General features: G+C 32.3%; 3 protein-coding genes across 3 annotated transcripts in view; all 3 read left to right on the top strand.

Moving 5' to 3' along the window:
* Positions 14,666–16,149, top strand: LOC109336660 (AP2/ERF and B3 domain-containing transcription repressor RAV2-like). The gene has a single exon (XM_019573395.1). It carries the CDS (start codon positions 14,827–14,829, stop codon positions 15,907–15,909), a length of 1,083 nt encoding a protein of 360 aa, XP_019428940.1. The 5' UTR covers positions 14,666–14,826; the 3' UTR covers positions 15,910–16,149.
* On the top strand, positions 50,066–52,488 carry LOC109336321 (myb family transcription factor EFM). Its single transcript, XM_019572848.1, has 5 exons — positions 50,066–50,339; positions 50,485–50,765; positions 51,099–51,390; positions 51,488–51,564; positions 51,952–52,488. Exons 1-5 carry the CDS (start codon positions 50,207–50,209, stop codon positions 52,318–52,320), a joined length of 1,152 nt encoding a protein of 383 aa, XP_019428393.1. The 5' UTR covers positions 50,066–50,206; the 3' UTR covers positions 52,321–52,488.
* The window catches only part of LOC109336320 (probable aspartyl aminopeptidase), a 6,312-nt gene continuing 4,458 nt past the window's right edge, over positions 64,184–66,037 (top strand). Inside the window, exons 1-5 of the mRNA XM_019572847.1 lie at positions 64,184–64,497; positions 64,581–64,716; positions 64,898–65,170; positions 65,649–65,796; positions 66,008–66,037. The exon at positions 66,008–66,037 is cut by the window's right edge and continues 210 nt beyond it. Of these exons, the coding sequence (XP_019428392.1) occupies positions 64,251–64,497; positions 64,581–64,716; positions 64,898–65,170; positions 65,649–65,796; positions 66,008–66,037 (834 nt within the window). The 5' untranslated portion in view covers positions 64,184–64,250. The remainder of the gene's footprint in view (positions 64,498–64,580; positions 64,717–64,897; positions 65,171–65,648; positions 65,797–66,007) is intronic.

The following is a 66,037-nucleotide window of genomic DNA, read 5'->3' as shown; positions in this document are numbered from 1 at the left end:
GAGTGATGTGAGGTTTGCTTTATGGAAAGGCAAATCTCGCATCCCAATGCGAAACGACCACTTTGCGGACATGAGTGATAAACATGCTCGAGTATTATCGGCTAATACTCGATTGGATATTATAAATCGCCCGATCGTAATATCCGATTAGAATTTCGGATTTCGGCATTCCGAGTGAAAAATATTTAGAAAATAGGTACGGGTGTATTCAGGGTCTATATTGATTCGAAATGAAATTACGAAGCCAACGGTGCGATCGGAATCCGATTCCGAGTTACGGAACTCAAAAACCACTTTTTGAGCCATACCGGGTGGATTTCGGCTCCGACAGTGGTCCAGAACTGACTGTCTCCGAAAATTACCAAAATTTACTACAAAACTGGAAATAAAATTACAAGACTAAAACTCAACTAGAGTTTCATCTAATTTTTAACGAAAATACCCAGAAATTCATTTTCGAATATATAATTAATAAAAATATTAATAAAATCTTATAATTCAAAATCGTAAAATTTGCGGTGTTACAATGATGGGTCTTCATAGGGAGTGCTACACTTGGCGCTAAGCTTTGGATTAGTGTTAACTGGAGTTGGGCAGGATTTGCATGATGACATGCCTGCTCGCGCTAGAATTTCATCTGCATACTTTTTCTGAGAGAAGAACAAACCACCATTATGCCGAGTAACTACAATACCCAAAAAATAACTTAGTGATCCCAAGTCTTTCATTGCAAATTCAGAGTTGAGTCGTGATATTGTATACTTGTGAAGATCATCAGAAGACGTAGTGAGAATGATGTCGTCCACATAAAGAAGAAGATAGGCCATGTGTGTATCTTTTCGGTAGATGAAAAGAGAGTTGTCTGACTTGTTTTGAGAGTATCCAATAGAACATACATAATCTGCAAATCGTTTATACCATTCTCTTGGAGCTTGCTTGAGCCCATACAAAGATTTTCGCAGACGACATACAAGATGAGGAAGATTTGGATCTTTAAAGCCCAAAGGTTGATGCATATACACTGTTTCTTTGAGTTCACCATGTAGAAAAGCATTCTTGATGTCTAACTGATGAATTTTCCATGCGTTAGATAAGGAAATATTGAGTACTGTTCGGATGGTGGCTGGTTTGACAAACGGACTAAAGGTCTCTCCACAATCTATGCCAACCTGTTGACCTGCACCGTTACCTACAAGTCGGGCTTTATGCCTCTCAAAAGAACCATCAGATTTTTATTTATGCCTAAAAATCCACATAGAACGAATAACATTAGCATCAGGTGGACGGGGCACAAAATCCCACGTCTTATTTTGAATAAGAGCATTGTTTTCATCATCCATAGCCATTTTCCAATTCGGGTCTTTTAGTGCTAACACAGGATTACGAGGGAGAGGAGATTTTGTGACTGTGGTGTGGAGATTGATGTATTTTTGGTTAGGTTTAAAAATGCCATGTTGGCTCCTCGTAACAGGTTTGTTGTCAGTACTAACGGTAGGTTGGGAAATAACAGGAAATGGTATATTTGGCGGAGTAGATGTGGAAGGCAAAGTTTGGTTCAGTTGAGAGGTGGGTTGGTCTGAGGTAGGTATTTCAGTTTGATGTGTTTGATTAGGTTGGGGCCGAAGCGCGGGGGGAGTTGGGACCGGTCCAAGTTGAGCAGGTGGTTGAGAGTATTGTTGAGTGATGTTTGGTGTCCTTGGACCTGGGCTAGTTTCTGTGATAAGGTGATTTTGTAAGGTGACACTTCATTTTCAAAAAATTGATAATTGTTTGGATTAAGAGTGTGCAACTTTGAAAAAGGAAATTCTGATTCATCAAATATGACATGGCGAGAAACAATGATTTTATTAAGGGATAGGTCATAGCATTTGTACCCACAATGATTTGAAGGATATCCTAAGAAGACACACGGGGTGGAACGAGATTGGAGTTTATTTATAGTGGTTGATGGAAAGAGAGGGTAACATAAACAACCGAAGACTCGTAGATGGGTATAGGATGGATCTTTTTGAAAAAGAATTTTGAGAGGTGATTGATATTTCAACTTTTTATTTGGTAAAATATTCAGTAGATAAGTTGCCATTTGGAGAGCATGGTGCCAAAAATTTGGCGGTAAAGAAGCATGAATTAGTAAAGTCCGAATTATATTATTAATAGAATGGATTTTTCGTTCAGCTTTGCCATTTTGAGAAGAAGTATGAGGACACGAGAAACGAAGTGAAATTCCATTTGCGTTACGAGTTTCTGAAAGGGGCCATTGATATATTCTCGACCATGGTCACACTGAATATTTTTAACTTCCCGATGAAATTGAGTTTTAATATATGCTCTAAAAGTTTCAAAAGTTTGAAAAACTTATGATTTGTGTGAAATCGGGAAAGTCCACACAAAATTCAAAGAGTCATCCAAATAGAGCACATAATATTTATGACCGGAAGTACTCAATACGGGAGATGTCCATACATCACTATGTAATATATCAAAGGGCGTAAAAGGGGAGTTATATGAGTCAATAAAAGGTATTTTAACATGTTTACCAAGAGGACAACAATGACAGAAGGTTGAATTTATTTTGGAATTAGGAATACAGTTAATCAATTTATTCTTGCGAAGAGAATCTAAAATAGATGCTCCAGGATGACCCAAACGGTCGTGCCAAACAGAAGTGGATAAAGCTGCAAACTCGGAAGGAAAAACGGTCTTATTTTTTGTGATGTTGGTGATAGGATATAGCTGGCCTTCACTCTCACATCGCATTAGGACCATCCCCGTCTGAAAATCCTTCCCAGAAAAACCGAACGGATCAAATTCAACAGAAACATGGTTATCGGTAGTGAATTTTTGAACGTAAATTAATTTTTTAATTAATTTCGGTGCATGAAGGACATTTGATAAGGCTAGAGGAGGATGAGGTGGAGGCAAGTTAGCATTTCCAAAACCATGAATCGGAACAGAATGGCCATTTCCTACGATAATACTATTATTTTTGCTCAAATTAAACTAAGATGAGAGATTACCATTTGTAGATGTCATGTGAGATGTTGTTCCAGTGTCCATATACCAAGATGAGTCAGACGGAGCACGATGTAGAGTGCGAAGAGCCGCTTCAATATCTGTTGGGCTTGGTTCAAGAATACCAGATTGTTGATATTTTGGGCCAGCATTGGTTTTAGTCCAATACGATGGGTAAGGGCATGGAGAAGGAGCCCAAGGGTATTGTTGCCATTGTTGTTGCCAAGGAAATTGTTGCTTCCATTGAGGATACTGACCACGTCCACCACCGCCGTAGTTCTGAGATCCACCCGAGCCACCACCGCCGCTGTAACTACGACCACCTCTGCCGGAGTTCTTCCCCTTGTTACCGCGGTTACTGTTTCTACCCCGATTGTTGTTGTTGCCACGATTGTTGTTGTTGTTGTTTAGAGAGTGTCGCACGGGATTGGCAGGAGAGGCAAAGGAAGATGAGTTCACATCTTCTGATTTCATGAGTAAGGCTGTCGGAGATGATTGGTTGCTAGATTCGCGTGCAACTCGTTGAATCATGGTGGATTCTTCTAATTCCAACCGGGATTTTGCCGTTTCAAACATCGGTAAGGGATCTTGTTGCTGGATGTATGTAACGAATCATGCATATGAATCTGTCAGTCCAGAAATCATCTTCAACACAAGACTAGTGTTGTTGACGGGAGAATCAACATTGGCGAGTTGATTTGCGAGGAGTTTCAGGCGATTGCAATATGCTTTTGTTGACGGGAAATCTTCCAAGTGTGTGTTGGCGAATTGATGCTCGAGGTGGACTGCTCTCGAATGATTGTTGTCTTTAAACATAGCTGCAATTCGGTCCCAACAGCCTTCAGCGGTGTCGTTAAGCACCAGAATGGAGCTGAGAATATCCTGGGTAACAGTGGCATACATCCACTGCAGAACAACCGCGTTGAGACGGTTCCAGAGGTTGGGATCATTGGTCTTTGTTTGTGCAACTCTTTGTCGGGTTGCTTCATCAGTAGGAGGGATTATATGATCAAGTACGTTGTGGACACGCGCTTAAACCTGAAACAGGGCAGACCAAGAAAGATAGAGACTTGAATCATTGTCCAATGTGATGGGAATGATGGTTTTCACGTTGGTATTGCAAAGGCATAGTGAAATTTAGGAGGAGAGGTTTCATTAGGTGAAGGCATGGTGAAAGAAAGAAGGTTTTTTGAAGCGGAAGAATAAGGATTCAAGCTGCGACGGCTACAATTTGGTATGGATCAAACCTAGCTGATACCATATAGGAAAATATTTTCGTGTCCATTATTGATTATCAACATGTAATATATACAAGAATTAAAAATCCATAATTGGAAAACTAATCATGCCTAATTATGCATAATCAATGTAAATATTCTTTTACTTTTATCTCATTAGTGTACAATATTTATTCCAAATATAGAATGTATGCGGTCATGTTCTGTCAAAAGTATATAGCACACTGTTAGTGTAGAATCCTCCAAACAAAAATTAGAAAAAGTGTATCCAAAAAAGAAAGCAAGGAAATTCATCAACTTCAATAGTATTCACAACATTGGTGGGCTAGCCGAGTGCAGGCGTTAATAATCTGGTGCAAAAAAAGTTAGACAAAAAGGGTGATAAAAAGGATTCATAATAAGCAAGACTAGATTAGCATTTTTTTTATGGCATTCGTATGAATTTTCGCATAATATCATCCCAATCACTATTAGAGCATTCGATCTAAAATGACATTCATAAACTCTCTTCATTTGGCTAAAACACAAACAATGCATAATCCTAGCCAATAAATTTAATCAAAAAAATCATCATTTAACCTATAAAACAGAATCATCACCAACACATTCATAACTTTCTACAAAATTTTAAGCCACTGTAACCAATTCATGTGCGCTTACCAGCCACTGGTTAAAGATTGGCCGACGAAGGTAGCCATCAATGAGGTTGTGAAAAACCCGTAACCAATTGGATTCGGTAAGAGAGTGGTAACCATATATGTTGTGGTCTTCAACCATAACCACCGTCCAAGAGGCTCTTATACCTCCGGTCACGACTACTCCAACCGGATCCAGCGACGACCGAAGAAGAAGGGGCCAGCTTCGACAGTTCATTCGCCTGACGATAGGATAACATCTCTATCACCGCCCATCGAAGTCATAGGACCATGAAGTTCAAACATGGCCAGGACAGAAGAACCTTCCTCCTTTGTCACATGGCTCGCCGGAAACTATCTAGAGCGCGGAGCCTCCAGGCCACCTCCAAGAACGATGCCACTGCCATCGCCAAACCGCGTCCAGACACCGGTCGTGCTCTAGTAAATCGGACTGTCCTGAGTTTGTGGCTTTAGAGCCACATGTGCGGTGCGGTTTCCTCCACCATTTTGTTTTAGAGAATTTAATTTCAAATAAATTAAGGATATTTAAATCATGCAATTACTTAGGATACCGTTTAATTATGGGCGGACAAGGTGCTAATACCTTTCTCAATTTGTAATCGACTCTCGAACTCAAACTTTGATATAAAAGATCATTTTATCCTAATTTGGGCTTTATTTGAGTTTTCCACATTTTAATTGCAAAAGACGTGGTAGCGACTCACTAAGAGGTCGTGTATCCGGAAATCGGGGTGCGACAGTTGGTAACTCTGCTTAAGTTATACACACACGCCCTATACCCGAATTGTTAGAGATTATGATGGAGATAAGATGGACATTTGATTTACCAGTGTTAGACTTATCTCCTGGTATTAGCATAATGGATGACCCATATTGTTCCTGGTATTGTGAGTTAGACGCTTGAGGGGCTTGGTTCCTCTTGTTTCTGACATATGGTATTAGGACTCCTTTATTTAAAGAATGGAAGCAATTTCGTAACCAAGAAGTCTACAAAATTTATTGAGTCCACTTTAAATATGACATAGTACTCCATCATAGGGTTGTGACTTTTAGAATTTCCAAAATCTTATAAGCGTACCTTATTTAAGACACGGGAAACATAACTTAAATTCTAGTTGTTATCATTATAAATTGGAACTTCTAGCCCTACAAATGTATTCATGCCTGAATGTTATGAGGATGTGATTGCACTTTGATGTCCTTGTGCCACAAGGATGGCTTAATCATATCATTCCCTTCTATGAGCTTGATTCCTTTGAGATAATTTTCATTCCCTTCGATGGGCTCAACGCCCTAGGGATAGTCTTCATTTTCTTCAATGGGCTCAACGCCCTAGGAGTAGTCTTCTCATTTTCCTTCGATGGGCTCAACGCCCTAGGGATAATTTTCATTTCCTTCGATAGGCTCAATGCCTTAGGGATACTTCTCATTTCCTTCGATAGGCCCAACGCCTAAGGGATACTTTCATTTCCTTTCGACGGGCTCAACGCCCTAGGGATAACTTTTATGTCATTCTAATGAGCTTGAAGTTAATCATTTAACTCTTGTTCATGCATCCATACATACGTACATGTATTCATATAAAAAACTAACCATTCAAATATTCATCATTCAAACTTTCATATAAAAAATAAAAATACATTATTCATTCACGAATTCAATCATTCATATACTTATTAAAAAATCAAAAAAAAAAAATCACGAAGCATAATTTTTCATACATCATTACACCATAAATTGCATACACCATACATTATTTGAAAAAATTCATTCATGCAACATCATATCCATTCACTCATCCAAAAAACAACATACATACATTATTCATGCACCATCATCACATTCATTCATATACTTCATAACCATACATGTAACAAGCATTTCATTATTCATTGCCAAAGGCACTCACGAATTAAAATTGATTTCAAAGGTGATATAATTGGACACAACTGAAGGGATCCAAAAAGAGGAAATAAATCACTGGCCAAGATTGATAACCATCCTCAGAAGCTAGTTTGTAAACTTATTTCCATATGGAGATCTTAGTTGACCGAGACAACCCCAATCACTCTACCACTCCTCATAATCAAGAGGAAATGAATGTCATAGAAAAAAGAATCAGAGCCATGGAAGAAGCCAACTCATATGGTTTGAAGGACGCTAGTGACATATGTTTAGTCTCGGGTTTGGTTGTGCCATCAAAGTTCATAGTGCCAACATTTGACAAATATCAAAGAAATTCTTGTTCTAAAGTCCATCTGACTATGTATGCTAGGAAGATGACTCCCTATATTAGAGATGACAAGTTGTTGATCCATTTCTTTCAAGAAAGCCAAAATGGAGCTACCACCACTTAGTACTCGCGACTTGAACGTTCACAAATTCAGTGTTTCAAGGATTTATGTCATGTTTTTCTCAAGCAATATGATTACAACATTGATATAGCTCATGATAGGACAATACTAAAAAATATGATCAAAAGAGTTGATGAAACTTTCAATGAGTAGGTCCAAATATGGGCAGAAGTGACCGCTCAAGTGAAGCCCAACATATCTGATGAAGATAGTGTTTCAATGTTCATCGATACTCTCCAACCACCATTCTATGGTACTATGATGGGATGCATATCTTTGGGATTTTGTCAACTGATGATCATAGGGAAAAAGATAGAAAGTCGCTTGCAAAGTGGCAGAGGTGTGTAGGATCTAACTGAACACATAACTCGGGATCAAACTACAGGTGAAGGAATGGAAGGTGATTCATCATTCATCGAAACCTTCGACCAACCTCAACGACATCATCATCTCCAACGACATTATATTTCTACTCACAGTCAATGAGGACCATCTCGAAAACGAAAGAGAAAAAGTCTTTATGATGTGATCTTCAGGTCTTACTCTCAGTTGCTACCACAACTTGTTTAGAGGGGTTTGTTAAATATCCTTCCCTTTAAGGAGGTGGTGCTTCCATATATAAAGGGTTTCAACCTGAATGCTCGTTCTATGTATCATGGAGGGACATCAGGACATCCAGCAGAGGGCTGCAATCAATTAAAAGGCAAGGTACGAGACCTGATTAATGAAGGATTGGTCAAGTTTCAGGGAGATGCTTTGATTTGAGGAAGACATGAAACAAACTCAATTCGTGAGGAACTTATGCCAACCAAGTGTTATTTCTCAAGAACTCTATTGTAATAAAATCTCTTGGCTCCACCTAGAGATTTAGGGTTGCAAAATAAAGAGTCTTATGTTTCCTTCTTATGAAAAAAAAATTTATTTTCCATTGCATTTCTTTTTAATAAGTATATAATAGTGCATTGATATTACAAATTCACTATCCCATAATCCATCCCACAAATCATATTCACCCAAAAAAAACAACAAAAACTAAATTCATGCATTAAATTGAGGTATAAGTTTAAAAAAATGAGGATAATGCAAATATAAGACCAACATGGTGTGGATCCTTAGGAAGATTTTTCTGATGACACAAGACTTCTTCGATAATCCCGAAACACTAAGAAGATACCCTTAGTTACCCATTTGAGCTCTAGGCATTATGAAAGGAAATATTTTATATGATTGACCATACAACAACGATAACACGAGGAGGGTAGCTATTCACCAGTTTTCCATGACATTCAGGTATTAGGAAATAAATAAATTTTATATACATTATTTACCATATCTAACTCGAAGGATAAAAATCAAAGTCAAACAAAAATTGTTCATTTGGTCAAAGTGCAAAATAAACTATATAAAAAAGCATGTTGAGAGTCTTCAATATCTCGGGAAAAAGTTAAGGCAAATGAAATGCATTGTCAAAGACCGACAAAACAAGTATTCACATCCTACCGGGAAGGGTTACAACGTTGACCTACCACATAAAAAAATCTTATCAAATCCTAGTAATTGAATATCATGTTAGAAAACTATTGAAAAATAGGACAAAGGAGAAAGAATGAATGGGTATGAGAAACACATATTTGAGCCTTATATCTTTTATGGGAAACCCTTAGCCATACCACGATACAAGCTTAAAGAGACCTTGTTAAGGATCGCTTTGCCTAAGATTCACACCATGACAAAGAAACGTCGACTCCAATAAACTTAATTTTTGATAAAGATATCAAATATTTAACGCATGAATTACATTCCCTCTTAAATATCACAATCACCACATCATTATTAAAACCTCAAATACAACTTCAATTCCATATTTCGTTATCCCGTCATCACTTGTAGCTCAAACACTAACCAAGTTTGCATTATCATTGTTTTTAGTATATCATTTTAAAGAGTTGTAAGCGAAGTAAATAGCACTAAATCAAAGGAAGAGTAGCCACCCAAACTGGGGCAATTTTGGGATGATTCTTATGGAAGTTCTCTCGAATTGAAGCATATCAGGACAATTTGAATAGAAGGGCAACTCCAAGTATCTCATATTGGGCAATTTTTTGGGTGTGTCCCGTTTCCTCGAATCAAAAAGTTTCATGAAGTCCAAAACTGAGGCAATTTTACATAAGGGTGCTAAAAAACAAACAAAAACAATAACAAAACAAAAAGAGTGTTAGGTTGAAAACCCGCAAGGGTGGCCTAAGAAAAAGAGAGCGGTACTAAGGCGAAAACCTGAAAAGCCGATTTAGTATTATTACAAAATGAGAGAATTCCTAACAGATACATACATTAGGTATTTTGGGAAAAAATTAGGGAAAGCTAAATGAACACCCTTATGAAAATGTCCATTATAGTTTAAGCAAATTCAGACAATCAAATTATTTCCTCCTAAGAAAAACAAGCAATCACATTTCCATCTCCCGATGATGAAGTTTTAAACAACTTATATTGGGGCAAGATTATTGGGATAATTGTTCTTCCCAATAAAACAATCGGACAACAAGCAATCCATGGATCATACAAGTCAGCAGTAGTTAAAAAATGGGTTCACATTTCAGTTGAGCTCAATAAAAGGAGACAAAATTTATATATCAAAGACAATTCATGAGTGCAATATAACATTAGTGCATAGTATCTTCCTTTCATGTCATTACATTCACAACTTATGCATGACATCATGACAAACATTACATATAACATACTCTCAAACATTCACCTATTATTCTACATTCATCAAAATCCAAATTTTCGAGTCATGTACCTCGATGTGAAAATCAAAATTTATGGGTCTTGTACCTCGATGAGAAACTTAAACTATCTGAATCATGTACCTCGAAGTGCAATCTAAGCTTTTCGGGTCCTGTACCTCGAAGTGCAATCGAAGCTTTCTGGATCCTGTACCTCGATGTAAAATATATGCTTCCAATGTCCTGTACCTTGACGAGCAATTTAAACTTTCCGAGTCCTGTACGTTGATGTCCGCCTAACCACCACTGGTAGAAGATTGGTCGACGAAAGTAGTCATCGGTGAGACTATGAAAGACCTGTAACCAATTGGATTCGGTAAGAGAGTTGTAACCATATACGTCTTGGTCTTTAGCCATAACCATCGTCCATGGAGGCTCTCATACCTTCGGTCACGACTACTCCAACTGAGGGTTAGCTCCGACGATTCATTCGCCCGACGACAGGACGACCTCTCCATCACCGCCCGTCGAAGTCGCAGGACCATGGCATTCAGACACAGCCAAAACAGAAGAACCCTCCTCCTTCGTCACATGGCTCGCCAACAAATGTCCAAAGCACGGAGCCTCCAGGCCACCTCCATGAACGATACCGCTGCCATCGCCAAACCGCATCCAGACGCTAGTCGTGCTCTAGTGAATCAAGTTGTCTTGAGTTCGTGGATTTAGAGCCACTTGTGCGATGCAGTTTCCTCCACGATCTTTGTCACCGGAGTCGCACCATTGCCTCGCCAACCAGACTTCCTCCTTCAACCCACGCCGTCAGTAGCTTTATAGATTTTCCTTTCCCCGATCCCTTAGGTTCCAAGCAAAAACCCATTTATTCCTTTATGTTTTGACCTATCTCTTTTACAATTGTCCTTGGCCTTCACTTTTTAGTTTTCAGCAAACCCAAAACCATTTACTTTTGTTACCTCTACACCTTTTAATACTAATGCCTTATAATGAATATAAATCTTAATAACCACTCTTTGTTAGTAAAAGTAGAGTTTCCAGCGTCAATGAAAATTAAATAATCCTTTTCATTACTTTATATTTCATATCACGAACACTTTTCAATCACATTAGCTATCTACCTATCTTAATCAGTTAACATATTAAAATAACTTCACTAACAGCTACACATTTGAAATTCTTTGTTCTATTTAACAATGAATAAATAAAGTATTTTAATAAACATTTCGTTTTTTTAATGCTTGCACATAATATCATCATTATTGTTTATGAAAAAAATTATTTGGAATTAATCAAAGGTTAAAGACAGGTCGTGGCAACATTTCTTGTTCTCATATCATTCTTGAATAGTTGAGTTATGACGCTTCTTTTCACTCGACTTATTCTTAATTAACAATAAATAACCAAAAAATATATTATAATTATTTTCAAATCTCTTTGAAATGGGATACGGCGCAGATATTAGTTTCTGTTACTTCACCATTTTAGAAAAGATAATTATTTTACCAACAAACCATTTTAAAACCAGAACTACGTAATCTTGATTATCCTATTGCACTTAGGGATACGTAGGAGCAAGATGAATTTTTGTCAGACACAAAAATAAAAGAATAAATATTTTGTTTTAGAGAATTTAACTTCAAATAAATTAAGGATATTTAAATCATGCAATTAGTTAGGGTATCGTTTAATTATGGCTGGACGAGGTGTTAATACATTCCTCAAACCGTAATCGACTCTCAAACTCAAACTCTAATATAAAAGATCATTTTATCCTAATTTGGGCTTAGTTTAAAATTTCCACGTTTTAACTGCAATATCTAAGAAGTCGTGTAGCCGAAAATCGGGGCGGAGAGTTATATATCAATATCTGTACCCCATGGGACTAAAATCCGAATTTTATTTATTTATTTATGGGAGGTACTTAGGTGAACCTGACCAATAAGACAAACTCGAACTGGGGATGGACGAATAAGATGGGAAGCCAGGTGGGGACAAGTGCAGGTGAGGGTAGAGGGTAAGAATCTGTTGTTGGATGAGAGCATGTACCTTCAATGCCTATCCACTTTCTCCCTTATAAAATCATTTTCAATCAAAGTCCTCTCCCTCTAACCATTTGGTAGTTTCACTGAATATTATATATATATATATATATATCGGTGTTTTAAATTGCACCTTGTAATTGTGGTCACACTATTGTGGTGTCGAGAGGCTATGCAACAACATAACGACTATAATTGCGACCATATTTTTAATTGTGGTAAACGAAATATAACCGTAAATATAATTTAAAATGATGATATATGCTAACTTGGATTCTGAGTGGCCTAATAAAAAGCAACAGCAAATGATACAATAGATTTTGTTGAGCCTGCAGTATCTTAAAAGCTGTATTCTATATTTATCTGAAATGAAAAAAAGTTGAATTTAAGAGATGGATATAAAAAAGGAGACCATGCTGAGGGTTGTGCAGTAGCAGTAATGTTAAAGGGGGGTGAACATGACTAGATCAAGGTCCACCCCTTCATGTGAATCACATCAAATTGGTAATAATGTAGGTCCTACTTCACATACATTACCCACAACTCAAACTTACTATATTATTTTTATGGACAAAAGAGAAATTTTATTAAAAAAGTATAAAGGCATTAGAAGATTACGAATGACACAATGCATAGAAATAAACAGAAGGAGAGATGATTCCAAAATATTTATAAGTCAGTTAGCATAAATTATAGGTTTTTATGTGATTTTTCATTGATCCAAAGTCATGTCTTCCTCTTTATAAACTCAATAATATCATTTATAAAAGTTTATTGGGAGTTGAAAATAATATTATTTCTGATAATTCAAATAAACTACATGATTGTCGGTACTCCAATATTTCCTACAGTTCAACTCAAGCTTACAAGAAATAGGCATGCACTTACTCCAACATGAGAAATTTTTTACCTCTTTAGTAGGAGTTTCTTTTTTATTTTGTTTTTTACCTACTAATTACTATGGCTATGTGATACTAATAGCTTTAAGTTGTGTCTGAGTAAGTATTACGATATTGCATATTTTGAATATTTTAAAATTGAGTATGGTGTTTCTGTATATTGTGTGTGAACTGAATATTTGTCTCTGTTGTTATATTTTTTACACAATACTTGAGTTTTTTTTATGGAAAATTCTAGCATGCTCCTGATACACAGAGCATATAATGTTTTGTGCTTTATGAACTATTGATTTATTATTAAAAGAGTTGAACAATTAACATTAAAAGATAAAAACTATAAAATGGGAACATTGATAATTTCCTATCTCCTTTCATCACAACTATCCCATCACCATAACAACCTCATAATTATGACCGGGATGCCTAATTTATACTGACCTAATGAAAAGTTGAAAATGTTTATTATAGACCAAATTTGATGGAACAATATCAGAAGAGTGAGTTGCTAGTGAGTGAATATTGATTGATTTATTTTATTCTGTATATTTGTTATTCAATATATTACTACATTAACCTTGGTACGTAGCTCAACATTAAAAAAATCAAGTGGTGGTAACATACAATAACTCTACCGACATTTCTTGGCGTCTGATACATTTCTACCTTACATTGGGGTAATTCCAACGCAAGATTTGCCATCAATGAGTGATATTAAATTCTTGTTTTTTTATATTTCTAGAAACTTCAAGTGAAACTTTGCACTAAAATTTCAATCATGGTTCACAATAATAAAAAAACCGTGGATTTTAGCAGATAATTAGAAAAACTCGTAAACTGAAATCAAGGCAATTCCAAAACTGGGTTTATTTTGATATCGAACATGCAGCATAAGCATGATCAACGAAGGATATGGTGACAAGTGCTACAATGGTGAGTGGTGACAATGTCGACCTCCACGTTCTCCAAAAATGGCAAATGCCAGAAGTTTTGTAGATACAGCCGTTGCAGCTTTTTGCTGCAAAAGTGTGAATGACTAAGGAGAAAATAATTTTTCATAATATATTTTATGACACAATTATGTATGTTAAAAAAATGCGACACTGTGTCTGATGCCGAGCACCATATTTGGGATTGTTGGTATGAAAAAAAAAATATATAAATTTGTTTTATATTATTGATTATTTATATCTAATTATTATGATTTTTAAATATGAATGATGCAATTAAATAATGAATATATTAATTGTGTATGCATTTTATATGAAAAATGCATTAAATGAGACAAAATGAATAATGAAAATGTATGCATTAATAAAGTGCACCAAAATTACATTTATTCACTCATATCTATCAAGTTGATTATAAAAAATGAGAGTTTCCACTCCCCACTTGCCTTAATGAAATTCAATTTGCCAATGTGTTTTATCTTATCATCTTATCCATGCTGTCTCTACTCATTGATATTTAGTTTTTACTACACCGGCATCATGAAACTTCTTCTTATATCCCCATCTAAGTTGACCCACCATACCCACAGTATCTTTCCCCATACACACCACAATTTTAGTCAAATTAAAATAATATTCTCTAATTACCCTTAATTCTTCAATCATATAAACTTGATTTCACTTCCTAATTTCCTTTCCCATTAAAAAAACTAAACACACATATAAAATGATACCCACCAATTAGGACAGGTTCCTCCTATATATATATCATACTCTTATAACAAACTCGTACCTATTCTCAAGTATCTCTCTTCTTCTTCTTCATTCTTCTTACTTAGTACTACTCAGCAAAACCGAAAACACTGGTTCTCTTTTATTCATAACACGAACTAAAGTTTGTTACGAAATTATAGAAAGAAAAGTTAAATAACAGAAAATGGATGGAGTTAGTTGCACTGATGAAACCACAACAACCAGTGACTCACCTTCTATATCTCTTCCCTCGAAGCTATCTTTGCCACCACTGCCAAACACGCTCAGCCGTGTCGGAAGCGGAGCCAGCACCGTTGTCGATCCTGACGGCGTTTTCTGCGGCGGTGCAGAAGCGGAGTCCCGTAAACTTCCTTCGTCAAAATACAAAGGCGTGGTGCCTCAGCCTAACGGACGTTGGGGCGCGCAGATTTACGAGAAGCACCAGCGCGTGTGGCTTGGAACCTTCAACGGTGAAGATGAAGCCGCTAGAGCCTACGACATCGCCGCCGTCAGATTCCGCGGTAAGGACGCCGTAACCAACCGTAAGACCTTCGCAAGTGACGGTTCCGGCGACGGGGAAATCGAGTTCTTGAACTCGCATTCCAAGTCTGAGATCGTCGACATGCTCCGAAAACACACCTACCACGACGAGTTACAACAGAGCAAGAACAACACGTGCGGGAAGCAGCGGCGACACCACGAAAGTTCAGCAGCGACACCGTTTGGAAATCGAGGCGCGTGTGATACGAAAGCGCGTGAGATTCTGTTCGAGAAAACGGTTACGCCGAGTGACGTCGGGAAATTGAATCGATTGGTTATACCAAAGCAGCATGCTGAGAAGCACTTTCCGTTAAGCGACGGAAGCTCGCCGTCGACGGCGGCGGCGAAGGGAATGCTTTTGAATTTTGAGGACGTTGGAGGGAAAGTGTGGCGGTTTCGTTACTCATATTGGAATAGTAGCCAGAGCTACGTTTTAACCAAAGGGTGGAGCCGGTTCGTTAAAGAGAAGAACCTAAAAGCCGGTGACGCGGTTCAGTTTTACCGGTCCACTGGACCGGACCGGAAGCTCTACATTGACAGCAAGAAAAGGAGTGATGAGGTTGGACCGGTAGTTGAACCGGTTCATATGGTTCGGCTTTTTGGGGTCAACCTTTTAAATCTTCCTGGTTCTGATGTTGTTGGTGGTAATTGCAACGGAAAGAGGAAAGAGATGGAACTATTTGCTTTAGAATGTAGCAAAAAGCAAAAAATAATTGGAGCTTTGTAACACTAGTTTTCCTTTTTCCTTTTCTTTTTAGTTATATTTTGTTCTTGTGAATTTTGAAAAGTTGTTAGTGATGGAATCATGTTGGGGGAGGAAGGAGAATGGTGGTGGTGGTGTAGTTGCAAGTTGCAAAAGGTGAATTGTATATTATTAGAAAAGAAAAGAAAAAAGTGAAATGGCAACAACAATTGTCTAACAAAAAACAAGGCTTGGAAGGTAATGAAGAAGGTTAACTTTAATTTTGTAATCTGCTGTCATCCAACTTGAATTTACTCATCAATGGAATTGTACATTAAACAAGTTGAAGTATAACCAGTCTTATAATGCATTAATATTAATATTTGAGGTATACTCTTATTTAGCTTAGAGACATTTTCATTTTAAAACAATGTTTTACTCTACACATGTGTTAATGTGGAATATTTAATGATTTCAGCTACTATTCCCTTTTGTCTTCTTTAGTGTGTTGGACTTTTTCAAAAGTATTTCTCTTCTCATAAATTAAAGCTTTTAATTTTGTGGAATGAGAAAGGTGATGCTTGCTCTATCCGTTTCATTAAAAAATGTTTATTTACATTAACTTTGTTGTATTTTCCCTATTATATTATTTTTATTTATTATTACTATTTTCTCTAACATATAAATTAAAAATATTAAATAAAGATAAATTTAAAAAGCAGTTAATAATACTTTCTTAATTTTTTTTAAATGCTCAAAACATATGAATAATAAAATCCTAAAAATGGAAGATAAATAAGATTGGAGACAAAAAAAAAGTTATCTACAAATAATAAAATGAGGACACGAACATTATATAAATATTACGTTTTAACTATAAAGTTTTATATTTGAGGGCCATAGCCTAGAAAATCGTGTACAAGTTGATAGCGGGACATTTGTTCAATAAAGAAAGAGATGTTTGGCAAGTTGATACTGCATACAGTGTACATGCCCATAGCTTCTTCTGATATATATTCTGAACCTTCTCAGTACCTTGTTTTTGGAATGGTCAACTTTCACTGAACTCAGCATTTTATTCACCATTAAAATATCTGCAATTAGTTAACCTAAAGCAGAAATATCTACAACACAGATTTTGTCCAAGACATGTTTTAGGGGTGACCGATTTCATTTTTGAACGAAGCAACTCTATCACACATATTTTTTATTTTGTAATTCGATTTTATGAATTGTTAAATTAAATTATCTAGTGTTGTGTATTTATATCTTGAAATCATAGTCTCATGTACGGTTTTTTTAGTTGTTTTACTTTTGTTTCTTAAATATCACAAGTGGGACCACCATCCACCCCAGAAGTCTAGAACCCACTCATGGGTCGAAAACGGCAAGCCTAAATTCAAATTGGTGTACTTAAATTAGACGTTGAGATATATCTATAGTGTAAGAATTTTTATATTATTATTATATCATTAATCATTTATTTTTAATTATTATTAATTTTTAAACAAAAGTAATATAAATAAATGATGGATAATATATTGACCACATATAAATCTTAGCAGTATCAAGTTATAAATATTATAATCAGATTTATGGATGCAGACATCCACATAGTAGCATGACAAAACAGGTAAGCAAGAAGAAATCTAAAAAATAAAAAATAAAATCCATCTTATACATTTGGTAGATGACAAAGTTATTTAAATATGATATTATATAGTCATTTTGTTATAAGAAAATAAATGTTTTGTTGATATAGGTAAAACTTACGTGGTCTAAAAAGAAATTAATTTGGCTGGGGAACACTTTTGATACAAACAAAAAAAAAGAGACTACTTTTGCATATTAAAAAATAATCTCATCATCAAATTATATAATCTTAGTCAAAGATCCAACTTAAAAAACTCAAGTGATTTTTTCAGTGTAATATGCTTGTAAATCTACAAACCAATTCATTTCATACAACTCAACGTAGAATCAACAACTATTGTTCTCTAAAAATAATTTGAAGCAAACACTGTAAATCATTGGAGAGAGAATTGTAGCAACTATTCTAATGCTCGTAGTCACATCTGAAAAGGGATTTGTGTTATTGCTCAATTTGGGTAAAAATAGGAACCTCATCAGAAGAAGTTACCAATATATTTAATACTCAACAAGATGAGACAGCTAAGGAAGGGTCACCACCTTAACAGAGAAATCTGAATGCTTAGGTACCCCATGCCACCAAATCTGAAGGAAATGATAGAAAAACGGAACACATATTCTATCTCCAAATTTTATTACTTTATGTATAACTTCATCTCATTGATAAAAAATATAATTGATAAATATTTAATTTATGTTCTAATTTCTCAACAAATAGAAATAAGTGATGCACATTTTGGATAATAAAAATGTGACACGTACGTGTAGAAGGCTTCATTTGCAAATTCAAAACATAGTCTTTAATATTTTGAGGGACAAAATAGGTTATTATTCATGTGTAAAACACTACTCACATCATTTTCATATACCTGTTACATTAAAATAACACAATCCAAAAAGGTAATAATGTTGAATTGCATTAAATTTATTTTGTTTTTCATAATTTATCATTTATCTCTTTATAATTATTACTTTCTTTCAATTATTTACATGCATCAAGAAAGTGTTAAATAAGAATAAATTTGGAAATAATTATGATTATATTATTAAGAAAAATTCATCAAACATTAAGAGTCCAACCCTGATACAATCTTCTAAACCTCTCGTTTTAGTTTTTACCTTCATCGTAATTATGGAAAGAGTAACTGTTAATTCAATTAGCAAAATTTTCTTGACAAGGCTGAGTGTAATTTACAAAAATAAAAATTACACTCCTTGATTTAAGGTTAATTAAAGTGACTAACATTCCCTGCATCAGATAGACTAATCCAAAAGAAGTAAAGAATAAATAATCAATGTTATGTACTCTCCTCAATCCTTTTTATAAGACCACTTTAGTTAATTTCATATATCGATTATGGAAGATCAAAAGATCATTAAATTTGTCAACATTATACTTAGTTTGCCAAAATTGACTGTATAAATGGAACACTATCATTTTCTCTTTCTACTAAAATTGTTTGAGTCAATAAATAATATAGTTTAATAACAAGAGAATAATGTATCTACTAAATAATAAAACTTGATGTGTTATTTTATTTATTTTTAAAAATATTTTTATAGAAAACGATGAAACATGACACATGTCATCATTTCACTGGCAGGAGGAAATAACTATACTCCATTCCCTAGTAACAAACTCATTTATTCTATATAGAATTTGAAAATGATAGAAACCAATTTTTTAAAATAATTTTATCAGAAATTGATTAGAGAGAGTAACTAATGTGTCTAAAGTGGGTATGGAAGTTTTAATGAGAGTGGCATTTGAAATTAATGTTGAGTACATGCTGGTCATGTGAGGACAATAAACATTAGTGATGCCAGTTTTATGGCAACAACTATTGCCGTGGAAATGTGAACTTCAACCATGGCAGTAGCAATGAATGTTGATGGTGGAAATTGCCATTTCGAAAAAAGAGTTATCCTAAAATCAAATTCAAACTCCAACAAGTGTAATATTTTTTTATGCCACATTTTCATAAATTGCGGCTTTCATTTGTCTTGTGCGGAATTTTAAGGTGACTCCGTTTGCATAACTAAGTTTAGTTGAAATATGTTTTGCAAACTGTTTTATTTTTTAGGTATAATTAATTGTATTCTTTATCATTTCAGTGTCCATTCTAATAAGTGTTGCTCTAAAAAATTAAATATTTAATTTTTTAATCTATTTGAAATCTAATGGGTAGATTAACGCCTTGTTAATAGACTATTTTATTAAAAATGAGTTTGATGAAGTAAATTTAGGTTTGAATATGTTATTGGTTAAAAATATTTCTGATAGATAAATATGGTTTGGGTTGTGTCATTCAAAATAATATTTAAACATCTATGTAATAAATAAAATAAAAATCAGTCAAAATCTTAAATTAAAAAATATATAACTCCCACTAAAAACATCAAAATTTAAATTAGATAAAAATATAATATATTAAATTGGAACAATTACAAATGGTTTCGGTTTAAACACCAACCTGTTTTTTTTTTAAATTTTGATCTTCTTCTAAGCTAGTTCTCAATTTTAACACCAAGTTGCATCTAGATTTTGATAGCCTTCTAGGCCAGTTCTCGGTTCTAACTTCTAACACATCAAGTTGCTTCTTGGTATGTTGCTAACTTTTGTTGACATCATAGTCTTTTGGACTGTTTTAGAGACTTTTAACAAAGTTCCATGTCATGATTTTTTTATAACATTTCTCCTTATATTGTTTTTCACATACCATGTTTTCTCTACTTTTTTCATCAAGTTCCCTCTTATATTTCAATAACATCGTTGGTTAATTACCTTACTACTCTTGGACCAAGTTTTAGAGAATATTTTTCATCAAGTTCCTTCTTGGATGTTGATAACTATTTGCTATCTTTGTCCTTATTGGAAGACCGCGTATTGAAGACATGTTGCCAAGGATGCTCGTTACCTTTTCTAAATCAAGTTTTAGAGACTTTTTTCACCGAATTCCTTCATGAATTTTGATAACTTTGCTTCTTGTTGTAGTTTTGTAGGATCAAACTATTAACATATATTTTGATATTTTGGGTTAATATTATAATAGACAAATAATTAGTTTAAACATACTTATCTTTTAGTTGATTAGTTAGTTTTGGTTGTTATGTTAATTAATTTTTATTTCTTTTATATAAGACCTTCATTGCAGAGGCGGAACATGGTGAGGGTAGGTGGGGGCAATTGCCCCCTGGATTTTTTTTAAAAATGATTATCATATTTTTTGTAATTTTTTCTAAATATTTTTTTACCTTATTTAATTTGTACAGTCCTTCTAAAAATTATAGATAATAAATCAAATTTAATTGAAATTGCTTATAATGTTATTACTCTATCAGAGTTTAAAATTATTTTATTCATATGAAATAGATTATATTACATATTGTCCTTATCAAATTTTATTGTAAAAGTCTTAAAGATCCTTTCAATTTTTTATAAATTATTAAATATTGATAATATATGTATTTTTGTGAATGCATATGTATTTTTATTGGTGACCTCATTAATCATTCATGTTTAAAAAACTCCAAACAATATCTGAATTAACTACAACTCTAACAATACGAGGAAAACGAACGCATATTATTTGCTTGATCGATTTATTCATCTTATGTTAACTATTTTGGTTTAGCTACTATATAATAGTAAACACAACCAAACAAATTTATATAGTAAATAGAAGATGAATTTCTTGCAAACAAAGAAAATAACTAAAAACTTTACTACTGATTCAATCAACAATGAGTTGAAGTTTTTAAAAGAACCAAGAGTGACACTTTAAATCAATATACATTTTCTATATTGTCTTTAATTGTTAATTATTCTTATTTAGAATTAATATTTTATTTTAAAACTTTAAAATAATTATATATATTTCTTTAATTTTCTTATTACTCAATTAAGCTTAATTATCCTAAATTTAGGTCAAGATACGCCACTTTAATATCATTCAATTCATTGAATTCATTCATTACGGAATATACAATTCTTTTCTTGTTTCTTGATTTCTAATATGGTTTGAGAGCGGTATAATTATATCTTCCACGATGTAGAAGAAGAAAGATGTTCAATCAAGAAAGAAGTATTGGAACAAGAAAGTGCAAATGTTCAAAAGGATGCTTACACTTCTGATTTCAACACTGAGATTTTAAGTCAAAATTACAGAATTATTATTCATCTTCTTGCTCTCCTTCTTTATCATATTTTTACAATCATCATATTCTCTATTTCTCTCATTCTTCTTGATATTTTTTAGACAAATATTTTTCATATTTCATCATATCATTTCTCTTGTTATTTTTGAGAAAAAATTGCTCATATTTCATCATATTCTTCTTGATATTTTTTAGGCGAATATTGCCCATATTTCATCTCATTTTTTGCCAAGTAACCAAAATGGTATTCTTGAGTATTATTATTCTTGAACAAATATTGTTCATATTTATCATATTGTAGATTTCTCTCATTCTTTGGCTAAGCAACCAAGATGGTATTATTGAACAATAATATCAATTAATCTTCTTTTTATTGTGTTGGTTTATGATGAACAACATCATTACTTTCAATTTCAATTCATTTTCTTCTAAGAATTCTTCTATTTCTTTTATTAATTCTTTTAGCATAACCTTGCTAGTTTCATGTGTTGTACTTTGAAGAATTCTTCTTTCTATTTAAATTTCTTCTATTCAATAGTACAGTCTTATGTGGCTATCATTCTATGCAATCCTTAAGTTGTATGAGCAGAATTGGTTGCAATTGGTGAACAAAGATCCTTATGTGGCATATGCAAACTAAACAGAGAGACAAATACATATATACATATCTTTAGTCAAAGGCAATGAAGCCTTCTCCATTCAATCATTTGTTGTATAAGCTGAGAGTTGTCAACGTTCACTCTCCAGCTTAAGGGAGGTGTTGAAATATATTTTAGATTAATATTGTATTGGACTAGTAATTAGTTTAAATTCACTCATCTTTTAGTTAATTAGTTAGTTTTGGTTGTTAGGTTAGTTATTTTTCTTCCTTTTTATAAAAGACATTCATTATAACTTTGTTATTCATTCAATATTATTCTATTTATTAAATTCCTTCATTTAATGAAATTCACATTCTTTTCTTACTCTTCCATTTCTAATTCTAATACATCCTAAACTTTTATTGTTTTCTTGTCATTCAATATTAATTTCAAAATCAACTATTTCCCCTCGAAATTTATCATATTAATGTACGCAGTGTAGGTACCCTACCAATCACCAGTTACCACAAACTCTATTCTACGTGTAGTTTTTAATGACACTTGATTTGAAATTTTCAAAAAGAAATATTCAAGTGCATGCCAACTTATGACATTTCCAAATGAAACAATTTATTCGTCTTTATCTTCATAGTCTTGGCACTTTTTGTTTGTTGCATATAGTCTTTATATATACTCAGCCATTAATTCTGAACAAGTAATCAACGAGGATTGATATTGAGAAGTACTATTCTTATTTTCATTCCATAAAAACCAAACATGTTACATCAAATTAAACCTTGAAGATTTTTCTCTTATTTCTTAGTAAATCAGGTCAAATGTATCCATTATTGCGATTATTTGATAGGCAAATATCATTTTAATTAGCTCAATTTATTAAACCTAAAGGGACAACATGAAATAGCTACATCAACAGCTATATCTCAATTATGAAGTGGTCTTGCATGATTACGACCTTGATATTAAATAATGCAGCTTTGCATTTTGATCCAGATATATAACTATTTTCTATTTCTGACCATACCATATTAACTAGGTAGGTAATTGTTAACTCAAAAGGAGTTTCTGGTGGCAGTGTTAAATAATATCATGACAAATTATAATTTTTAAAAAGGATTTTATTAATCACGATTTTTATTCCTTAAGAGCATAGGCTAAGGACTAAATGAGCTAACAATGCATTGAGAAAGAAATTATTATTTTTTTGTTGAAAGGGGAAAATTTTGTACTTAATATATTGAAAAAAAATAGTAAATTTACATCCCCTTAAAAAAATAGTAAATTTACATCCCCTTAAAAAAATAGGGTGTTAAAAGGGGAAAATTTTGTAATTAATATATTAAAAAATAGTAAATTTACACCCCTTTAAAAAAATAGGGAGTTAAAAGGGGAAATATGGAACATGGTTCAGTTCGTAGACACACTTGCAAATTGACACATTATGGCTAAATTGGGCTAGGATCTCAATTATAAGTAAAAATAATAATACTACTTTTATCTCAAATACAAGTAAATTTAACTACCTTTATGGTTTTTAATATCACTTTTAATTGAAATTATTTTTTGTATCTCTTATGTTGAATAATAATAGTAATTATTTGAATATTTTTTATTAAGTTGATTTTCAATATCACTTTTAAATAAAATAATTTCTTGTATATCTTATGTTGAATAATAATTATTATTTATATATTTTTTATTTAATCAAGGCAATTGACTATCTTTTAACTCATTTCCTTAATATATGTGAAATTATTTACATTTATTTATAAAAAAAAAACCCTAGGCATAAAAGAAACCAACACTAAGGCATTTTAAAACCAACATTAGTTAAAGTTTCTTTTATAAAGTTCAATTGACGCGTGATAATCCTAATTTTTGGAGAGGCAAGGATAAGCAATGTATTCCACATAGATTAATTATGAAAGGATAATTGGGTGGTCGGTGTTGGGCCTATTTACCAAACCATTTTTGTGTTTTTATGTGCGTTTCTGAATTGGAATATAAGGCTTCTGGCAATCTGGCTATGGTGCATAGTGCATGGAAATTTAATGAACATATAGTTCAAAGCCCCATTTGCATGCCAACACGTTGCAATTGTAGCTATAAGAAAATGTGGTTCACTCGAATATATATATAGTTCCCAAAAAAATGTGGTTAGCTTTGGTGGAAGTTTTTTAAGTTAATTAGAATACTTAGACAGATACAAAATCTAAAATGTGGTATCACTCCGGATTGAGGGACGAATGACTGGGGCACTACCCATTGCTGCTATTGATGCTCATCTCTTTTACCTACTGATCTTTTATCCTAAAGTATATCTCAAAATATGTCCTTTAAAATAAGATTGTTTTTTGTCATTCCCTTATTGAACTAAGATAAATTGTTCAGCTAGATTTGTTGATAGTGAAAATATATTATCTCATTGTGAACCAGTCACATTGAATTAAAAAGGTAAAATTTATGATAAAAAATATATTTATTGACAATATATGAGTTATATATATTGTATCACTCATATTTAATAATTATTACTTTTTATGAAAAATAATATAAATAAATGGTGAATTTCATAATTGTATATAAATCTTAAATATTACACTCAAAGTTTATAGATGAAAACCATAATTAAACCTTTAATTATTGGAGTGCTTTGCAATTGTATCTTTTCAATAATCACTGTTGTGAATAATATAAAAGCTAGTCATGAATAATATCAAGGTAGAATAAGTAAATTGAGAAACATGTGAGTAAATAGAGTTAAAACTTATTTAATGGTTTGAGTCATAAACGATGTAGGTATCCAATCTCTCTATATAATTATTTTATGGTCCATTGGTTACAAATCACTCTAGTCACAACAACCTATGTATTGATCAAAGTCATCTTCTGTTCATGAATCTAGGATCTTATATTGTGATGTAAATATATATGATGATGGTTGGGCCAAATGGGCCATGCTCTTGTTGGTGTACCTTGACCGAAAAATTATAGTTTTGGTGCCCCTTTTTAAAATATTATCATATTAGTGTAGTTTCTTTGTAAATCGGCAACTTGGTTGCCGATTTTGATGTGTATTTTTTTAATTACCTCCCCCCAAAATCGGTAATGGGGGAGGAGTTTTAGGTATAATTCTTTTAATTTCCTCTCCCCTAAATCGGCAATGGGGGAGTTTTTGGTAAATTTTTTTTTTTTAATTTCCTCCCCCGGGAGATTTTGATAATTTTTTTTAACTCCTCGGGGGTGTTTGAAAAATGTAATTTTTTTAATTCCCTCCCCCTAAAACGGCAATTAGGGGAGTTTTATATATATTTATTTTTTGTTTAATTCTCCATAAACCGTAACCGTAATAACACAAATCATCAATTGTTTATTTAAACATTACTATTTAAGAAAACAATATATTACACTTGAATTTGTTAAATCCCAGAAAAGTTTAATGACATCTGTGTGATGAAGTGCCATGGAGGTGGTTTTCTCCTTCTTGCCAGTTGAACTCTTAATTGTTGTTCAGTCCGCTGCGAGATTCTCGCTCTTCCACGTGTCTCCAATTGTGGCTCCTCCTCATCTGAATCATCTTCATCTTCATCAACATCCTCAACGACAACCTCATCATAGTATACCAAAAATATTTGTAGACGGCATAGTAGGACGATAATATTGTTGAGAATCATATGCCGAGAATGGTGTACTTGAAGTTGTAGCAAACATTGTTGGTATTGGGTTTTGAGAAATTCATAAGAAATAATTGTATGGAGAATTATAATTTGCAAACTCATACAATTGTTGTTGTTGTTGTTGTTGTTGAGGAGTAACTGATAAACTATGTGCTTGAGAATGACTATCCACTGGAGTTTGTTGCGGAGAATCAGTTTCAGGTATATCATAATGATGAGTAGGATGAGCATCATCAATGTTGGTAGAGTATGCATTGAGGTATAGTTCAGCCAATGCTCCCATCATTTCACGTCCCGATGAGAACACGTCACATAAAGATTGTGTGGGATTAATAAGTGATGTTGGAGGACGACTCTGATCACAAATTCTTTTTGCAAATGTGTACTGAAAAAATTAGAGAAAATTAGAATTAAATAAAATAATTACACACAGTTTAATTTACAATTTTTTTTACCATTCTATCAGTGTGTTCTATCTCTAGATATGTATCTTCTAGTACTTTTTAAATACCACTGCATATACTCATAGTAGTCGTTCAAAGGCAGTGTATTTGCTAGTAAACCATCGACGACATAAATATCTCAATTTTGCCATATTTGAATCCAACGACGATGTTTATGTGGCCAGTTACAATCAGTTTTACCACGTAAGTCCACTTTATGAAGTTTTTCACAATTGACTGGATCTTGTGGAATCGGTTGACCAAAACCAAATTGCTTCATAACCTGATCTGTAGGTGCCATTCCACAATTGCGAAACAGATTAATGGCACACGTGATCGGCTTTTGTTGGAGATGTTTAGCAGGTAAGGCAGTTGGGAATATGGCATCCACCGAAACTGGTAAAAATGTTACTTCAAAAGTTAATATAATTAATATTCATACATAAAAAATATAAAAAGTTAACATAAAAAGTTAATATAATTCATTATCATTATATTTATGTCGTTGTACAACTTACTCCTTTGATATGTATATTATTATGACTAAAAAATAGAAATGTAAATATACCTGGTCAACGCGTAAGATATTAACAGCATTTCTAGGAATGTTGGTGGTGATTAAATGTTGTGACCACCTATTTGTAATCTTTGTTAGTTAATAAAAAACTTTGAATCACTTTTCTTAAATAAAAATATACATGTAATGGTAAAATTAATATATACCTTTTCACCAATGGAAAATAAGGTGTTGTTGGGACGCGCAGTCTCGGTGCAAGATTTTCAATGCGATCATATGCCCATGATTGAAGAAGTAGTAGCCATCCTCCAATCTCTTTTTGATCACTAATTATTGCTGCACGACATAGTCCTCGATAAAGACAAGCCAATACAGTTGAGCCCCAACTGTATTCGAATGTCTCTGTTAAGTCCTCAAGCAAGGGCATATACATAAGGTGGACTCGGTTACCTGATGTATCTGGCATAAGAAATCCCCCTATCATTCTCAGAATAAATGCTCTTGTGTGTTGTTCAATAATAACGTCATTATCATTATCAGGGAGATCACGAAATGTCCTCTCAAGCCAAGTGAGTTTCACCCTCTGCCCCATTAATTCGTTACCAACTGGAACAGCACCCAACAACCGGATGCAAAATGCTTCCCAATCAATACTTGTCACTCCGGTAACAACTTCTCCATCTATCAGTATGTCAAGTTGGTAAGCCACATCTTCAAGAGTCACGATGGTCTCTCCACATGGAAAGTGGAAAGTATGTGCTTCCGGCCTCCATCTCTCGATCAATGCTAGTAGTAGATGGTTGTTGATTTCTATTACTCCAATTGTAAACAAGTTACCAAAAGTAGTGTTGCGGATAACTTGTAACACCGACTCAGAAGGTAGTGATTGCTAGAAACAATATCTGGGCCGGAAACTACATTCAATGCCATTCCATACATTATTAGATATATGGTCATTTTGCCTTGTAAGTAGTGATGTATCAATTGGCCATGGATGAAGGTACTCCATTTGAAAGTGTGAAGAGGAGAAGGAAATGTGAAGAAGGTGTAACTAAATCAATGAAGTCAGAAGAAGGTGTGTTAGAAGAAGGTATGGAAGTGAGAAGGTATACGAAAATATTTATAGGATGTGAATGTGAATGATGTATGATACGGTGGGTGAATGTATGGTAGGGAATTATTTCTAAGGAACTCGGCAACAGAGATGCCAAGTTTTGTGCAAAAAAATTATTCGTAGGGAACTCGGCAACAGAGATGTCGAATTTAGTGGAAAGTAATTTGCCCTAAACCTAACTCGGCAACCTTGAAGCCGATTTGCAATAAATTTTTATGTTGAACTCGGCACCTAGGATGCCGAGTTTTCATGAAATATTATTTTTTGGTCAACAAATTTTAATGCATTGAACAACCAATAAATGCGTTTAATGAATTCGGTCAACAAATTTTAATGCACTTAATGAATCAAGACTATGCCTTTTAATGTATTCAACCAACTTTAATGCCAAACAATAAATTCAAAATGCCAAACTTTAATGTCAACCAGTGTAGTTTTCAGAGTTTTGTAGAAGGTTAATGTCAAACAATAAATGTATTCAACCAACTATCAACACTATGTATAGTCATTCAGTAAAATAATCTCTGCACAATAAAAGAATCAGTCATTATGTATAGTCATATGAGTAAAAGAATCTCTGCACAATAAAAGAATCAGTCATTATGTATAGTCATTCAGTAAAAGAATCTATGCACAATAAAAGAATCAGTCATTATGTATAGTCATTCAGTAAAAGAATCTCTGCACAATAAAAGAATCAGTCATTATGTATAGTCATTCAGTAAAAGAATCTCTGCACAATAAAAGAATCAGTCATTATGTATAGTTATTCAGTAAAAGAATTTCTGCACAATAAAAGAATCTCTGCACAATAAAATCTTCTGCACAAATCTTTTGCATGGTCATTCACCACAAATCTTCTGCACACTTAAAATCTTCTGCACACTAAAATCTTCTTTGACCACACTTATGTCCAATAGTTATACTATAGTACTTTTAATATATAATAGTTTTAATATGCTTTTAATATGCACACGTTATACTATATACTTTTAATATATTTATAGTATATAATAGTTATACTATAAATATTTATAATATTTATAGTAAATAGTTATAATATTTGTAGTTATAGTACATAGTTATAGTTATAATATTTATATTACATAGTTATAGTTTATGGTATATATAGTTATAGTATATTTATAGTACATAGTTATAATATTTGTAGTTATAGTATATTCACTACACATAATTGAGAAAAGTAGTTATAGATCAATAGAAATACATTATAAAGGTAATGACTAAAATATAAACTACTCTTAGGAATGTTGCCTAGAACTCTCCCCTAATTCTCTAGATCGCAATGGACATGTATTCCTGTTTTGTCCTTCGGTTCTACATCATCCACATTTTTTAAGTTGTTCACCTTGAACTTCATCCATCTCATTGTGAATGTGTGAAGTCTTTGGTCTTCCACTTCTTTTCCTACGCATAACAGGATTGGGAATGAATGTCGGACCTGAATAAGGAGGCCAGTATTCTTCATTACCAAGTGGTTGAAACTCATATTCATAAACCTTTTGAAGATTATCTAGGTGGTAAATTGTTGAGATAAATTGACTACAGTCTAAATTCAAAGAAGCGCATGTTGTGATAGCATGAGATTATGACAATCGTAATGATTGAAATTCTCCACAGTCACACAAATTGTCAGCAAGTTTTACTGTATACAGCCTCACTTGCCGACCACCAGATCTAGATACAACTTCAACTTCAGAGACTCCAGTTTCTCGTGAAAAATTATGAACCATTTGACATGTAGATTTATGTTGATTTTCTTTAATCACCTTTGTTAATTCTTTGCAATATACATGCCCTGCCATAATCATGTTAGAGACTTCATTTCGATGTTCATTGAACCATTCATTTAGCTTGTAATATGTTGCTCTAACAAGTGCAGTGATAGAAAGAGCTCTTGATCCTTTCAAAACACCATTAACGCATTCTACACGATTAGTAGTCATGTGGCCATATCGTCTCCCTTCATCATATGTCTGACTCCATTTCTCTTTTGGAATCTGGTCCAACCATGCTCCAGCCCTTGCATTTTTTTGACACAAGGAATTCAACATTCGCTCGAACCGTGGTCGCATCAACTCATAACCTACAACATAAATACAAACATATTAATATCCATAATATAAAAATATTTTTAAAATTATAAAATTTAAATAGAACATACCCATTCTACAACTTTGTCCTTTAGATCAAAATCTCGGAATTCCTTATTGAAATTACTAGCTACATGACGAATAAAATAAATAAATTGTACAGTAGACCATCCTGCCAACTCACTTCGGAGTGCAGCTAATAAACATGTCCCCCTATCTGATATGATACACAGGTTTTCTTGAGGGGTAACATACGTCTTAAGATTGTAAAAAAACCACTCCCAAGCTTCTTTCGTCTCTCCTTCAACAATGGTAAATGCAACTGGAAATACACGTCCATTTCCATATTGTAAACTTGCTATTAGCAATGTTCAGTATATTTCCCAGTAAAAAATGTCCAATCCACTTGTAGGATTGGTTTACAATATACAAACCCTTCAATACATGGTTTGAAAGCCCAAAATATTATATCCAGAATGATTTGACTTGGGTCTTCCATGCCATCTACAACTCGTGACGTGCTTCATATTTTACAATTGTGGTAGGAGACAAATATTGTAGAACATTCATCCAATGTGGTAACTCATGACCTTTCCCAATCACCATAAATTTTTGTCATTGCCATTTGTTTTGCAGTCCACGCCTTTCTATACGTGACTGTATAACCAAAACGACCAGCAACCTCCTTCAACTGGTATACTCGAATCTGTAGATACCAAATTAACAATAAGATCTGAAATGAATGACGAATTTATTTTACTATGATCTTGGGAAACTAACATCGATACACAACTGTGTGTTCCATTAATTTTCCTAATCTCCCAATAATCGCGCTTGACGTTATAAGAAGCGCGAATTCGCCACTCACATCCTGCACCAAATGTTTATATTTGGCAACATATCTGTCCTGCCTAGACTTTGCAACAATATAGTCGAACAAATTTTTGATATGAAATTCCCTAATTGTATTTATTGTGGCTTCTTTACCAAAAAAAATTTGATATGAAATTTAAAAAATTTGTTTTTACCAAAAACTCCCCCCATTGCCGATTTAGGGGGGAGAAATTAAAAAAAAAAATCAATTTTTAAAAACTTGGTTGCCGATTTACAAGAAACTACACTAACACGATAATTTTTTAAAAAGGTGCACCAAGACCGTAATTTTTCGGTCAAGGTGCACCACCAAAGTAAATTCTCCGCCATGCTCTTGATTTTGGGTTTTTCTTGTATCAGAACCCTCCTCTCTTCTACTACCAAGAGCCTCAGGGCACTATCGATTAGGAGTGAGTGTGACTCTTCTCCGTTAATGGAGAAAAAAATGCTATGAAAAAATAAAGTAAAAACAACATTTATTGACATTTATATCATTTTTATTCAAACTGAAATTACACTTTTACCCTTAAAATACAAAGGAAAAAGTCAATTCTCTCTCCATTACTTGAAAGGAATCTCAGTCTTTAGGAGTTGCTTTTATTGAGAGATAAATTTGAGGGTGTTAGCCTTATTTCACCAAAACAATAAGTAAAAAATACACACAAAAAAACAAATTTATATATAAAAAGGTTTTTGTTGCAACAAAAAATAATAGTTGTGCATTGACGAATGAAAATAAGCCATCAAATAAAAAAGTAGAGAATAAAGAAGAAGAGAACAAACCTAAGAATTGGTTAACAAATTTGACTAATCTACACATACGTTATTAGTGTTAGGTTTGGGCTCCCTTCCTATATAGAGAAAGATCCAATTGGGCAAAACCCACTTGTCTCACTTAATCTAATAGATAGAGGTCAAATGTGGTAAGGGGAGAAATCAGTTTAGGAAAACGGAGGAAATAGAAAATTGAGAGAAAAGTTGAAAGAACTCAACCCGCAGGAACTCATAGCAGTTGTTGGAGATTTGTGATTACGTCTTCATTCACCGTTGGATCGGGCTGAAATTTGGATAGTAGGTTCACAGCTTCTGGTACTTCATTCTGAACGGTTGGTGACAAGTCATCTGAGGTGGTAGAAAATGACTCAACAATGTAGCATGTATTAGTGAGAAGTCATTTTTAAACTTGTTGCTCTGTTATATGTTGTATTGTTGAGCACGTTTTGTGCTGTATTTTTTAGACACTCTTGTATTCCTATTTTGATCGTTGTGGAGCTTGATTAACTGGCTTGTGCCCGTGGTTTTTACTTCTCACGTTGGAAAGGTTTTCCACGTTAAAATTTAGGTGCCCCTTGTGTGTTCTTAGTTGCTTTTCTTATTTATTATTGCTCATCATATATTCTAGCAAGTTGGGGAAATTATTATCTGTTGCATATACTCTATTCATTGTTATTGTGTTGAATTTCCCATCAATTAAATAACAGAATTTGAGTAGAAAATATGATTATGCCTATGTCCTAGAATGGTATTGGCTTTTATTTTGCTGTTGCTCAATTAGCCAACTAGGTATAATAAATTAATGACAAATTTCTATAAAAACACCCTAAATTATATGTGTTTTGTAAGTATTGACTTTGATTGTCTTGTCAAGGGGCTTATCTCCTACTGTTACCCAAACCTCTACGTAACCTTCAAGTGTTATTCATTCCCCATTAAATCCCACTAGTTGACCATCATAGGGGAGTAGGTCTCGCTCACGGAGTTCCGTCTTCACAAACAGGTCTTGGAACATGATGTCTATAGAACTACCTTGATCCACGAGCAACCAGTCGATCTTCTTTTTATTTAGCTTGGTCGTGATGATCAGTGGGTCATCATGTCCTCACATGATACCGACATAGTCTCTATCATTAAAGGAGATTTTAGGGCTCACTCTTCTGCTAGCGTACTTACTGGTCTTGTTTTCACCAATTGTGACTTGCAACACCTCTTGGAGATATCTCTTATGTGTGGATCTTGAAGTGTCATCCACACCAAAACCTCTAGATATGGTATCAATGTCACTTGGCCTCGACTGTCTCCTATTTTCTGGGCGGTACTGATTAGTATGCTCTCTATTTGAAGGATGACTTTAATATGTCTCGGGTGGAGAGCGTCTTCTTGGTGGAGTGGCCTAGCGTAAGGTGATCGTCTTTGTAGGGTATGACCCACTATGAACTCTTAGAGGTGCCTTTCCTGGATGAGATCCTCAATGGTGTCCTAAAACTATGTGTAGTCATTAGTCCGATGTCCAAACATCTTATGAAAGTCGCAAAACCTATATCAATTTTGTGATCAAGTCTTCCGTTTTTTATTTGTCTTTGGGACTGGTGCGAGGTGGGCATGTTAGAAATTCATAATTTCTAATTAAGGTGGGCATAATATATTTAATACAATTATATTGACTATTTATTTTGGGGATACAAAATAAGTGATCTAATTTCTGACAAACCCATATGACTTCTAAAATTGATAACATATATGAGCTTAATGAGTGGATACCCAAACAGTTGACCTCTAGGAAATAATGGGAACACTATAAGTTAATACATAGGGAACAGTTATGGTCCCCAAGATACCAAATCACAATTAGTTTTCACCTCTCCCCGTCAGAGAGAAAACGAAGGTCCCAATAGTAATTAAAGATTTGTTTGAGGAAGGTCATCATACCAAAACTCCCTCAAAATGTATATCAAAGGAGTGAATCAGAGAACATGGATTCAAGTATGACTTCGTATCCATGTTTTATATTATGTGTGAGAATCATGATATTCCAGATCTTAGAATTGTTATTTCACCAATCATGAGGAAATATCTAACAAGTGATATTAGAGTTGATGGTTCGGTTGGTACATGGTGGACTTAAGGAGGAGCAGACTGGAAAGTGTGTGTACACATACTTGAGGAGGAGATTGTTGGGTTTATTCAAGTGTGAAGACTCACATTGGATATGCATAGAGTGAAAGAGTTTATATCTAGAAAAGGCTTATGGAACTAATGCCTAAAGGTTTTGGTTCAAGACGTGGTATCTCACTTGTGGCTCTCCACTCTTCTCATACTTGATAAGTGCCAAAAATACCTAATTTTCATACACTTTTCATAACACTTATCCTTGGATAAATTGAGAAAACCAACTTAATTCAACACTTTTTGGATAAAATATCCTAATCTTGTCTATATGCTTTATATATTTCTTTTGTACTATATTTTGTAGGATTTAGTAATAAAAGAGAAGAATTTATCAAAGGTATACAAAGTGCTCAAATAGGCCAAAATGCTCAACACATAAGCATGACTCATCAAAATTTGGCCTATGTGGAGTCAACATGAAGCTGCTCACTAAGCAGCTTAGCTTGGACCAAGAAGTGTAACTATTCCAGTGACAATTGGGGAAGTTTCAATAGGCAAATCACTAGTTGATCTTGGAGCAAGTGTTAGCCTAATGTCACTTTCACTAATGAGGAGAATAGGGGGTTGCAACTAAAATCAACCAGAATGTTCCTGCAACTTGCTGATAGATCTATTAAATATCCGGAAGGAGTTGTAGAAGATATGTTAGTAAAAGTTGATAAGTTTCTGATTCCTGTAGACTTTGATATTATTCACATCTCTGAAGATGTAGAAATCCCACTCATTTTGGGACGTCCATTCATGAGAACAGCAAAAATGGAGATAAATATGGAAAATTGCAAACTGATAATTGTAGTAAAAGATGATGAAATTCAGTTTGACATTTTCAAGGCAATGCATCATCCAAGATATAAGGGGCAATGTTTCTAGATTTATATTCTTGATGAAATCTTCTCAGAACAGCCTCAGCCTGATAACTCTTGGGACATGCAAGAACATAATCTGGAGGGCGGAGAAAAAGAACAACTGATCAGAAATCCCTCTAATAATCAAATTTCTCCTGAGCTAGACCAAGGTGGAGATGAGAAAAAAGAACTAGAACCGGAACTGAAGGAGTTACCATCATATTTAAAGTATGTATTTCTAAAAGGTGACTCCCATAAACCAGTTATCATCAACAACTTGCTATCCACCTTGGAGGAAAATAAGTTGATGCAAGTCTGGGAAAGACGCCAAAAAGCAATTGGTTGGACATTAAAAAATCTAAAAGGAATCAGTCCTTCTTACTGCATGCATAAAATCATGATGGAGTATGATTTCAAACCAGTAGCTCAACAACAAAGGAGGCTCAATCTGAAGGAAGTAGTAAAAATGTTAGAAGCCGAAAGAAGTCCTGTGCAAGTAGTACTGAAGAATGAAGGCATTACAGTAATCCGAAATGACAACAATGAGCTCATTCCAACTCGAGTTGTTACTGGTTGGAGAGTATGCATAGATTACTGTAAACTCAATGCGGCTACTAGAAAAGACCACTTTACCCTCTCTTTCATGGACCAGATGTTAGAAAGATTATCAAGGCGGACCTTCTACTATTTCCTAGATGGTTACTCAGGATACAACCAAATTGTTGTAGATCCACAAGATCAAGATAGGATTCACTTGTCCTTCTGGTGTCTACGCCTACAAAAAGATGCCATTCAGAATGTTCAATGCTCCAGCTACTTTTCAAAGATGCATGCTGACTATTTTCGCCGATTTGGTGGAAAAGTGCATCGAGGTCTTCATGGATGATTTTTCAATATTTGGAGATTCTTTTGATATATGCCTGAAGAATCTAGAGACAGTCTTGGAAAGATGTGTTGAGACAAACCTGGTACTAAATTGGGAGAAATGTCATTTTATGGTCACCGAATGCATTGTTTTGGGGCACAAAATTTCAAGAAAAGGAATAGAAGATAAAGCAAAAGTAGAAGTCATAGAGAAGCTTCAACCACCAACAAATGTTAAAGGCATTAGAAGCTTTTTAGGACATGCTGGACTCTACCGACGTTTTATCAAAGATTTCTCCAAAATAGCTAATCCCCTTTGCAACCTTCTCCTAAAAGATTCCACTTTTAATTTTGATGATTCTTGTTTAGAAGCATTCAATTCTTTAAAAATTTGCTTGGTAACTGCCCATGTCATAATTTCACCAAACTGGGATCTACCTTTTGAATTAATGTGTCACGCCTGTGAATATGCAGCTGGTGCAGTTTTGGGATAGGGGAGGGAAAAGGTTTTCCATGCAATACATTATGCTAGCAAAGTTTTAAATGAGGCACAAGTTAACTATGCCACTACAGAAAAGAAATTGCTAGCTATTGTATTCACAATAGAAAATTTTAGAAGTTATTTGATAAGGGAAAAAATAATTATTTTTACTCATCAAGTTGCAAACAAATATCTACTAAAAAAACCTGACTCCAAGCCACGGTTAATACGCTAGCTTCTACTTTTGCAAGAATTTAACTTGGAAATCCATGACAAAAGTGGGAAAGATAATCTTGTGGCAGATTATTTGTCAAGATTAATCAATGAAGAAGTCATGAAATGAGAGAGAGAAATAGTTGAAGCATTTCCGGATGAAAAGCTATTTCTCCTTCAAGAACGACCATGGTTTGCTTATATAACCAACTACGAGGCCTTAGGAATTATTCCTGATCATTTCAACTATCAGAAAAAGCGAACATTTCTCAAGGAAGTCAACCATTACGTTTAGGATGAGCCATACTTATTCAAAGAAGGAACTGATAACATCATTCGAAAATGCGTTGATTCAACCGAGGCACAGAAAATTCTATGGCATTGCCATAACTCGGCCTATAGAAGGCACTACAATGGAGAAAGAACTATTGCAAAAGTTCTCCAATCAGGTTTTTTCTTGCCCTCAATTTTTAAAGATGCCAAAAGCTTTGTTCAAAAATATGATGCATGCCAGAGATCTGGCGGAATTGGGAAACAAAATGAAATGCCCCTACAAAATATTTTGGAAATATAAATTTTTGATTGTTGGGGTATTAATTTCATGGGCCCTTTCCCATCATCATTTTCAAACGAATACATCTTGGTGGTTTTTGACTATGTTTCTAGATGGGTTGAAGCATTAGCAACGCCAAAAGCGGATGGAAAAACGGTTATAAAATTTTTGAAGAAAAATATTTTTACCCGCTTTGGAACACCGAGAATGCTTATAAATGATGGAGGATCCCATTTTATAAACTCTCAATTGCGCAAAGTTTCAGAATTTTATAATGTTAGACATAAGGTAGCATCACCTTATCATCCACAAACCAATGGGTAAGCAGAGGTATCCAACATAGAATTAAAGAGAATTTTAGAAAAAAACGGTCTCTTCCTCAAGGAAAGATTGGTCACAAAAGTTGGATGACACTCTTTGGGCATATAAAACTGCATATAAGTCACCAATAGGTCAAACCCCATACCAACTAGTTTATGGCAAAGTTTGTCATTTACTAGTTGAATTGGAGCATAAAGCCTATTGGGCACTTAAGTTTTTATGTTTTGACTTGAATGATGCAGGAATAAAACAAAAGAATCAACTACATAAATTAGAAGAAATGAGGTTCCAAGCTTATGAGTCTTTAAGACTGTATAAAGAAAAGGCTAAAAAGTACCATGACTCTAAAATTTGAAGGAAAGATTTTTACAAAGGTCAAAATGTACTTTTGTTCATTTCAAGATTGAAACTGCTTTAGGGAAAATTCAAGACCAGATGGTCAGTGCCATTTGTGATTAAAGAAGTTAAATAATATGGAGAAGTTGAATTGGAAGATCCAAAGTCTCAAACGGCTTGGACAATAAATGGACAGAGGTTAAAACCATACTTGGGTGATGAATCAGGCTCCATCATCAAAATTATATCAGAATAACCTCTACCAGGCATCAAGCTATTGACATTAAAAAAGTGCTTGTTGGGAGGCGACCCAGTATTTGGTTAGTTTTTAAATTGCTTTTTAATATTATGTTTTAATTAAATTTGTGTTTGAATATTATGTTATTCTTTAGAAAATGTCATATGCATCAAACATCTCCTTTAAACCAATTTTTTCATTGGCTTGAGGACAAGCCATCATTTAAAGAGGAGAAACATCGTTTGATGCATATGAAATTTTTTAAAGAAAGTTAATAGTATATATTAGATTATATAGTTATTTAAAAAGTAATTTGATTGTCCTTAAAACTCAAAAAAAAATTCAAAACCCGAATTCAAAGTGGCTAAATCAAAAAATTGTGGCATGATTACATGATTTAAAATGCAAAGCATATCTTCACTTAAGCTTTTATTGAGGAAAATGAGATATATGCTAAACTTTTTGTGAAAAAAATCACAATGTCATAACTTGAAAATTTTTTGCAAATGAAAATTAAATTTGTGTAACATAATCTTTGCAAAAACTTTTAAATCAAGAAGTGTAAATCCTAGCTAAATGAGGGAGTGAGCCAAACATGTGAGAAATAAAGTTAAATCACCACTTGATTCGTCTAATTAAACTTGTTTGAGTCTTTAAATCTCTTAATTGCATAAGATTGATAGGAAGTGATTAAGGCATGTCATTTCTTTAGTTGAACCAAATGGTCAAAAGTCTAACAAAAAATTAGGATTATCATTTGATAAGCCCCTTTGAGCCAAACAAAGTAAAACATTTTTTCAAAAAATCCAATGAAACCAAATTTGAAAACAAATGTTCAATGAGAGCCTTATAATTTTAAAGGATGTTTGAAAGAATTAAGTAGGGGGGAAATTGGTGGACTTGGCTTCCTAAAAAGAAAAAGGAAAAAAATTCAATCTCTTTACAAAAACAACAAAAAAGTTGTAAAAGAAAGTGAAAACAAAAAGAGATTGAGAAATGCAAAAGAAAAGCCAAAACGAAGCCAAGGTTCAAAAGCTAAGAGGTTGGAAAAAGAGAATTATGGAAAAAGTATAGTAAAATGCGTCATTGAGAAAAATTTCAAAAAATGCTCTCTTTTGATTTTAACTTAACATTAATTACCTAGAAAAATCATGATTGTCCAAACTAAGCCTCATTACAACAAAAAACAAGACCTTAGTGATCCTTAATTGATTATGCAATTTAAGAGAATAGGTGAGACAAAGAACAAGTTCAAATTACTACAATCAAATGGTTGAAAAATTGAGTGAAACACTTACCCCTATGAAGTTCCAATTTTGAACTTGTGTGCAAAAACACTTTTTGATTGAAAACTATTTGCTTAGGTAAATTGTTGTACTTTTTTTCTATGAACAAAAGCATAAAATTCATGTTTGAATCATTATGTGTTAAAAATTCACAAATCATGAAAAATTTCATTGAGCCAAATAGCCCACCATAGCTTCGGTGAGTCAGCTCAAGCAGGTGACTAAGCTGCTTGGCCAAGTGACCAAGCCCATGCTGAATGGTTTAGTCAGCAGCTTGGCAGGTGGAAACAAGCAGCTCGGCAGGGTCCAGGAAGGCCTATATAAATGATGCACCTCAACGGCAAAAAGACATTTCATTCTTCATCCTAACATTCACTCCTACATTCACACACTTGAACCGAATTCTTCTCTTCTTCTTCTTGTAATTTTCTTGGAGAATTTTCACTCCAAAGTAGTTTAGGTAAGTGTAGTTTGTAATTTTTCTTTCTTAATTCAAGAGGAAAAAAGAGATGAAAAATGAGATGCAAAAACATAATTTTGTAATCTCATTTGGGACCAAAAGCATCTCATACATGGATAGATGGCTCATGCTCCTACAAATTGACTTGGATTATGGTGTAATTTCTTCTCTTTAATTTATCATCTTTTCAAATCAATGTATTAAAGTTGTTACTTTTTGGTTAAGTTTTGATTCTTTATGAAGTTCTTAATGTGGTTTTAGCTTGATCACCTAAAACGTGATTTAAAGATCAAAACTGCTTCTTCTTAAAGTGTTGACAAGTGAATTAAAAACTATAACCTATGATGTTATTCAATTTCAGTATTGTGAATTTATGGAAATATATATATATAATATATATATATATATATATATATAAAAGTATTTGGTTATATATATAAATCATTTGTATATTCATATGAATTAACTTATGATGTTATTCTTTTTTTTTCGGCTTCAAATTTGGTTATTTTAGCCTCAAGATGTATGGAGTTTGAAGATTATATAACATTTCTCTTGAAGTTATCATACGTAGTATAATATATACTACATATGTTCTTTGTATGCTAAATACACCTTATACTGCATATGGTCTTCTTACATATGTGTTTGTTTTAATTCCAAGTCATGATGTGGTATTAGATTTTTTAATTATGGTTTGATCAAATATGTACATAAGTTATATCATATATGCTTTAAGATATGCATGTTCATATTTGATTTAAAATTATATTGTGGGATTATATTTGTTAATCATAAAAGATATCAAATCTAAAGGTTTTAATTCCAAAATTATAATTTTTTTATAATGGACCCATATTGTTTTCCTTTAATCTGAAAATTATTTTTGATTTAGTTGATGCAATATGTTGCAAAAGTAACCTCTATTATGGAAATTGATTAAGATTACACAGATGATTATGATATTATTTATGGAAATTGTGTTCGACCCAAAGTAAGACACAAAATTTGGCCAAATAATAACATACATGTGATAATAAATAACAATTATAATTTTTTTCATGTGAATAATAGTCAGACCAAATAAAGGCTATTGTTTGACAGAACTAATGGTTAATATTTGATTATTATGTTTAGAGTATCATATACAAATTAATTTCTCTGTCAAAAGACTATAAATTAATGTTGTGTCAAGTATCTTGTGGTCAGTCTTTTATGTGAACATATCTTGTTTTATATAGATTATGTGACTTGTTTGTTTAAGTGGTTGCAACACTTATGGTTTTTTTGCATTGGTTAGTTGTTGATTGCATTATGAAGTGATTGCTATTGTTGAAGCATTGTTTCTGTTTGGACAGTTTGCCCTGTTATGTTTAATCATGTATCAAATGATAATATTTTTTTATGGAAAATTCAAAATGACCATTACTGGAATTCGAAATGTAGTCCTTGTGATAAGAATGATGTAATGCTATCAATAGGCTATAATGGATATATCTATTTATATGTGGATATTAATAATATATGTTTCGGATTAAGGTTATGTTGAATCAAACTTAACTGAATAGTTTTTCTTTTAGAAAATAAATTTGTTTGACATTTTAAGTGAACCTATTAAACAAGAAGTCGCCAAAGTGACATTTTTTGTGAATTGTTTATAATAAATATCAAATGTTATGTGTATATGTATTCATGCGGGTATTAATCGCTCCAAAAGAAGATTATTATTTGGTTGGATTATATACACACATGTGATGGTAAACATGTGGTTATTATAAAGATGCATATGTGAATGATAAATCAGTGCAAAGAAGGGTTTATTATTTGACATGCATTATGATGTTTGACCATTACAAACAAGAGTATCATTAGTGATTGATATGAAATATCAAGTCAATTGTATGATTGCATTTTATGCGAATAGTGATCGGCCCAAAGGAAGATTACTATTTGGCCAAAATTACAAACATACTTGTACCAATAAATATGTGATAATCACATGGCTTTCCATGTGAATAGTAAGTCGGTTCAAAGAAAGGATTATCGTTTGGCATGACTTATTACCAATGTTTGATTATTACATTGAGTGTACCACTTTCAAGTTAATATTTTTGTCCAAAGATAATGAAACGCTAATGATAATGAAACGCTCTATTCTAGAAGCGTTTCGGGGATCTATTTCTAAGGTCAGAGTGCAAGGAAGTTCCTTGAATAAATAGAATAATACCTTGCCAAAAATAAAAAGGCGAAAACAAGTAGTTTTTTGGCTAAACTCATCTCCATGAAGTATAAAGGCAAAGGCAATATACAAGAGTACATTATGGAGTTGTCTAATCTCACATCAAAACTCAAGTAACTTAAGTTAGAGCTTGGTGATGACTTGCTCATGCACATGGTTTTGATCTTGCTTATTGCACACTTTGGGTCATTCAAAGTGAGCTATAACACTTAGAAGGACAAATAGTCTCTCAATGAGCTTATATCTCACTATGTGCAAGAGAAAGAGAGACTATAGAGAGATAAGACTGAAAATGCTCAATTGACTATAACCTCTCAAAATAAGAAAAGAAAGAATAATAAGGATGTTGTGAAAGGGTTATTTGTGTTTTTCCTCAGATAAAATGGATTTGTTCTACAATACACTATGTTAGGCAAACCTAGCAATGAAGGTTATGTTGAGCGATTAAACCGAACTCTTAAGGAATGGTGAGAAGTATGATTAGTCATTCTTCCTTGCTAGAGTCTTTTTGGGGGAAGTTTTAAAGACCGCAGTTTACATCCTTAATAGGTGCAAAGTAAAACAGTTAACAAAATCCCATATGAGCTTTGGAGTAATAAAAGACCAAGATTAAAACACATGCACATTTGGGGTTGTCCAATTGAGGCGCAACCTTATAGGTCGCTTGAAAGAAAACTGGACTCAAGAATAGTTAGATGCTACTTTGTTGGCTATGTTGGATGCTCTTAGGGCTATAAATTTTATGATCACACTTCAAGACTTTTTTGAGACGGGAAATGCAGGATTTCTTGAGGAAGTTTATTTTGTGAAGAAAGAGAACATAAGGAATGTTGCCTTTGAGGAAGAACCTGTCACTAATAGTGAACAAGTTCTTGTGCCTATTACCATTCAAATAATAACTTCGGTAATAGAAGATAATGCTGAGAATATTGTTCCTAACAATTTTCCAAAACGAGACAACAATGAGGTTCTACCCCAATGACCTATAAAACAAATTCAACAACCTAAAGAAGTAGAAGTGTCATTAAGGAGATCCACTAGAGAGATGAGAAGTGCAATTCCTGATGAATATATTGTATTTCTTCAAGAACATAAGGATGGTATCAGGTTAATAGATGATGATCGGTTGAACTTCTGTCAAGCAATGAATAGTTCTAACTCTCAAAATTGGATTGATGCCATAAAGGATGAGATGAAGTCTATGTGTGATAAGGACGTTTGGGATCTTATCGAATTACCTGAAGGTGTGAAACCTATTGATTGCAAATGGATTTTAAAACCAAGAGGGATTTGAGGGGTAATATTGACATATATAAAGCTCGTCTAGTTGCTAAAGGCTACACTCAGAAAGAAAGGGTTGATTGTAAAGAAACCTTCTCTCCAGTATCTTTGAAGCATTCTTTTAGAATAATATTAGCACTAGTAGCTCATTTTGATTTAAAGCTACATCATATGGATGTTAAGACTGTGTTTCTAAATGGTGACATTAAAGAAACGATCTTTATGGTGCAACCAAAAAAGTTTGTGTCAATTGACTCAAAGTCTATGGTATGCAAATTAAAGAAATTCATCTTAGGCCTTAAACAAGATTCTTGTCAATGGAATCACAAGTTTCATCAAGTTGTTACCTCGTTTAGTTTTGAGGCAAATAAAATTGATGATTGTGTACTACAGGTTTAGTGGGAGTAAATTTATATTCATGGTATTATATGTCGATGATATACTGCTTGCTAGTAGTGATATGAGACTATTGCATACCAAGAGATTTCTAACGAAGAATTTCGAATTGAAAGATCTTGGGAAAGTTTCTTTTGTATTAGGTATTTAGATATTACGAGATCGCTCGCAAGGTATCCTAAGGTTGTCACAAGAAAGCTATGTAGATAAAGTCCTAGATAGATTTGACATAAAAGAAAGTAAACCAGTGGATACTCCTATAGTTAAGGGAGACAAGTTTAGTATCAAATAGCGCCCCGAAAATGACCTTAAAAGATACGAGACGCAAAAGATTCCTTATGCATCTACAGTAGGAAATCTAATGTATGCTCAAGTTTGCACATTTTCTGACATAGTGTTTGTCGTGGGAGTTTTGGGAAGATATTTGAGCAATCCTGTAATGCATCACCGGAAGGAAGTCAAACATGTTATGTGTTATTTAAAGAGAACAATGGAGTACATGCTCACTTATTGGAGGTCTGAGAATTTAGTGATCATTGGGTACTCTGATTTTACTAGATGTCTAGATAGTAGACACTTCACCCATGGATATGTATTTATGTTGGTTGGAGGTACTATCTTTTGGAAGTCTTCTAAATAGACGCTAATAGTTCATTCAACCATGTTGCAGAATTTTGTCACTAGCTTACGTGTGGTCAATGGTATTGAAAGACCACCAAGAATTTATTGTGACATTAAGTCTGCGGTTCTTTACTCTAACAAATAATATGAGTTCTACAAAGTCAAATTTTATTGACATCAAGTTTCTAGTTGTTAAAGAAAGTGTTCAAAATAGACAAATTTCCATAGAACATATATGAACAAATTTTATGCTAGATGTCCACTGACTAAGGTTTGGTACCTAAAGTCTTTCATGAGCATATTGCTCATATGAGTATTGTTCCTTAGGATACCTTAGTTCAGTGGAAGTCTTTATGTTTTATGATTTACTTTGGACGTCATATATAGTTTTATGCATAATAAAGTTGATGGTTTATTGTTCAATTTTGAACTTATGTATTGTAACTATTGTGTTACAATTAAGGACTTTGGATTGATCTCACTAAATAATAAAGAAGGACCAGTTGGAAATAGACATAGTTAAGATCACATTGCATGAAATTTCCATGTCACTCATCCATATTTGATCTATGTCATTTAGTATATTTGTGTGGTGATCATCGTGGTTGAGTCACATTTGAGATAAACCAGATTGTATTAAGGATAAGTCTAAATATAAATTGCATACAGATGCACGCCTAAAGAATATGTGATATAATTATTTCAGGGAAAATATGAAGCCCATGTGGGAGATTGTTAGAAATTCACAATTTCTAATTAAGGTGGACATCACATATTCAATACAATTATATTGTCTATTTATTTTGGGGTTACAAAACAAGTGATCTAATTTCTGACAACCCATAGGACTTCTAAAATTGAAATCAGATATGGGCTTAATGAGTGGATACCCAAACAGTTGACAACCCTATAAGTTAACACATAAGGAACTATTATGGTCCCTAAGACACCAAATCACAACTAATTTTCACCTCTCCCCATGAGAGAGAAAACAAAGGTCCCAAAAGGAATTAACGATTTGGTTGAGGAAGGTCATCATACCAAAACTCTCTCAAAATGTATATCAAAGGAGTGGATCAGAGAACATGGATTCAGGTATGACTTTGTAACCTTGTTTTATATTATGTGTGAGAATCATGATATTCAAGATCCTAGGATTTTTATTTCACCAATCATCACAAAATATCTAACAGGGCAGCCATAATCTCATGCAAGATTCTTGACTAGTTGGCGTTCAGTGGAGTGTAGATGGTGTACTTTGACCTCTTGGGTGGTTCGACCCTTAGTGGCTCTAGGGGCGCGACCTCTTGCATTCTCGTTAGTGGTTGAACTGTTGGTAATATGTTATTGGTTGGACGTCTAGATTTTCCTTAGTGGTGAACTGATGGGCCCTAGCTCACATGTCCTCCATATTGTCCACATTATCCTTAGTCATCTCCATCATGAAGATGCCCGCTCAGAAGCCCATAATGAGGAGGTAAATGTCATATCAGGACTTAGGATGCAGACCTTCATTACTTCCTATTTTAAATGGTCCAAGTATGCTCTGATGGATTTTGTGGTGCCTTGTTTGATGCTCGCCAGGGTGTAAGATGATTGGGGTTGGGCCTTGCTGGCTATGAATCGAACGTTGAACTTGTCCATCAGTACTCCCAAGTGATCGATGTTGTTGTTTTCCAACCTTGTGAACCATTACAAAGTTGTTCGCTTAAGTGTGAGTGGAAACGCATGATATATGATCTAGTCAGAGGCTCTGTGAAAGAGTATGGAGGCTTCAAAGGCATCTAGGTAGATCTAAGAATCAGTGGTGTCATCATAATGTTCAATGTTGGTGAGGTGAGTCAATTGTGGAGTTAAATGGTATGTCATGATAACAGTTGTGAATGGGTGAATCGCTCAATAGTGGTAAGAACTAGATGGTTGGTTCAGTTAGGAGGTTGTTCTGGGTATGGGAGATGGTCTAAATCTAAACTCGGTTTTGGGATTGATGGAATTCTTGGAGCATCTCCGCTTGTTGTTGGACGATGTGTTCTTGCATTTCCATAATCTGGATAAGTTGTTGAGTGGTTGGTTTGCTAGTTTTGGGGTTGGTTTTATGGATTCTGCTTACCTAGTTGGAGGGTTGAATGTGGGATTGGAGGCTTTGGGAATGTGGGATTGGAGGCTTTGGTAATGTGAGTTGTCATTTGAAGGCATGTTAACTAGGATTGCTTCAATGTGACTCAGAGGGTTAACTTGGTTATGGGTGGCCACCATGGTGTAGGTAAGCCACATATGGTGCCAATATTCTTTGGTCTTGTGGATTCGATCCCCACATACAACGCCAATGTTCTTTGGTCTTGTGAAGTGTTGGGAACAAGCGAACAATTAAATAGTAAAATAGAATATGGATAAGAGAATAACACAAGGAATTTAGTAATGAGGTTTAACCAATTGTGCATATGTCCCTAGGAGCATTGAGAGGCTATCTTTATCTATTAGAGAATAAGGATTTTTTGTGTTTAGATATTGTTCTCCTTATTTGCATTAGGTTTACATAACACAAATATATAACCCTCTACCTCAATCCCTTTACATCAGCTCAAGCTCATAACTTGTATTGTTGTTATCTAGAAAATATGAGTCATTGCACAACATGAAGGTATGGTCTGAATGTGTGAGAACTGGAGTAGAGTCTTCTATTATCGCATGAGAGATGCTTGAATGCGTCGGATGTACCTAAAAAGGTTATTCGACGATTAAGTCAGTATGTGAAGGAGGTGAAGAGAATAATAATAGAATAAGTATGTAAGCGAGAATAAGTAAGTAAACTTCCTTAAGAGAAAAATCTCATGTTTATATTAGAGAAGAGAGAGGAATATTCTTTCCTAGATTCATATTGTTGAATAGTTAACTAATACTTGCATTAGTAACACATAAGTAATATTCTCCCACTTGATAATTCTCCTGAATATATACATATAATTTATAAATATATAAATAAGTTAAATAGTTTATAATAGTTAACAGGTCAATAATATTATTTCAATATATAATATGAATTAGTATTAAAAGTTTATTTCTAATTATACAAAAATTAAATTTAAAATAATTAATGTCCAATAAATTACTTAACAAACTCTAAACTGTAGGTATTACGCATATCTAGAAAATATGATTAATATCCCATAACTTTTCTATTTATTATTGGTATTTCATTCTTTTATACAATTTTTATATAGTTAGTACAATATTTATCTTTCATATATATTATTGTGATGTAAGAGTGGATAATGACTAATATATATAGTGACTAATGTATTGAAAGAATAAAACTCTCATAAGATTATTTTCTTATTTTTGTTTATATACTTTTATTTCATTCGGAGAGGTTAGGTGAACTCAAGAGACTAAAAGAACAACTATGGTTCATTCAACGAAAACATGTTCGGTTGGAATTTGGATCCTCTCCATTACTGGAGAGTGCATTACCATGTTAAGATCATGACATGTGGCAAAAATAAAAATCTAACAGTCTTAATTTTAACTCATTTTTTAATAAAATAAATTATATTTATTGTTTCCCCTTAAAATCCAGTACTGGACTCTCCAGTACTGGAGAGGAGTTGGACTCGTTCTGTTCTATGTTAATTGTAGGTTTGGCTCTGCCCAACCAATGGCATGAATTTAAGAAAAAGAAAATAAATATTGGAAAATTAAAATTTAAAATACATTAGTTTGTCATTTTTTTAATAAAACTCTTCACTCTTGATTTTCTTAACAAATATTATTTTATAACATATTCCTATGTGTTTCAATTTCATTTTTCGTCCATTTGTTTGGATGAATACGATGAAATGATTTTTTTTTTAAATGTTTCACTGTTCGGAAGTTTTTCAATTATGGAGAGGAATGGAATCGTTCCATTTTCACCTTGTTCAAACCTCTAAAATTATGTTTTCCCATAGAGCCAATGAGTGAAATAAAACAAACTTTTATTTCGTCCATTTGAGTTTATGCATTAAAATAATTATTATCATAGTCAAATATTTTTAATGACAATACATAACTTGATTTCCGCGTAGAAAAAAGTTTTGACGTTATATTAAATAATCTAAATAAACGATGTATTATCTTTCTGCTCAATATAAATGATACATTAATATAGGTAGGTTAATGTATTGGGTAAAACTTTTTAAGGTTTGGTTTTTGAGAATATTCTACGACTAATTGTGGAAAACTCATCCATCTATATATCACAGTAAACCGTCTAAACTAAAATAGGAATAGTTCTTTTTTGATATACATAGATTTACAAATAATTAATGGCTAAGAAATTAGTTCAAACCTCTAAAGTCTAAATATTAATATATACAAAGTATGATTAGTATCTCATAATTTTTCAATTAATGTTTTGTTTTTATATGTTTTCTATTTATATATTCATTTTCTATTTTTTTCTTATATTTAAATATTCATTTTGTTATCATCTTTACGAAGATTGTGTTAACACATAAAGTAAAATACATTAAATCTTATAAAATTAAATCTAGTACTACTTCATTTAAATACAATATTTTTTGATATACATAAAATTAAAATGTTCTCATTCTGCTCTCTTGATCAATACTTTTTTTTGGAAACGGAGCTGTTAGTTTAGACGTTTAGTTATTATTTTTTAATTAAATAATTATTAACTTTTATTCTAATAAGTTTAATAATTATTTTTTAACAATCACAATTAATAACAAATTCAATGTTCTCTAGTGTAAAAGATGTTTTGGATTAACATTTCCTTTATCATGATCAAAATTTATATAAAAACTCATATTATTAATATTGTAGTAGTTATTATACAAATTCGATACATGATTCAATAATTAAATGGTATATTAATAAAATGATATATAATATAATAAAATTTTGAATGTATATTAGTGTAATAATATTTATGTAGTTTTAATCCAAAGATTTATACATCGTCATTAATTATCTGCTATTTATTTATATATTTTTCATATATTTTACTTTTTGCAATATTGTTGTATAGGCAAAGTAGTTTATTATGTTTGTTGAAGGTAATCTTTGGCCTGTTGTAACATATTTTCCTAATTATAATTAGTTTAATTATATGCCTTCTACAAATGTCTTACCATACTTGTATGAAATCATATTCACCAACTAATGGAGTCACAAGAGCATTACAAGAGATAACAAAATTTTCACATTTATTTGGGTCATATACATTATTGTATAATTTATTATAATTTTTCATGAATAAGAATAATATCTATTTTTTCTCCACAATGACAAACATCATTCTTATTTAGAATCTTACAACATCTACATTTTTCCTACAATATCTACATCTCTCCTCACTTTTCTTTGGTTAAAAATAACCAATAATTATTCTTATTTAAGAACAAAAAATCAAGAAATAAGAATGACATAGTAAAGAATATAGTAAGAATGTTCTTATTTCATTAAGAACAAGCTTAAGAACAATCATTATGATTGCTCTAATATTTATATTATTCCATGTATCATTTACTTCACATTAGTAAGAAAAATAAAATATAAATTATATTTATATTTTTTTTACTAATGAGAATAAAATTATGTATAGAATGATACTATATTCACATAGATATACTCCATTTTCCTAATGAGAATAAAATTATGTATAGAATGATACATATATTCACAGAGATATACTCCATTTTCCTAATTGAATCAGACTACAATGTTCACAGTTATGATTAAAGAAAAGTCTTTCTCTTCTTCCTAATTCACGTGGACACGTAGAGAAACAGATAAGACAACAAAACAAATTACTATAAAAAAGTAAATGCATGAAATATATTCTTTACTTATGTATGCGACGCCCCGGCTTTGATTCTTTCCCAACTTTATCGCTTTTATGTCTCATTCTCTCTCTGCTAGGAATTTTATTTTCTATCTTTCTGACTCCATTTACAAGTTTAATTAATATTCCAAATTTAATATTTTTCATTGATAACCTCTTTCTCTCTCTTCGGATTCCTCTTAACGCCATTTCCTTTACTTTATATATTCCTTCTCTTCTTCTTCTTCACACCAAAACACAACCTTTCCATTCCCATAATTGCTTCAATCTCAATGGATTTCACTGAGAAAATGCATCGCCTCAAGATGGGGTTTCGTGACTATATCCAAGCATTAGAACAAGAACGTTGTAAGATTCAGGTTTTCTCTAAAGAGCTTCCTCTTTCTTTGGACCTGATCACACAAGGTAACCAACCAAACAGAAAATTAACAACTACCCTTTTGATTTTTTCGTGTGGCGACTATAAAGTTTATGCCTTTTTGTTTCTGGGTATGTTTTCTGAATGTTTTTGTTTTGTGGGTATGTTGTTTTTGGTTGAAATTTTGTGCAGCTATTGAAGCTTGTAGGCAACAGTTATCAGGAACAACAACAGAGTATAATTTGAATGTGCAATCTGAGTGTTCAGGACAGACAACATCAATGGAAGGTCCTGTTTTTGAGGAATTCATTCCAATTAAGAAGAGGGCATCCTCTGATTGTGATGATGAGGATGAACAACATTCACATAAGTCCAAGGTTTCAAAGGATAACAATAAGAACAACACTGATAAGAGGAAATCAGATTGGCTTAGATCTGTTCAATTATGGAATCCAAATCCACTAGCTGAAGAGGTACACAAAAAAGAACCAAAGCTTTATTGTCATTTTCTTTTGTTTTCTGCTTTGTTTTTTAAGAGAAAGAACAGAAGGGAATAAATGATTAATTGACTTAGGGGAATATGAAGAGCTCATTGGGTTATACTTATATGTGTGCTTAAGCAGGATTTTGGAAAGGCTTGTGAAAATAGCTTATGTCATTTGTACAAGCCTTTTTAGCTTATTTCAATAGTCATAAACTCTCTTGTGATGATCACTTATTAATTAAGTACTTAATTAAATTATTTATCGAATTGCGCCCTAATTTTATGTATGTTGGTGTAATAATTCCGATAAATTTTTGTTCAGGATTTGAGTAGAGAAGTGTCTGTGATGGAAGTAAAGAGAAGTGGAAGTGGTGGTGGTTTCTACCCATTCCACAAGGAGGAGAAAGCTGGCAAGACTATTGAATTGTTATGTAAAGCACCCTCTATAATGCCAGTAGTTGCAGCAAGTTCTACAGCGGTGACAGTCGCCAAAGACAATGCTGAAAGCAGCAAAAAAGAAGAGAAAGACGGGGACAGAAAGCAGCGCCGATGCTGGTCACCGGCATTGCATAAGAGCTTCTTGCAGGCCCTCCAGCAGCTTGGTGGTGCAGATAGTGAGTATCTTAAGCTATAACAAGTTCTGATTATCATGAGTTTTGGTCGTAATTGTAACTGCATATTGATGTTGATAATCTTCTGTGGCTTTAACAGCTGCAACACCAAAGCAAATCAGAGAGCTAATGAAGGTTGATGGCCTAACAAATGATGAAGTGAAAAGCCATTTACAGGTTTGTATGTGGAATATATATCTCAAATGTTTATGTAATTTTCTTTGTTTTGTTTCTCCTGTTCTTTTCATGATACAGAATCTTTTATCTATCTTGTTTTATAATATCTCACCCCTGCAGTTTTAAAGTATTCCAAACCATATATGAGATTCTGAGTGATAAATTATGTCAGAAAGCACCTCAATTTACAAATAAGCATATTTTTTTACATTGCAATGCCTAAATTTGAGATTGAAAATGTGTCCTTAATGTTGTTCTACTAAAATGACAGAACTTTACAAGTATAATTTTTCGTTGCACATGTTCCATCAATATTCTTGAGCTCCAATTCCAACTGTTTTATTTTCTCAACCACAATCTAAAATTTTCATTCCGGATTTACAACAGAAATACCGTTTGCACACTAGAAGACCAAGTCCCATGAATCACAACAATGGCAATCCACAGGCTGCACCTTTTGTCCTTGTGGGCAACATTTTTCTTCAACCACATGAGTACACAGCTTTAGCTACCTCAACAGCATCAACAGATCTGACCACCGTTGAGACACGTACCGGAATGCATGCACCGCTGGCCTCAAATCCTCCGACTCTTTCGCATGCACTAGCTGCGGCAATTAAGAAGCCACCAGTTAAGAAAGTAGAGCCTTATAAGTATTCAGAAGAAAGGGCTAATCAAAGTGAAGGGGCTGTTCATTCAAACTCCCCTGCCTCATCATCCTCCACACATACCACCACAACTTCCCCTGGTTACTGAATTTGAAGATATGGCACAAGTTTTGTAACCAAGTTGCTGTAGAAAGTTCTGTAATATTTTATTGTCACATTTTTTTCTTTCTTCATGTAATGTTGGATTTAGATTATAGAGATAAAATACACAGAAATTGAAAATTTTGTTGTGAAATAAATCACACCCATTTAGCTGTCAATATGTTATTTCCTTGGCACTGTCCACTAGGTGCATTGTGATATAAATTTTTGATTTCTGATAGCGACATTGGTTCGGATGACTAATCATGTATTCCAGAATAGATTAATTACTTATCATTGTGTTTATAATTTGGTGATGTGTGGTCAACCTGCACTGTCTTTGATTATTTGGGGTTGGAGTTGGTATGATTGAATTAATGAGATTACTATAATGGCTTGGTGAATCTAAGAATATTCCAGAGAATATGCAATGAATAAAAATCTAGACATTATCCCTATGGATTGAGGATAAGATTATGAAGATAGAAAGTTTTATCTGAAAAGAAAGTTATTACATTTTGGTTATATTCATATAAAAATAGACATTATATAATGTAAAGAAAATATTAGTGTAATTTTATATCATCGACACATTACTTATCATATAATTATTAATATATAAATGATAAAGAATATATTGTCATTGTAAAAATAAAGTTTAGAACGTTAATGTACAACTCATTTTCTCATAAAGATACAGTAGTTCATTCTGAATAAACAATATTATATTTTTCACATGGAAAGTTAGCCTATTTAATATACGAGGGAGATCCACTTACTCCGAGAGTAAGTTTTTTATCATAGTCATTAATTCTAGTAATATCTAATGGTTCGGATTTACTTATTAATTCAAACAATTAAATTTTACTAAAATTAATAGTTAAGATGAGAAGTAAATTTAAAAAACTTACTCCTTATTGAATGATATAAATATTTCTAACTTTATAATGATTGGAGAAAGAGAAAAAGAAGTGGAGAGGAGAGAAGTTATAAAGAAAATGAATTTTTCTATTGTTTGGTTAAGAAAAAAGTAATGGGTGAGAGAAATAAAAAAAATATAGAGTAAATTACACTGACATCCATTAGTTTCAGTGAATTACACAAATCATTCTTCATTTTTCTACATCTATACAAACCCCATAATTTTATACTTTCATTACACTGATCATCCATGCATGAGAAATAAATGTAATTTTTTGAACAAAAAATGTGATAAATGCAATTAAGTTAAACAAAACATGATATATTGTGAAGACAAGTCCAAATAATATATGAGTCGATACATCTTTATTATTTTTGGTTCGTTATGATATAGTATAAGAGCGATTTAAACAATATCTCTTTAGAATTTTTGATGCATTTTGTAATAAAAAATAATAAAGGTGCATTGATTTGTATATTATTTGGATTTTTTCTCACAATGTACTATATTTTGTTTAAATTAATTGCATTTATTACATTTTTTGTTTAAAAGGTTATACTTATTTCTCATGCACATGTGTGGTTAGTGTAATGACAATATAAAAACTATGGGAGGTTTTGTGTAGGTGTAGAAAAGTGAGAGATAATTTGTGTAATTTCACTAAAACTCATAGGATGTCAGTATAATTAACTAAAAAATATATGATACCAAAATTCTTTCTCACCATATGTGAGGAGAAAGTGATAGAAAAATGAAATGACAAAATCAATCTCTTTAACGACTTTCCATATTTTATTATTATTTATTGACAAATGTTTTTCACTATTATTTTTCTTTTATATTTTCTTACTTCATAAATATTGTTTAAAATTAAATTAACATAAGTTTTATAAGAGTAAATACTCATTTCAATCATTCAAGTTTTTCGACTTTACCATTTTCGTTTCTCAAAAATTTGAAAACTTCAAAGGGTTTCAAAAAATTTCAAATGTAAGTTAAACTAATCATTTTTAAGGTCAAATTAGTCTCTATAAAACATGTTAAAATGACTAATTTGACACACATTTGAAATTTTGGGGTGCCATTTTCGGTTTTCAATTTTTGAGGGATCAAACTAGTAATTTAAAAAATATGAGGGACTAAAATTGTATTTACTCTTTTTATAATAAATTTTATAGATGTAATTCTTAAAATTTTAATTAGCATTAAAATATTTTTTCCATATTCTTTTAAGTATACGAGTATTTTTGTGATTCAAAAAATTATGTTTACATTTTATATTTTATTTCTTTTCTCTTTCTCTCATACCAAACAATACACAATATACTTTATTTCTCTTATTTTTCTTTCTCACCTCTCTCTTTCTCCCTATTCTATTTCTCTCTTTTTCAACTTTTCAACCAAACAAAATATTAAAGAAGGGAAGTTAAGAAAAGGAAAAACATCCTTATTAATGTCTTTCTCTTCACCATATTGATAAGATGATTTATCAGTTTAACTAATAATTCACTAATTAAATTGCATATTAATAAAATTATATATACACATATATTATACTAAACTTAATATTTAAAACTAATAAAAAATATGATAAATAATATTTGTTAAAACAAAATGTGTGATGAGATAGTATTAAAAAGAAAGATAAACATTATAAAACTAATATTTTAGAATATTTGATCTTCTTCATTTTGATAGAAATAAACTTTCATCAAAAATATAATTTTAAATGAAAATCAAGTTATATGATTAATGGTTTAAATAAAATTCTGTGGGTATGTTAGGCTTTTGACAAAAATGGGAAAAGAGAAAGTTCTAAGAAGATAGAATTTCAAGGGGCCAATACTTATTAATATATCTAGTCTGTATTTGGTTTAAAAATTGAAAACATATTTGATTCTTAACATATAAAAAATTCAACATAATCCTTAAAAGTTTTTAATGCGGCTGAAATAGTTCCCGTAAAGGGATTAAAGAGTACCTAAAAATTGTTAGAGAAGAAATAACATTTCCAGTAAGGATCAAATTGAGACACTAAATGTTTTTTTGTAAATATTTTTTTTTAGTCTTTACTCAAATTTTAATTATCTTATATTAAAAACATTCAAAATTTAACTGTGAAGTGAATTCATGATTCTTGTTTTACTTTAATTAGAAATCTTACAAGTTTTAATCCTAAAAATGCACAAATGTTAAATATTCTGTAGAAATTTTTATTGGTGTCCATAATAATCCTTCATAATTCAAGCACTATCCTTTAATTTCCACACAAAAAGTCACATGGTTAAAAAACACATAAAATATCCCATGCCTAAATCGGCTAAAATATCCTCCAACTAAGCGTTTTCTTCTATATTAATTAGGCTGTTTATATCAGAACTAGTTAGGTAAGTTAAGTGGAATTCTATTTGTGATCTCTAGAATATTATTTTGCTTCCTAGTTGATGTTTGTATTTTTATTTGCATAAAATCATTTTTACTGTTTTTTCAATGTTGTGATAATCGGACTGGACTAGATGGTCTGACCGGTCTAATTACTGACTGAACTTGAAAACGGTTTTAATTTGCAGTCTTAACTGAATGAGGATTGAACTGCTTTGAACGAGAAAATTTCGATCTAACTGTGTTAAACCCTGTTAAACTAGAATAACTCAGAAGTAAATCAGATGGTTCACTTCAAAATTTAAAAAGCATAATACTACTATAATATTTTATTTTATTCAAGTCCAAAAAATGATGAGATGCTACTTCAATATAATTATATATAATTATTAATTATATAAAATTTTACATTTATATAAAATTATAATTTTTTTATTAATTATATATAAAATCATCAAGCCCGACCGAACAATTTAACTGTTTAAACCTAATATGTAACCTCTTATGATTTGATGTCCAGTTCGGTTTTTTTTTTATTCTCCTTTGTTTCCCCCTTTCTAAACTGGTCAAAACCCATTGCATTGGCTTACTAATCACCCTAGACAAGTTAGTTTATGCAAAATGACCTTACTAAGTATATTATTTGCTAGGTATGGAAACTTTTTTTTTATTAAAACCAATCCATCACTAATTAATTAGGTTACTCAGTAGATTCAATTCATAATGTCAGTCTCCCATCCATACAATAAAAAGTGAGAATATTCCAAAATATGATCTTGAGGATCTTCAATTAATTAGTCAACCTACTTGACATTGTGGATCACATTGTCCCCCTCAATTTCCATTAACAATCAAAGTATTATTATTCATATAATATTTATTTAGATAAACTCATTTGCAATATTAACTAAATAACTTTAATAAGAGTGAATTCTACTGGTCAGATCAACATGAATGTCGATTTAATTTCATGTTGGGGTTGATATATGCTTTGAACACAGTAAATTAGTATTGTGATAAAAAATTAAAGTTGGTAATATCAATCAAAGTGTAATTCTTAAAGTGATTTTTCATCACCCTTCTTGCTTCCATGGGTCCATTAATTATTTAATTATTGGCAAATTCACATATGGGGATCATCTGTCCTATTTGGTGTCCCATTTGGTATCCCCATCCAATCAGAAAATTTTATTTGATTAAAATTAAAAATTATAATATCATAAATTAATATATGTACATTATTCTATGAAATTTAATTGGCTTGGTGCATGAGAATAGAATTAGGATATAATATCCTTGTCCCAAATTCACCAGCATCAACCGGCTGTTGAGGTACTCAAATTTGAGTTTATAGCAAGTAATCACAAAGTAAGCCAATTGATTAATTAAATAATAAGCCAATAAATTAAAGCATAGAAGTTGTCAAGACCTCAAACCTTAGATTTGTTTTTTCCCTGCCAATATTCACCTGCTCTTCTTGGTTTCATAATTCTTTTCCATTTTAAATATCAAACAATAGTAATTGTTTTTATCAATTACATGAAAGCATTTATTATATATATATATATATTCGAAATTAATCATTAACCCAACAAGTAGAATCTTATTTGGTTTGAGTTTCATTTGTTTATTTATTGAGTTTGATTTTTAACTTAAATTCAATTTGTTTGGTTGATGAATCAAATTTATAAAATTAAATAAAGTGTAAGTTTTAAATAAATGTCAAATTAATTTGATTTGTGGCCAACCCTAATCTATATGATATCACTATAGATCAAACTGGCATGTGCTGAAGGAGATTATTCTCACATATAAATAGCATGCAACTGCTATTAAAAATAGAAATGTGAAAGTTTCAAGCCTATGTTAAGTCTCCATTTTCAAAATCACACAATCTGAATTTGAAAAGTATTTGTGGAACAAAGTAGTAAAAGAATTTAAAATTAATTTAATAATTTAGGAGCAGCGCAGCTATCTAGTGTATTTACAATATTATTTACCCTTTGTGTTTAAACCCCAGTATCTTGCTTCTTTTTTCCTTTTCTAAACTAATAAATTCAGTGGTGTGTATCAAAACCCCAGTATCTTATTTTATATGTTGTCTAAGCAATAATAATAAAACAACAATAATAATAATAATAATAATAATAATAATAATAATAAATATTTAAAATTTTGAATTAACATGACCGTGTAATATTGTTGCTATTTGAGTTCATGGCGGTGATATGCTATAGGCCTATTGCTATATGATTATGCTTTTATTTTTTAATGTCGGAGACTTTTTGAATTTAGATATCATCTTGATTCAATTATGTTAATTATCATGCATTTGCCGCCAGCAGCGAACATGCTAAATAAACAACTAAAATAGACAACAAAATAAAAAGTGCAGTTGGAGCGTTTTGTCTATAGTTTATTGTTTTCATATACATAGTTCTCTATCTATGAGTAGAACAAAAACAAAGTAAACATGTTTATCTGTGAGTTGAATTTTAAAGAGAGATAAAAAAATAAAAGACTTCAGGGTTATAAAATATACTTATAAGATTATTCTATCTCTTTCAAAAAAAATTATTTCAATATTAACTCACAAACATTTTCAGGATTCCCATCAAAGTCATCCATAGGCTACATATGGTCCATATCAGGAATATTCCAGGAGAAGGAGGCATATTATTGTAAATATCAAAGGTTTGTGTAATGAATTAGATTCTTTGTTTAATTATCTTCTTCAAGGAAAGGTTAAATAACCAAAAATATTATTATCTGTCCAGCCTAAACTTTTATATTCCCTTATCATTCAATTATTCAAGAGACGAGTTAATTAGACTAATGATATAGCTAATTAGATATATTATTTTGGTTTTATATATATGTGGTGTAGCTATTAGCAGGCAGCAATAAGCATATGTTTATATGCGCATATAGTGGTGTGTAAATTTAAGTAATATGAAGCATTACTAATGCAAATTCGATGGAATAATACACTATATTATCATCATTCTGGTGCTATCAAGTCCAATAAAACAAATCTGGCTAGATAATGTAAATTAATGATGTTTGCATTATATTAAAAAGAAGTATGTTAGCCAAGTCCTAATAGAAAACAGTGAAAATTTAGGCATGATGTAACCAATATTATCAAGCAAACAGAAAAAAAATTGTAATTTAGAAATATACTTCTTTAGAGAAATAATAAAGTTGTTAATAGTTCGAATCCTAAAAATAAATATTTATAAGGTTAAGACTGTGTGTATATAAACTTCTCATACCATACCGAATCACACTTTTTATGTATTTTTCTTACTCCAACAAATAAAGCAAACGTTATATTTTATTAATCTGAGTGTGTTGGATTAACACATTTTAATTGGTTCTATCTATAGATATGTTTTGACCACATGGTTATGAGATCTCAATCAATTTAAGTTGATAATAGAAATAATTATATTTTGATGATGATTGAACCACGTGTTGGCCGAAAGAACATCGTGTCTGGTAAGTCCATGGCATTGATAATATAATTAATTGTACTACTTGGATATAACTGGAGAGAGTCAAGCTATTTGTCCCTTCAATGAATCAAAGGCCAGGTATCCCTAATGGTCTCTTCAACAAATGAAAAACAATATATGTAACAATGATCTTATCTACATATCATAAAAGGTTCGTGAATTGAAATTTAGAAGGAATGAAAGAAAATACAAGATTTTGAAAGTCATTTTATAACTATATTTTATAATTCTCATATATTCATTTTATCTTTCTAAAACTTAAGTGACAAACTAACTTCCGAAACATGGAGATTGAATACTAAGCTTCCCTTCAGGATTTTGATAAGGAATATTCTTACAATCTTAACATAAATCAAAAGCAAAAGTGAAGTTTTGTACTTTACTCGAGTTAGAACACATAACAAATGTATTCGCTACCTTTCCACGTGATTTTTTAAGAGAATAATGCACACTCTTGAATCTCGTCTCTTTCTCAACTTTTCTCTTTGGTTCTTAGCCATAAATTAAAATTCTTTTTCCCCATAACCATCTATTAATATTACACGTCTTATACTTTGTTTAATATTAGTTTTTAATGGTTTATTATTTGGTCTTGATTGACTTTCTTTCTTTATTTAGTTACACGCGATTCCATTAATGAAAGGTTAATAAAAAACAAATTCTATTCATATTTAGTTTTATAGCGCTAAAGTTATGTATAGCACATTTCTTTATTTTTATTTAATTATTATTTTTAAAGTTGAAACCTTTTATTAAGAAAGATATAAGGTTTACAAGAAGTGTAAATCAGCTGGGCAAGAGAAATGAGCCAGCTGACTAGCTAGGTATCCAGCCAAATAACATCATGAATATCAAAATTCAAAAGCAACACTTCTTAATTTCAATTTTCACTTTCAAAATTTAATTACAGAAAAAATAACTTTTGAATTTATGTTTATAATTATTATGCAAAATTATAAATAATGCGAGGTGCATATATATACTCACTACATACACGTTGACACTAACATGTCTGTCAACCCATATGTTTATATGCTGAAATTTATTATAAAAGAATTATATTTTCAAAAAGAATAAGCCCACAGTCTTTGATCAAGTTGATTTTGACACCTCTTAAAAAAAATGTGAAGTTTGTCATCTAAAACCATTTTTCCAATGCAAAATCAAAGACACAAAAGCAACCCACAATATAATCAAAGTTTAAGAAAAAAAATTACATAATTCATAAATTGTTACCGTTTGAAAATGAAATGGAGAGGTAGAGTGAGAATTTGGCAAATAGTAATTTGTAATTGTTGAATGTTTTTCGGTTAGAACATTTTGTTATATGGACTGTGATTTTGTTACAAAACTTTGAAAATATTTTAAAACGTGAATGAGTGGTAAGTGAAATATGTTATCATGTACCTCTTCTAGTAACTACGTTTCATTAAGTTGGTCTTCTTCAACATTGTTCATTGTTACCTCCTTTATGTTACAAATATGAGTCAGAGCAACAAATTAGATTTTTAGAACTTGGACCTCTTAATTGGATCTAAATTTCTGCCTAAACCTATTGCAATTATTTGGAGAGAATTTTTTTTTTAGTATTATTGAAAGTGCACATACCATTGTCATTAATGTGGAGAAGTTTTTGCAGCCTTGGATAAATATTAACCTCGACAATGATTTGGGCTTTTCAATTGATCAAATATTTTGGCCCAATCTTATATTTGTGGACAAAATCAAATATCATGGAGAAGAAAGTGATATCCTTTCAAATTTAATGGAACAATCTAGTGCATTTGTAGAACAATTATCCAACCTTGACGACAAAGGTTGATTTTAAAGGGCCAATAATGATAGGATATGTGTTATGATATTTGTTATGTGGTTTATTAGAAAATGAATAAGATATGATAGTTGATCATTTAAATTTAATAATTGATATTACATTAATATTTCTATAATGTTCTTATGTCGTAAGATGATGATACTTGTATGGTCATCATCACCTTAGGTTACTTTTTTTTAATAGTGTATTGTTTATCCATAATGAGGACATGAATTGAAAAGTTATCTTTTAATATAGTCTTACTCTTAATTCTTAATAGTATAATAACTTATAGCTTAATACCTTAATAATAGGCATTCTTATCTGAAAACGACCTTCACAACATTCATGTTATGGATGAAGATCACATGTCATAAGTTGATGTCTCTAACTCTGTTCCGCCCAATAATATAGTGTCATATATATCATTAAAAAATATTCATTGTTATGTATCTTCTCATTCCCTTTGTTGAAATTAAATAGAAATTATGTGACACCATATTATTAGATTGGACAGGATTGAAAACACCAACTTGAAACAAGTGATCTTTATCTCCATATTATTGTCCTTTCTATGCCTTTCTCATATCCTTCATTCTTAAAAAGTGTGATTAAGTGTTATATATGTATTCTTAGACAACTCAAGCATTTTATACCATTGGAACACTTCGAAAATTGTTCCATAGTAGTGCAATTCTCAGAAGTGTCTTCTCCAAGTACACAAGATATGTTTGGGCACCATATTGTTACTTGACAATATCTCTACTTTAGAGAGCTATTCCAATGTTAGACTATTATGGTATGAACATCCACTTAAAAGTTACATGCTTGTTATGATTGTTAAACTCATATAATACATTAAGGCTTTGTTTGAAAGTTATGATGAAAAGAGGAGGAGATGGATCAAAGGGTTATGAAGAGAGAGGAAGTGGAAGGAAAATGAAAGAAATAATTTTCCTTCTTGTTTGGGAATATGAAATTTAGATGAGGAAGGGTAAACTAATGACAATATAATATTATTATTTTATTTTTCATTTAAAATGTAATTAACAATGGGTAATGAACAATAATGTATAATTATATAATATTACTAAAAATATTTAGTTATTTTGACATTTTATCTTCAAAAACCTAAAATTGGAGGAAATTTAAAAATAGACACATGGAGGGTTTTGGAGGGTCTAAGAAACCCTCCAAAACCTTCTTATCTCCTTCATCCAACTCTCAAACCTCAAAAACCATACTCCCAAACAAGGCTTAATAGTTTGTTTGAGAGTTAGATTGAGAGTCATTTCACAGATGTATTTCATGACTCCCAAACTTTCTATTTCCATTCTTTCCCTTCTAAACTCCAACTCCCAAACAAATCCTAAGGGTTCACCTAAAATGACCATTATTCTTCTCATTTATTTTGAAAGGATAATTATCATTCTTTGTCTAGGACATAAACATCATCGTCCTTTCTATGCCATGTATCATACATATCCTTCACTGCTCAGAAGCTTCATTAGCATCTAATCACCGACTTAGAGCAATGACTTAACTAAAGTTTACACATCATATCAATCCTCACATATGTCCTCTATGTTTCGGGAAAGAATCTTGGTTCATCAAAGTGTTCACACAAACTTAAACTTGTTACCGTTTATCAATTATTGGTTACCAAGAACATCCTATGGGATGGAGAACATATGGGTAGGTTCCATATTTGGTATTAAATAGTATTCTCTCATCTTTTTGGGTAAGAAATTAATTCATTTAGTTTGGGGTTGTAGTTGTCCCTCCCAATAAGTGTCGCTCATAAGAATCAACCCCACAACCTTTTGGTCTTTCTAGAATTTAGTGATGGGTAACTTTGATACGTTTCTCTATCTCTACATCACAACTCGTCTCTCTGAGTGGCATCTACTTATTGTGAGTTAAGTTTGACTAACCCTGCAATATGTTGGATAAGATTTATTTTGGCTAGATTAGAGAACCAAATCGATCAAAAATAGTTGGTTTAGATCAATTCATATTTCATCACAATCTAGGGTAAAAACCTATCTCCAAACCCCATAATACTTGGATTGTATCAATTTTATACTTGTTAAAAACTAAAAGGCCTCACAAAAGGAAAACTATACAAATTGGATAAAATATATTGTGAAGAACTACATATGTAAGAAAATTCTCAATTTGATATCCCGACTTCCTCTCAATTCTAATTACCATTCTAAATTTCACAAATTTGAAGTCCTGCATTTCACTCTCACTTCTATATTGTGAGGACTCGCGGATAGTAGTGGTCACACAATGGGCTATGATGAAGTTTCACTTCGAAGGCAATGACGAGGGGCTGATGGTGAATGAGGAACGCAACTCTACTTCTTGGTGGTACCACTCCAAAGGTGAGAGAGGAAGAGTAAAACCTATGTGATAGAAAAGATAGATAAACATATTTAGACATTCTTGTTAACTATCCTATCGACATTTCATACCAGTCACTCCGTGCCGATCATTCGCATTCTTATTTTAAGAAAATTATCATCTTCATGTTATATTATTAAAAAAAATTATCATGAGATATATACTAGAGATTAAAAATGTAAGTAAATTGTCATGCCTAAGTAATTTAACCACGTTTCATATTTTATGTCACAATCAATATAATTCACTTATCCATTCGACCACATTAGTTTGGAAATGAGAGGTTCAATAATTGATGTAGCAGTTAAAAAAGGAAACATTAATTTACATTAAGAGATATATAATATTTAGAAACATAAAATTAGAATTATAAATGGTAAAATAGGAAATATAAATTACTTCATGAAAATTATTTTATGTTTTCTCTTTATCTATTAGTATAGATATATTTGATAAGAAAAATGATATATTTTTTATCAATTATCCTTTATCATAAGAAAAGTAATATGTATCATAAAATAATGGCTTTTTAAAAATATTGATTTATATGTAATATATGTTATTGTCTTGATTATGTAGAATGAATGATTTTAGAGGAGAAGACTCATTTTACATCTTTGCATGACCACCTTTTAACCATCTAAAATCATGTTTGTTGAAAGTGAAAAATTGTAGAGTTGATTAAAACTTCTACACTAAATTTTCTTATAAAACATCCAAACACCGAATGGTGTGCTTTATTTATACTCAACCATAATCCAAATCAAATTTATTCAAAAATCACATTTTTTTCTTCCAAATGTTCACTCAAAGCCACTCTTACCTTCACATGCGACCACACATATAAGAAAGCTTGCGGTGAGATATGAAAAAGCGTTAAAGGCAAGGGGAAAATGGGATCCATAACTCGCCCGCAAATTCTACTTCACTCTTATCGTCCCTCACTCAAACCCTCTTCTTCTTCATCTTCATCATCTCTTTTTCTCTTCCGAAATTTCCCAAATTCTCTTTTCTCATTCCCCAAATTCTCCACCCCCAAATTCCATCCTCGCACTTTCTGCTCCATTTCCAATTCCAATTCCATTGTTGGCGACCTTCTCGATTATCTCAACGAGTCTTGGACTCACTTCCACGCCACTGGTTCGTACAATTCATACGTTAAAATCCCTTGTCCAATTTCATAATTATATATTCATAAAACTCTATTATACTATTATATGCAGCTGAAGCTAAACGACAATTAATTTCTGCGGGTTTTCATCTTCTTGATGAGAATGAAGAATGGGATCTCAAACCTGGTGGAAGATACTTCTTCACACGAAATATGTCTTCTTTAGTTGCTTTTGCTATTGGTGAAAAGTGAGATGATGTTTTATCAACAAAGAACTTTGTTTTTGTTTTTTCCAGTTATCTGAATAATTTTAATGTGTACATTAGAGCAAAATGTAGGAAATGGTTTTCAGTTATATGAATAAAGAAAGGAGCCCTTACTGGTAAAAAAAAAGTTCCCCTTTTGATGGAATTTGTGTTATTCTTGAAGGTACAATGTAGGCAATGGTTTTCATGTTATAGCCGCACATACGGACAGCCCATGTCTGAAGTTGAAGCCAAAATTTGTGACGTTGAAAGCCGACTATTCGATGGTGAATGTGCAGACTTATGGAGCTGGCTTATGGCATACTTGGTTTGATAGGGATTTAAGTGTTGCAGGGCGTGTCATTGTGAGGAGTAGCAGTAACTCTTACGTCCATAGGCTTGTCAAAGTCAAGAGACCACTTTTGCGTATTCCTACACTTGCCATTCATCTTGACCGGTATAAATTTGTTCCATTAATGAGATGGTGATTAAATTGCAGTTTTATTTGTGAACTATTATCATAGTATGTTTAATTGTATATGTTTAATTCATGTGAAGCTACATTTAGAGCTGGTTTCTTCTTAATATATTTGAAATTTATTACATTATAAAATTACTTGAATGTACATTTATAATTATTGAATTTAAAGAAATAAGTTGATGTTTCATAATTCAAATTCAATCATGTACTAGTTATAAAGAATTTAGATATTGTTTACCTTGATGGTTTATACAGACTCAGATGCTACCATTGTTGTCCATATTGACGAAATTTCGTTGTGCTTTATAAACTTTCAAAATAACTATATTTGTAGGCTGTTTGGCCCCAGTATCATTTTTTCAATGACATTTTTTGCTAAATACCAATGCTCTTTGCTAAGAAGCATGCATGCTTGCAGATTCTGTCATGTTCTCTGATTTGTTTCATTGTTTAGCACAGTGAACCAGGATGGTTTTAAGCCAAATCTAGAGACTCATCTACTTCCTTTACTCTCATTGAAACCTGAGGAAATTTCTTCAGGGTCAAAAGAGAAGACTGCAGCATTATCTTCTAAAGCTTCTCATCATCCACTGCTTATGCAGGTAGCTATTATTTATCCTTTTTTCAAGTTGAATTTGAAGTACTCTAGTATTTGAACAAAATGCGATGCTCATGCATTTGAATTAGTTTCACTTCATTAGAATATTATTCATTGTAACAATATCTTACCTATCTGTAGCTTATTATTGTAACAATAACTTACCTATCTATTACTTATTATTCTTTACAATAACCTTTAACTCTAATTCTCAGATATTGTCAGATGAATTGAATTGTGATGTT

Source organism: Lupinus angustifolius, chromosome LG20 (assembly GCF_001865875.1).
Source record: "Lupinus angustifolius cultivar Tanjil chromosome LG20, LupAngTanjil_v1.0, whole genome shotgun sequence".
NCBI classification, from domain to species: domain Eukaryota; kingdom Viridiplantae; phylum Streptophyta; class Magnoliopsida; order Fabales; family Fabaceae; genus Lupinus; species Lupinus angustifolius.
Note: the sequence above shows the minus strand (reverse complement) of the source record. Positions and strands in the feature narration are given on the sequence as shown.

What these genes read in the sequence shown, in the direction of transcription:
- LOC109336660 (XM_019573395.1), top strand. Translation starts at nt 14,827, where the DNA reads ATGGATGGAGTTAGTTGCACTGATGAAACCACAACAACCAGTGACTCA.
- LOC109336321 (XM_019572848.1), top strand. Translation starts at nt 50,207, where the DNA reads ATGGATTTCACTGAGAAAATGCATCGCCTCAAGATGGGGTTTCGTGAC. An exon ending in CAAATCCACTAGCTGAAGAG is followed by an intron (nt 50,766 to 51,098) that starts GTACACAAAAAA and finishes ATTTTTGTTCAG; the next exon opens with GATTTGAGTAGAGAAGTGTC. An exon ending in AAGTGAAAAGCCATTTACAG is followed by an intron (nt 51,565 to 51,951) that starts GTTTGTATGTGG and finishes GATTTACAACAG; the next exon opens with AAATACCGTTTGCACACTAG.